The 58,125-nt window shown below is 35.7% G+C and overlaps 1 protein-coding gene and 1 pseudogene across 1 annotated transcript; both read left to right on the top strand.

Annotated features, from left to right (window-relative positions):
• Window positions 1-3,534: 3,534 nt before the first annotated feature.
• Window positions 3,535-24,617, top strand: LOC123704869 (perilipin-4-like; the record flags this gene model as incomplete). The annotated part of the gene is made up of 25 exons (XM_045653363.1): window positions 3,535-3,685; window positions 4,074-4,139; window positions 4,425-4,511; window positions 5,245-5,343; window positions 5,442-5,528; window positions 5,610-5,708; window positions 5,781-5,867; window positions 6,020-6,118; window positions 6,281-6,379; window positions 6,463-6,561; window positions 6,825-6,911; window positions 6,998-7,096; window positions 7,176-7,262; window positions 7,667-7,765; window positions 7,948-8,046; window positions 8,138-8,236; window positions 8,347-8,433; window positions 8,512-8,610; window positions 9,145-9,231; window positions 9,336-9,406; window positions 20,162-20,189; window positions 20,310-20,378; window positions 20,827-20,967; window positions 23,060-23,253; window positions 23,600-24,617. Coding segments are annotated over 25 exons (2,406 nt in total), but the record flags the coding sequence as incomplete, so codon positions are not given.
• A 7,204-nt stretch (window positions 24,618-31,821) lies between these two features.
• On the top strand, window positions 31,822-32,644 carry LOC123704848 (annotated as a pseudogene).
• Window positions 32,645-58,125: the final 25,481 nt, after the last annotated feature.

Below are 58,125 nucleotides of genomic sequence, written 5' to 3'. Positions count from 1 at the left end.
CAATAATTATGTTTGAAGTATTACCCTCAATGAAAACCGCAACCGCATATATTCCTGCCACTACATAATATTAAATGTGAGCTTTATTGTTTATAGGTATTATTTCATAACAAAATATCGATGCTGGAAGTCTCATTAGTACTCTTTTTTGAAATCAAACTATGTTATTGTAAATTTAGATGGTGGTGGCTTGCAATAGACTTATACTCATTGGCTGACACCACCTAATGAGTATAATAAAATATCCATTTCCACATCTTAAAGAAATTTAACCTTCTATTAAATATATCGTATTTTTTTAGCTATTTCTCTACATAGCTATTTAATTCATCCGAATTCCTAATAATCTCAAACTTTATAATGACGCAATGATAGCAACTCAATAAATTTCTTAACACTACCCATATAATTGCTAAAACACGACATCACAATAACCAACCAAGGGAGTTTAAATAAAAGACGATTAATAAAAGAGATACGGTGTCCAAAATCAAATCTCCAATACTCCGGCAATTGGACAAACTTTCCTCAATATAGACATGTCTAGAATTGGGGAACATTGCTTCCCCTTTGACCGATTACACCGAGAGTTGATTGCATTACCTACGCACTCTATGACATCTGACTCTTTGATTTCGGAAATTCCAATTACTTTTTAGTCGTGGGCGTATTGGTGAAGGTATTAGCCAACAATTTGCAGCACAACCAGCTTATTGTTTGGGAACAAAGCGATTCCGCCATGTATGTCTGATATTGCCTGTAAGTACCTACTTCAAAAGTAGGTAAAAACAGGCACTATGCATAGAGCATAATATGCGTTCTAAAGACGAAGAAATAGTAGATTTACAAAAGTAAACAATAATTATTCCATAACGTTTCTGGCTTCCATAAAATCCTTACTTAAAAAAACAACTTAATTAACGACGTCCCAAGTTTTATAAAAGAGAAGGTTATAAGAGACAATTACAAAGAAACCGCACAAAAAACGTATACGACTGAAAAATTGACGCAATATTTACAGCTGCTTTTATGTTGCGGTTTTATGGTTGCCCCTCGATGAAATTGATATAATAATTTCATGGACAGCGAGCGACCGAGACTCTATTTGCGAAACGGAACCGACGAACCCCTACGCAAATACTAAGTATAGTTACACGCAGAATTGCTGATCGTCCGGTCTTCCATCTATCCAATACGTATATGCTAGTTGTTGGGTTTATTACTTCTTTTATCACAAAAATATTTCAGGGAATATGACGGAGCTAAAGCAAGGTTGGATGGATAGGATGATTAAGTTAGCTTGTAACAAGTTATTTTGTGCATATTTTAATTACAAACGAAATAAAAGTGTAGAGAAGAGTTCGCTTATTAAGGAACTTTATTTTAATAAAATGACACTGGTATATACTCATACGAATTCTTTGTAAATAGGATTTACAAAGAAATCGTATGAGTAAGTTTGATTTAAGGCTACAAAAGTTCTGAAGAAGTTGTCGCGTAATTCTCGTATACCTAAGAAACAGGAAGAAAGGTAAAAGTTCATGCAGTTTGAATTAATAGTACCGCAGTTTTACCCTGGTCTGTGTTCCCTAAGCGCTGCCATATAAAAGACAGGTCTTACTTTGCTAGTTTCCTTTGATACCGAAGCGAGCTAGGACAAGCCGCTTGAAATTACAAAGACTGCGAACTCGCAGACGATTACCTCTATTTGTCCTTAGCCCTTCTCACTTTTTCTCCAATAAAGTTGCTTAAAATATTTTCTCGTGGTGCCTTTGAAGTTCCAATATTCTATTTCAAGAGGAAGACTGTAAAATGCGGAGTTATTAAAGAAAAATTAAATGAAAGTATATTTAGTATTTTGATTAATATCCCAGCGCTCAATTGCGGGGCTGTGCTCGATGTATATTTTTACAAAATGTACGAGCGAGCTCAAAGGGAAAGCAATGGAAATGAGTTCCAGTAAACACAACTAGATCGTGAGCTAATACGCCTGTTGCTTGTATCCGTTAGGGTGACACTGTATTTATTATAGTTTTGCTATATTCAAGTTTTGTTGTAACATTAATTTGTGAATACAATACTAATGGCAATTAATGATTACAAATGAATGATACAAGGAACTATTAGATTGTGTGTACTGTTGACACTTTAATGCGAAACACCAATATTTCAAGTGACATAGCTTTCCAATAATAACATTTAAGTCCACGATTCCTTCAATTTGTACGTGGTAAATAGATTATTTACCGTTTGCAATGTGGATACGGCTCGTACAGAAAAATCAACAATTTCACCTCGCTAAAAGCAAATTTGTCAGGTAGTATCTTTGTGATGATTTTTATCTAACAGTTAACAGATAACTAACCAAAATCAAAATCAAATACAAAAAAGGAAGGCGGAAGATCTGTGTGTGTAAAATAAAATACATAAGCAAAAGACAACAAAATAGGTATTATTACAGAAAGTTTCCTAGTCCGGGCATAAATATTTAGCAATGTTTGTTTACACCATGTTTATTCGACAGCTATAATCTTACTAAGCAGATGGATTATAAATAAATGGCCTTCACATAAATACGTTGAACCTATATATTTCTACATTCCTTGTAATTATAAATTATAATATGTACATAGTATTTTTCTCAAAACCTATACATATTATTAAAGCTACAACTATGTAAGTATGAGCGTATATTTCTTTGGCGTTCGTTTCATTGTTGTAATCATCAGAATTTTGGTAGTGTAACAGGCTACATAAATTAACTGACGGATTTTTAAGATTTATTTTAAAGAATGATTATATAACTAGCTTCCGCCCGCGACTCCGTCCGCGCGGATGTCGGTCTTCGCGTGGATGGTTTATTTCTCCATTTTGAGTAACTCACAATGACATCTTATAAATATCTATTGGACCCAAATACGGCTAGGACTATAATAATACGCAACGTGTGTTCGCGGTTCTACAGAACAACGTCTATGGATAAAACTGAAAAATTAATTTAATTTTTTTTCTACGTATTTTTCCAGGATAAAAAGTATCCTATTTTACGCCCAGGATAATAAGGTATAATTATACAAAGTTTCATCGAAATCGAACCATTAGTTTTCACGTGATGCCTTCACATACAGACAGACAGACAGACAGACAGACAGACAGACAGACAGACAAAAATTTTTTTAATCACATATTTGGGTTTGGTATCGATCCAGTAACACCCCCTGCTATTTATTTTTTCAATATTTTCAATGTACAGAATTGACCCTTCTACAGATTTATTATATTTATAGAAAAGCAAACTCACGGTTATAACACTACTAGCTGCTCCCCGCGGTTTCACCCGCATTGCTCCGCTCCTGTTGGTCTTAGCGTGCTGATATATAGCCTATAGCCTTCCTCAATAAATGAGCTATCTAACACCGAAAGAATTTTTCAAATCGGACTAGTAGTTCCCGAGATTAGCGCGTTAAAACAAACAAACAAACTCTTCAGCTTTATAATATTAGTATAGATATCAAAATATTTTAATGTTTTAAATTTTCATTTTCAACAGCCGCAGACGCTAAGCACTCTGCCATCGATGCTCTAGACAAGGAATTGTCTAAAGTGTCCCTCGCTGCTGGTGAAGCCCAAGATGCTGCTGCTAAAGCCATCGCTGATGGCAAGAAAGTCGTCGACACAACTAAAGGTAAGTCTAGATAAGAAAGATCAGGAATGAAAACAATAAACGTGCTTAGTGAAGAAATAAAATCAGTATAGAAAAGACCTGAAAATTCTGATCCTAGATAACCACGGAATTATTAGGAAGGTTTAAATGATGATGTAGCAAAAAGGTATGATGATATAGTAGAACTATTGTTTAAGAAGGAGGAAATTTGACGGATGTGGATATAACAGTGAGGTATTGTTCTTAAAACATTACGTAGTTAGTTAAATTGATATTGCACTTGCATTTTTTTCACATAAGTAGATAGTGTGTAGCCAATTTTAGTACAGCTTACCTACACAGTTATTTTGCAGTTATTTTCTTATATTTTGTAGCCTTTATTTATTTTGTTTTTGTTCGATTTTCTTAGATACAATTGCGACAACAGTAGACAATACGAAGAAAGCAGCTGGGACAGCGATCAACACAGCGAAAGGTAGGTGTCATATGAGATTTGTTTTAATTAAGTACCATAATTATGTTCGGTTTTGACAAACTTAACAGAATGTGTTCTTACGATTGGTTGGATATTCAAACTCAAATGTAATTTTGTTGATTTACGTACGATTTAGCACATCAAATTCCAATAGAAACACGAAATAATATTAGCTTACCGTGTGCAAAAAGGTCCTTAAAAATTCAAGCAATCGTAAACAAAACATTCTAAATATCGACGCTGAACACAAATCTCCAATCATTACAATAAATGCATGTGTTGTAGATACGATCAGTAGCACAGTAGACAGTACCAAGAGTACAGCGCAAAGTGCTATGGAGACGGGGAAAAACTATGCTACCGGGGCTAAAGGTATTGATATTAATGACGAGGTTTATCAAAATGGTAAAAGTGGAAAAACTATAGATAGTGATGAATCAGTATGCTTGAATATAAAAACAGAAATATTGATTCGTTCGAAATAAATGATAAACATTTCGATAAACTTCTAACTTTTTCTATTTCTGCACAATCTTTTCTTTCTATTTTCTGTTGTAGTTTGATAGTTTGCTTGTCAAACCTAACCTATTGTACTTATTAATCTTCCCTATTAATAACATTATAACTTCATTCGGTTGAGGCCAAAATACTAAAATTCATAGATAATATATCTATGCTACATATCGATATAATACAAAATATTTTAGATACTCTGTCAAGTTCTGTGGACGCTGCACAAAAATCAGCGCAATCAGCTGTCGAGACTGGCAAGAGTTACGTAGACAGTGCAAAATGTAACTAAAAGAATAATACAAATTTAAATTACAAATATAATATTGGAATTACTCAAATGTATGATTGTTTTAAAGATACTGTTCTCAACAAAGTGGAAGAAAATAAGAAATTAGCTAGCTCAGGAATTGACACAACCAAAAGTTATGTAGATTGTGCGAAAGGTACTTTGAGCGTAATGTTTTGTTTTTGTTTGAGTGTTGTAATAACAATCTGTGTTGTGATATTTGTTTAGTCTAATTAATTCTGTAGGTATTTGTATTGTTTTGCAATGAGTCACTAATTTTGTTTTGGTTTCTGCTAACTAATTTAGATTCAACCGAAAACACTTTACAAAGCGCGTTGGATAATTCAAAAGGCTATGCATATTCCGCATATGAGTTCGGCAGATCGTATTTAGACTCTGCTAAAGGTAGTTGAGCTTTATGTTTTTGTTTCGCTTCTTTATTATTTGCTTATAGTTATTTAAAGAATCTAGCTTGGATAATTTTACTGTTTAAATATTTATAGATTCAGTTGCGAGCACTGTAGATAGTACTATGAAAGCGGCTTATTCAACAGTTGAAACGGGCAAGTCATACGTAGATTCTGCTAAAGGTAATTAGGAAACAATAAGCTTTAAAACCACATAAATAGAGTAACCTAAAGCTTATAATGAATTATTATTTGCACTTGTAGATACCGTACAAAGCACGATTCAAAGCACTATAGATACGACAAAAAGTACAGCAGGATCAGTTGTTGAAACTGGAAAGGGATATATTGACACAGCTAAAGGTAAACTAGATTAACATGTCATACATCATTTTATAAATTATTATTAGTTATTAAAATTATGAATTCCTTTAGAAACCGTTGCAAGTAAAGTAGATTCTTCAAAGAAAGCAGCTACATCTGCTGTCGAGACTAGCGGGTCTTATGTCAGTTCAGCTAAAGGTATATAAATAAAATGAAAATAAATATGAAACCACAATTTTGCCACCTATTACAGTTAGACACGTTAGACCATTGAGACTTGAGTTGTTTCATTTGTGCTCATATTTTTTGTTACATATTTTTAAATAGAATCGTGTACTCATTAATTTTAGAAACTGTGACTAACACCGTTCATAGCACTGTAGAAGCGACCAAAAATGTAGCTAATGCTGCTGTAGACAAAGGCACTGCAATTGTAGGCACTGCTAAAGGTATAAAAACACCCCAATTTATATTTTATGTGGACATCAAATCATCAAGTCCCCAAATTTGATGTTTATGTGTTTCCTGTTGCTTATATTTAATACGCATATTTAATAATTTTCAATAAAATAATTTGTTTCTTACGGTTGCCATGATTGCACAATTTCTAGATACCGTCACTAATACCGTCCAAGGCACTGTAGAAGCGACCAAAAATGTAGCTAATGCAGCATTAGACAAAGGCACATCCATTGTAGGCACTGCTAAAGGTTAGCTTATCGTTTTACACGTTAATTGTATTAAGATTTTCTTTTTAATCTCATTTAAAATATCCGCGTTACAATTATTTTAGATACCGTCACAAATACTGTTCAAGGCACTGTAGAAGCAACCAAAAATGTAGCTAACGCAGCTGTAGACAAAGGCTCATCCATTGTAGGCACTGCTAAAGGTATAAATCTGCATAGCATTTATATTTGCTTGTTTTCGTTGCTCTTTATGTTCTTTTTCGTTTTTTTAGTTTATTGTAGTGAAATTTCTTTAGGCACGCGAGTAAAATGTGAAGATCGCGTCATGGCAATGCCGTCACGTCATGCAATAAGGCGACGGTAGTATCTTTGTACCACGCCAAAGAAGTTTCACTTCTGACACGTGTGCTCGACACACACGCTCTTTTTTATATAAATTATGTTATCATGCTATTATTATTTGTAGACTCTGTAGCAAGCACAATAGATGCAACAGAGAATGTTGCATCATCTGCAACAGACAAAGGGCTTAATTTTATGACTTCTGCAAAAGGTAGGTACATAACGTTACGTCCCCTATTTATTTATATGAGTCCTAGATTTCATGCGTAGGTATTTAACACACCGTTTGATTTTTAGATACAGTAGCAAATACTGTTTATTCAACAGTTGATACTACAAAAACGGTTGCTGCATCTGCTTACGGTAAAGGCGCATCACTTGTAGATAGTGCTAAAGGTATTATTTGATTAGATGTCTTTTACAAGTTGCTATGATATTTAATTAATGTATGCATTGACAAAATGTATTTCTTTAGAAACGGTTGCGAGTTCAGTAGATTCTACTAAGAAAGCAGCGTCATCTGCTGTTGATACTGGCGCTTCTTATGTTGGCGCAGCTAAAGGTAAACATAAAAAATCAGCTGATAAATAGACGAAGTAAATAGTACTTAAATAACGCTCAGTTATTTCGTTACTCCTTAGATTCAGTGTATACATCATTTTTTTATTATCTAATCTAATGTTACCGAAGTCAATTTACAGTACATTATACATGATCATGAATTGGTTAAAATTAAAATCGTTTCATGATTCCATAATTTTAGATACCGTGGCTAACACCGTTTACGGCACTGTAGAAGCGACCAAAAATGTAGCTAATGCAGCTTTAGATAAAGGCACATCTATTGCAGGCACTGACTGCTAAAGGTTAGCTCATCACTTCATATTAATTATTATGTTAATTTATTTTCATTATTCATTGTAGTTTTAGTAATTCATCTTTTAATTTGACGTTTCCATATTTTAGATACAGTAGCAAATACTGTTCAAAGCACTGTAGATGCGACCAAAAGTGTAGCTAACGCAGCTGTAGAGAAAGGCACATCCTTTGTAGGCACTGCTAAAGGTATAAAAATACCAAAATTTACAAAATATGAATGATTTATTTATAGTGACATCAAGTCACTGTTTATTTGTTTTCTGTTGCTTTATTAAGTATGTACCTTGTTTGCTTTCTGAATTATGATTTTCAGATCATTTTAAATTAAAATTTGTTTGATATTGTTGTCATGATTCCACCATTTCTAGATACTGTCACTAATACCGTTCAAGGCACTGTAGAAGCGACCAAAAATGTAGCCAATGCAGCATTAGACAAAGGCACATCCATTGTAGGCACTGCTAAAGGTTCGCTTATCATTTCAAATATTGATTTATTTTTATTGTTCACTATTGTTGTTTTTATTAAAATCACTATTTTCACGTTTCCATATTTTAGATACAGTAGCAAATACAGTTCAAAGCACTGTAGATGCGACCAAAAGTGTAGCTAACGCGGCTGTAGACAAAGGTTCATCATTTGTAGGCACTGCTAGAGGTATAGAATATAACATTTTATTTATCCTTGTTTATTTATTTGTATTGGTTGTTGTTATTCTTATTAAGTTTTAATTTTTTATTTATTTTTTATTTCATTATCATTTGTAGACTCTGTAGCAAGCACAATAGATGCAACAAAGAATGTTGCCTCATCTGCAACAGACAAAGGGCTTAATTTCATGACTTCTGCTAAAGGTATACAATCTCGTTAATGCAAATGAGTTACAAGCAATGATATTGCGTCTATTTAACCCCTCATATTTCATTTTGTAGATACAGTAGCAAATACTGTTTATTCAACAGTAGATACCACAAAAACGGCTGTTTCCTCAGCTTATGATAAAGGCGCATCACTAGTAGATACGGCCAAAGGTATTTTTATTATGGATTCAGACGATATCTTCATGTTCATTATGCGTAAATTTCTATCATTCATTGTTCATTTCTTTAATCGATTGGTGTGGGTCATTGTGCATTCATTAACTAGCGATACAGGTAGCAATGTAAATACTGCTGCCTCTCCTTCGTCTGTTGGTAAAGGAGTCTCATTAATTCGCGGTGTTGAAGGTAGACCTGTTTCACTCATTATATAATCATTGCTTTTTGACCATAATATTATTTGTACTACAATTTCATTATGTTTGTAGATACTTTAACTAACACTGTTCACAGTACGGTTGATACAAGCAAAGGTTTAGTATCATCTGTTTGGGAGAAGGGCAAGTCATTGGTAATAATCACAAAAGGTAGAAGCCATATTATTCGCTTGGCATCATTTTGTATCACGACATATTCATGCGTTCATTAAGGTTCATTCGCTTATCGTTTCAGGAACATGCATTTTTCACATTTTAATATGATTGTTTATAAATGATATAGTTACAATAAAATTTATTGTTATTTTAGATAATGTTGAAAACACTGTAGACAGCACTAAATCTGTTACTGAATCTGCTTTTGGTAAAGGAGCATCTTTCATAGGTAGTGCTAAAGGTATGTCTAATTATATTATAGTGGAACTGGGCTAGAATGAAATATAAAGATTTATAGGAAAACAAAATCGATAGACCTCACGCCTATACAATTTATTATTTTAGATACAGTATCAGGCACAGTTCAAAGCACAGTAGATACAACTAAAAATGTAGCTGGCTCTATTTATGATAAAAGTGCCTGTTGTGTTTTAACTCTAGATCTAGATCCTAAGTTTTTAAATGAGGCAATTAAAAGATGTCATTTTCAATTGCCCACGCTTGATGAAATAATTGCAAATTTGTCTGGAGCGAAATATTTTTCCGTTTTAGACGCTAGTAAAGGATTTTATATGTTGAAATTGGATTATGATAGTTCTAAGCTATGTACTTTTGCAACACCTTTCGGGAGATATAGATTTTTACGATTGCCGTTCGGGATTAGTAGTGCGTGTGAGGTTTTTCATAGTGTTATGCATAGGCTGTTCGCGTGCGAAGGCGTAGAAACGTACGTCGACGATGTGTTGGTGTACGGTAAGACAAAAGAGGAGCATGATGAGCGGTTACATAAGGTGCTGCAATGCGCTGTGGCAAATGGGGTAAGGTTCAACCGGGATAAATGTAAATTTGGGGTGAGAGAAGTTAAATTCCTAGGGCATATTTTTAATTCAAATGGGATTAAGCCGGATCCAGATAGAATTCGTGTAATAAGAGACATGAGTATACCTGTAAATAAAAAAGAGTTAGAGAGGTTTTTAGGGATGTCCAATTATGTATCTCGATTTATTCCTAATTATGCAAAATTAGTGGAACCGTTGAGATCATTACTAAAAAATAATGTACAGTTCGATTGGCACGAAATACATACTAAAGCTTATAATAGAATTAAAACGTCCTTAATGAATGCGCCTTCTTTAAGATTTTATGATCCAAATAAACAAGTTACCGTCTCTGTCGATGCGAGTGCGTTCGGTCTCGGAGCGTGTTTGTTGCAAGAGGGGCGGCCCGTGGCGTTCGCGGCGCGCGCTTTAACACCTGCCGAGAGTCGCTGGGCGCAAATAGAGAAGGAGATGCTGGCGATAGTATATGGGTGTTCGAAATTCCATCAATTTGTGTATGGACATACTAAAGTTATAGTGGAAAGCGATCATAAACCGTTAGAATCTATTTTCAAGAAACCACTGAATGATATACCTATTCGGTTGCAAAGACTATTATTAAAATTACAGCGATATTCGTTAAATGTATGTTATGTTCCAGGCAAACTCATGTTTATAGCAGACACATTGTCGAGAACTAAAGTAGATAATTTAAATAATACTGAAGATAAAGTTCAAAAAGATGTGGAAGGACATGTGAATCTTATTATTCAAAATACCGGTTTCAGTGATGAAAAACTGATGTTAGTGGAGAAAGAGACTAGGAATGATGTGGGGCTCTGCAGGGCGATGGATTATTATAAAAGTGGCTGGCCTCACACGAAAGCGTTGTTAGATGGAAGCGCGAAGATGTATTGGGATATAAGAGATGAATTTCACGTTATTAATAATATAGCGTTCAGAAATCACAGAGTAATTATACCTACGAGTCTTCGAAACGAAATGGTAAATAGAATTCACGAGGGCCATCTAGGTATCGATAAATGCAAAAACCGAGCTCGCGACGTGATGTGGTGGCCGGGCATGTCGGCGGACATCGAGAGGGCGGTGCGGCGCTGTGGCGTGTGCGCGCAACACCGCGCCGAGCAGCCGCGCGAGCCGCTGCTGCCGCACCCGCAACCGGACACTCCGTGGGAAGTGCTAGCCGCTGACATCTTTCAAATTAAAAATAAATATTTCATTTTGGTCGTAGACTACTATTCGAAATACGTGGAGGTCGCTTCACTGAGAGATATTACGTCCGGTTCGGTAATTAAACAGTTAAAGGATATGTTCTCTCGTCACGGTATTCCGATGCGGTTAATTTCAGACAATGGCCTACAGTTTACATCGGGGGAGTTTAAGAATTTCAGCGAAGCTTGGGGATTTCGACACGTAACGAGTTCGCCTTATTATCCCCGATCTAATGGTTTAGCCGAACGTAACGTACAAACTGTTAAAAAATTATTAATTAAAGCCGAACAGGACGGCACAGATCCGTTTTTAGCTTTATTAAATTTTAGAAATACGCCTATATCAGGGGAGATTTATTCATCGGCTCAGCTTTTGATGGGTAGGCGTTTAAATACTAGGCTGCCCGTTAGCTCGAATCTTTTACGACCGAAGCTTCCTTCTAGAGAGAAAATAGCGATCAAACGTGCAGAAAAAACTGAAAAATCGAGCTCATTCTACAATCAGCATACGCGAAAATTAAAACCGTTAAATAACAATGATTTTGTACGTATTCGTGAAGGGCAGGGAATGAGTCACAGTCGCTGGGTGCCGGCGCGCGTAGAGGGCCAGGCCGCGGAGCCACGTTCGTACTGGGTGCGCACGCCCGATGGCGCGCGGTATAGGAGGAATAGGCAGCAAATTATTAAGTCTGGCGTTGAACAGAACGAGCCCGTTTTAAATAAAATATATAATAAAGAGTTAAAACACAACATGGTGTCAGGTGTGGGGTTCGAACCCACGCTCCCTCTCGGGAACCAGAGAATTTGCTGATTAAACCCCACACCTGACACCATGTTGTGTTTTAACTCTTTATTATAATAATCAAAATGACATTACATTTTTATAAAGTATCTCCAATTCTCTAAGTACCCACATTATAATTAATAATCAATATTACCTACATACAACATCTTCCCCTTTCAATAAGATTTATAAGTATAACAAACTATATTGCTGACGAACAATATTAATTTTACAAATGAATCATATAGGCAAATTAAGCAATAAAGTACTTTCATTACTGTTAGTTTAACTAAAGAATGAATCAGTGTAGAATAATCTATATCTATCCATTAATGCAAACCATTACATTACAATTATTTATCTAATTATAATTTATGATATTCTATACCCATTAATAGCTACAAATCATCTCGGCTAGTAACATTAAACAAAATTAATGGTAACCATTCCATCACAAATTTAACACAATACTCATATTTAATTTAACACAATAGCCAAACATTAGTAGAACACACATATACCTTATAATAGATCATCATCCGAAACCTTTTTTTTTTTTTTTTTTTTGTGATACTATGAACTAAGTATTATATTATTTATTTTTTTTATTAAATTAAATCATTAATTTTATTATTAATAATGAAATCTGTCTGGAGGACGTACTATTCTTCCAGAACGAGTACTATAAAAATTTGTATTTTGCGACACCTCAGTAGGAGAAGAATTTATTTTGTTATTTTGGACATAACTTTCATCAAAATCATCATAATCGCCGATAGGACGCCTACAATCATGCCTCGTACTTTTATTTAAAACGGGCTCGTTCTGTTCAACGCCAGACTTAATAATTTGCTGCCTATTCCTCCTATACCGCGCGCCATCGGGCGTGCGCACCCAGTACGAACGTGGCTCCGCGGCCGGGCCCTCTACGCGCGCCGGCACCCAGCGACTGTGACTCATTCCCTGCCCTTCACGAATACGTACAAAATCATTGTTATTTAACGGTTTTAATTTTCGCGTATGCTGATTGTAGAATGAGCTCGATTTTTCAGTTTTTTCTGCACGTTTGATCGCTATTTTCTCTCTAGAAGGAAGCTTCGGTCGTAAAAGATTCGAGCTAACGGGCAGCCTAGTATTTAAACGCCTACCCATCAAAAGCTGAGCCGATGAATAAATCTCCCCTGATATAGGCGTATTTCTAAAATTTAATAAAGCTAAAAACGGATCTGTGCCGTCCTGTTCGGCTTTAATTAATAATTTTTTAACAGTTTGTACGTTACGTTCGGCTAAACCATTAGATCGGGGATAATAAGGCGAACTCGTTACGTGTCGAAATCCCCAAGCTTCGCTGAAATTCTTAAACTCCCCCGATGTAAACTGTAGGCCATTGTCTGAAATTAACCGCATCGGAATACCGTGACGAGAGAACATATCCTTTAACTGTTTAATTACCGAACCGGACGTAATATCTCTCAGTGAAGCGACCTCCACGTATTTCGAATAGTAGTCTACGACCAAAATGAAATATTTATTTTTAATCTGAAAGATGTCAGCGGCTAGCACTTCCCACGGAGTGTCCGGTTGCGGGTGCGGCAGCAGCGGCTCGCGCGGCTGCTCGGCGCGGTGCTGCGCGCACACGCCACAGCGCCGCACCGCCCTCTCGATGTCCGCCGACATGCCCGGCCACCACATCACGTCGCGAGCTCGGTTTTTGCATTTATCGATACCTAGATGGCCCTCGTGAATTCTATTTACCATTTCGTTTCGAAGACTCGTAGGTATAATTACTCTGTGATTTCTGAACGCTATATTATTAATAACGTGAAATTCATCTCTTATATCCCAATACATCTTCGCGCTTCCATCTAACAACGCTTTCGTGTGAGGCCAGCCACTTTTATAATAATCCATCGCTCTGCAGAGCCCCACATCATTCCTAGTCTCTTTCTCCACTAACATCAGTCTTTCATCACTGAAACCGGTATTTTGAATAATAAGATTCACATGTCCTTCCACATCTTTTTGAACTTTATCTTCAGTATTATTTAAATTATCTACTTTAGTTCTCGACAATGTGTCTGCTATAAACATGAGTTTGCCTGGAACATAACATACATTTAACGAATATCGCTGTAATTTTAATAATAGTCTTTGCAACCGAATAGGTATATCATTCAGTGGTTTCTTGAAAATAGATTCTAACGGTTTATGATCGCTTTCCACTATAACTTTAGTATGTCCATAAACAAATTGATGGAATTTCGAACACCCATATACTATCGCCTGCATCTCCTTCTCTATTTGCGCCCAGCGACTCTCGGCAGGTGTTAAAGCGCGCGCCGCGAACGCCACGGGCCGCCCCTCTTGCAACAAATACGCTCCGAGACCGAACGCACTCGCATCGACAGAGACGGTAACTTGTTTATTTGGATCATAAAATCTTAAAGAAGGCGCATTCATTAAGGACGTTTTAATTCTATTATAAGCTTTAGTATGTATTTCGTGCCAATCGAACTGTACATTATTTTTTAGTAATGATCTCAACGGTTCCACTAATTTTGCATAATTAGGAATAAATCGAGATACATAATTGGACATCCCTAAAAACCTCTCTAACTCTTTTTTATTTACAGGTATACTCATGTCTCTTATTACACGAATTCTATCTGGATCCGGCTTAATCCCATTTGAATTAAAAATATGCCCTAGGAATTTAACTTCTCTCACCCCAAATTTACATTTATCCCGGTTGAACCTTACCCCATTTGCCACAGCGCATTGCAGCACCTTATGTAACCGCTCATCATGCTCCTCTTTTGTCTTACCGTACACCAACACATCGTCGACGTACGTTTCTACGCCTTCGCACGCGAACAGCCTATGCATAACACTATGAAAAACCTCACACGCACTACTAATCCCGAACGGCAATCGTAAAAATCTATATCTCCCGAAAGGTGTTGCAAAAGTACATAGCTTAGAACTATCATAATCCAATTTCAACATATAAAATCCTTTACTAGCGTCTAAAACGGAAAAATATTTCGCTCCAGACAAATTTGCAATTATTTCATCAAGCGTAGGCAATTGAAAATGACATCTTTTAATTGCCTCATTTAAAAACTTAGAATCTAAACATATGCGTAATTTGCCATCCGCTTTTTCCACTAATACTATATTTGACACCCAATCGGTGGGTTCACTAACAGGCATTATAATATTAAGCTGTTGTAAGCGATTGAGTTCCTCCCTCAACTTAGGTCTTAATTTAATCGGTATTTTTCTTGCACTCCTTACTACGGGAGGAACCCTATCGTCTACAATAATTCTATGAAAACCTGGTAATTCACCTATTCCTTCAAACACAGATTTATATTGTACAAAAAAATCAATATTACAATTTTTTATCTCATTAATTCTCATAATCATATTTAATTTAACACAGGCATCTCTCGATAACAAGTTACTGCAATTTAAATTCAAAACAAATATTTTTTCTTGTACTTTTAATGACTTATATGTAATCGATAAAATAGGTATGAACAGTTGCTCTGCATTGGAGAACCGAATCTGTTGTCCATGTGTTGTTGTCCTGAACATCCTAGTCTTGGAGGGTAGCGGGATCCGAAGAAACGGTTCACCGCTGGCCGACCGCAGGTTGTAGGGGGCCCAAGTAACGAATTAGCCACTCGAGAAAGGCTGCCCCGCCGCCTGTGCATAATCCTGGATTGGCTCCAACGTGCCGATTGGCGATCGGATGAGAGGACCCGTTGGCGATATTCAGGGGGTTTCGGGCGTCCCCGCAGTCTCCAGGCTAGGTTTATTTATGGGCGATAGCATGTAGACATTAGGTGGTTCCATATGCATTGCCTCGTTCAACTTCTATTTTACTCCCCGCCTAATCACTCTCAAAATAAATATGAAAAAGTTACATAAAGGAATACAGAATTCACAGCGGCTGCACTTCCTCTCTCTTCAGGTGCACCTCTCAAATATTCGAGGCTTGCACTCTAATCTCACACCGGTCCACCACCATCTTGAGACTGAAAAGCCGCACCTTCTATTCCTGACAGAGACGCAAATCCGATGTCCAGATGACACGACATATCTCGGGTACCCCGGTTACATACTTGAACATAACTTTCATTCAAAAGCTGGTACCTGTGTATATGTTCGTGAAGACATTTGCACCCTGCGTCTCCGTGACCTCGAGGAACCCAGTTTTTCTGTGCTTTGGATTATGGCAGATACGGGTATGGACAAGATAGTTTATGCTTGTGTATACCGTTCGCACAAAGGAGATCAGGAGACCACACGGCTATTTAATTATCTGAGTGAAGTAGCAGATGTAGTACAACTTAGATATCCGAGTGCTGAACTTGTCTTTCTGGGGGATTTTAATGCCTGCCATGCAGACTGGCTGTTCCCGTTCCAGAAGACAGACCATGCTGGGAAAGAGGCCTTTAATTTCGCAACATCCTTTAACCTTTCTCAGCTGGTAGTTGACGCAACTCGTGTACCAGACATCGACAGCCATACTGCCAACTGTCTCGACCTTTTCCTGACGACAGAACCAGACCGTCATGTGGTCGCTGTCTCCGCTCCACTGGGGACATCTGATCACTGTCTGGTAAAGTCCGTGTCTTCATACTCTCCTGCAGATCCATCTTTAAAGGGAACAAGGAGATTATGGCGTTATAGCTCAGCGGACTGGGATGAGATGCGGCATTTTTTTGCATCCTATCCTTGGCTGCAAGTGTGCTTTTCTACCGCTGACCCATCCAGCTGTGCGGATAATGTTGTTGGTGTGATTCATCAGGCGATGGAATATTTTATACCATTTTCTGATATTCGCATCAACAACAATGCTAGACCGTGGTTCAATGCCCAATGTAAAGCTGCATTGGCTAAAAAGCAAGCAGCTTTCCAAGCCTGGGTCGATGCTCGAATCCGTAAAGCTCACGACATTCGGGAAAAAAAGAAAGCCTTTAACAAAGCTTCGAAAACCTGCAAAAAAATGCAAAAGAAGGCTCGTTTTGCTCATGTGCGGCATATTGGAAGTAAGCTTGTTTCTTACCCCGCAGGAAGTAAAGCCTTCTGGTCCTTGGCCAAAGCTGTCGAGACAAACTTCTGTCGTCCCACTCTACCTCCGTTGATGAGACCCGATGGTTCTCTGGCTCATAATGCAAGGGATAAGGCAGATGTTTTTGCCTCATTATTTGCCAACAACTCTCGTCTAAACCCACCTAGTATTGTTCCACCCACAATTCAACATTGTGGCGTTCATATGCCTGACACCCGCATCACGAACAAGGAAGTTTTAAGAACATTGCGTCATCTCGATGAGAATAAAGCCAGTGGACCTGACGGAATACCAGCTATCGTTTTAAAAACTTGTGCTCCCGAATTATCTCCTGTTCTTACACGTCTGTTTCGCCTCTCGTTAACGACTGGAGTTGTTCCTAAAAACTGGAAGCTTGCCAATGTGCAGCCTATTCCAAAGAAAGGCAGTCGGTCAGACCCCACCAACTACCGACCGATTTCAATAACCTCCATAATCTGTAAGACTATGGAGCGTATATTGAATAATCGGCTCCTCACGCACCTCGAAACCAACGATCTGCTGAATGATCATCAGTATGGTTTCCGCCATAATAGATCTACTGGCGATCTTTTAGTGCACGTGACGCATCTTTTAGGAGAAGCTGTTGAGAGGTACGGGGAGGCACTTGCGGTCTCCTTGGACATTTCTAAAGCGTTCGATAGAGTCTGGCACGATAGCCTTCTAGGCAAGCTACCCTCTTACGGCATCCCAAGCAACCTTACTACATGGATTGCTGACTTTCTGCGGGACCGGTCGATTCGTGTTGTTGTAGATGGTTGCTCGTCAGAGCCAATGTCCATCAATGCCGGCGTTCCGCAGGGGTCCGTTCTCTCGGCAACACTGTTTCTTCTTCACATAAATGACATGATTAATCCGAATATATTCAGTTATGCAGATGACAGCACTATAGTCGAGAGTTACAAATCCAGTGCCCGCACATCAAAGGCCGAAACTGAATTACTACGGGAGGACATGTTGGAGCGTTTGAACCGAACTCTTCGGGCTGTCTCCGATTGGGGCGATGCCAATCTAGTCGGTTTTAATGCTTCAAAAACCCAGGCGTGCTTATTTTCTGCCAAACGGAGCACCTTCACAAATACTCCGACTTTCCGCGGTGTATCTCTACCAATAACCGACTGCCTAGAGTTGCTTGGTGTTACATTAACGTCCTCACTCAACTTCGGGCAGTTTATCGAATCCAAGGCCCATCTAGCTGCTAAAAAGCTCGGAATCCTTAACAAGGTTAGACAATATTTCACACCAAGGCAGCTTCTTAATCTCTACCAAGCTCAAGTCCGATCCTGTGTTGAATATTGTAGTCACTTGTGGGCAGGCGCAGCTAGATGCCACCTTGGAGCTTTGGATTCGATCGAAAGACGTGCCAAACGTATAATAAACAACCCTTCACTAGTCGAGTCTCGTCTCTTGAGCCTTGAGCATCGTCGTGAGGTGGCATGTCTTTCGGTGTTTTATAGGTTACATTTCGGTGAGTGTGCGTACGGGTTGCACAACCTTATCCCTTCATCTCCATTCCTCAACCGCACTTCGAGACGTGGCGAGGGATTCCATCCTTTTGTTGTAGATATCCCTCCTATTAGAACACGTCGCTTCGAGTCATCTTTCTTAATGAAAACGGCTAAGGAATGGAACTCTCTCCCTAGCTCCATATTTCCCGCACAATACAATCTGGACCTTTTCAAAGCGAGGGTGAACAGGCTTCTTCTAGGCAGACGTGCATCCAAGTAGACCACATCGCCGCTTTCCATCAGGTGGGATCGTGGTCAAACGTCTGCCTATTCATTATAAAAAAAAAAAAAAAAAAAAAAAAAATCGATGCCATAAAATAACCAATTACATTTAATTTATTTTTACTAACTTCCTTAAGAATTATATTAGTTTTCAATAAATCTTTTTTATTAAATCCTGAGGCTAAAAAGCTAGACAATGACATAACACAAACATCGGCTCCACTATCTAATTTAAACATCATCGCTTTGCCATTAACATAAACATAATCGAACCAAGCGTGGCTGTCTATCGTGTTTATTTCAATACCATTTATTATATATTCCTCACCGGAACCCTCTGACGGTGGGGTCGCACGATTCACTTCGCGTAACGATACCGCACTATACCTACAACACTTTGCAAAATGTCCACGTTTATCACATCTATAACAAGTTACGTTAAAAGCGGGACACTTATTATTTTCATGCATACGATCACAATAGGCGCACTTCGGACGCGCCCGTCGTACATGACCTCGTAGCTGCGGCGCGGCGAGCGCGCGCTGCGGCCGCGCCGGCCAGGCGGGCCCGCGCCAGCCGCCGCTCGCCCTCGCGCGCGCGCCGCGCGAACTCACCGCCTCCACCTCAACGTCACGACCGAGCATCGAACGCGCACTCCTCGCTTCATTCATATCACTCGATGAACTTCCCGCAATTTGTGTATCAATTGAAAATTTATTAGCAGCCGGCGTGGGCGCGTCGACTCGGCCCGCTTGATGACACGCAGCCTCCGCCGCTCGGCACCACGATTCTGCGTCACTCAATTCCAAATCCTTTTTTCTTAAAAGACGCTCCCTTAACTGTGCATCTCGTATTCCTCGTATTAACTGCGTTAGGATAAGGCTATCTCTCAGCTCTCCAAATGAACACACTTTACTTTGTATTTTTAAGCGTGCAAAATAACACTCAAAAGATTCATCTGCATTTTGATAACACTCGAAAAACAAATGACGTTCGTAATTAATATTCTTCTTCGGGTCTAAACGTTCTTGAAACTTCGAACATAACACGTCATATTTGTTAATCTCACTACTTTGAAAATCGAGTTCTTCATATATTTCACGTCCACATTTACCAATTGAATGTAAAAATAAAGCACACTTCTCACGTCCAGGGGCATTTTCTCTTCCAGATGCAATTAAATACCAATCAAAGCACTTTTTCCAATCACGCCAGTTCTCCGACATATTGCCGTTGCTTGACATTGCCGCTGGCTGTTGTATCGCATTATTGACGCAACTTAAATCCCTGTCACTCCTCGCCATGTCCTCAAAATACACTTATAAACTCCTTTTATGCACAATATCTTATTTGTTCACACCTGACACCATGTTGTGTTTTAACTCTTTATTATAACAATCAAAATGACATTACATTTTTATAAAGTATCTCTAATTCTCTAAGTACCCACATTATAATTAATAATCAATATTACCTACATACAACAGTGCCTCTTTGGTTACGGGAGCTAAAGGTATTGTATTAGTACTCTGTACTCTTCTTAATTTTACTCTTCCTTTTTCACTAAAATCTTATTTCATTTGTTCTTCGTTTGCACGTTTGCTTGTACTTATGTTTTCTTGCTAAATTGTAGATATGGTATCAAGTTTGGTGTCGGGTGATAATGAATCTTCGGGAAAAAGTCTAATTGACAGCGGTAAAGGTACTAAAGTTTTCAGTTGTTTTTCCTAGTGTGTATCTAACAATTAATTGTATTGAAGGTAAGTTCTATGTGTTACGATGTGGTAATTTCTGATGATATAATGTTGTTATTACCTACTTTACCTTTTACAGGGTCGATGAAATTCCACTGTACTGTTATGTCGACTCAGTTATTAAAAAATAAATTATTTTTAAGAACTTTAACGGCTTTTTAATTGCGTAACGCGAAAATTATGATATTTAAACATTGTGATACTTAACAGCAATTTGAAAATTATTTTTTATTAACTATTTTATATCTATAGTTATATTGCTTAGCCTTTTGACGATAACAAAACATAATAATAATTGTTTATTCTCTAATTTTGACGCGTTTTTAATATTAATCTTAACTTAAAATTATTTCAAGATAATTGTGTAATTGTTATTGTTTATAAAAATCGTTACAGATAGTATCAACGCGACAGTAGACCACACAAAGAAAGCGGCTGAAGATGCCAAGGAGAAGGCTCGATTGGCTGCTGAAGCCGCGAAGGAGGAGGCCAGGAAGGCGGCTGGTGCTGCTGCTGAAGAAGCCAAGCGTGCTGCCAGTAAGTTATTGTTGCTATAATTATGAGACGGACTTTTAATTGTTATCATAGTGGTAAATGTTAGTACGTCAGAAATAAGTCTCAAGGAGCGATACCATGCGATAAGTTATAGAAACGTCATCAGCATCTTTGACATTTTTTAAATATTCTTTGAATATAGATAGGATAGAGGTAGGTAATAGGTTGTCATAGTCGGCGGAAGATTTACAATCCATCATTGGGGAGCGGGTGGCGTGAGCTCGTGTACAGCTTGCGCCGGCTTTGAGGTGGGCGTTTGGTGGAGGGCCTGGAAACGGGCAACTGCTGGGCGGGTCATGCCAAGTCTTTCATGTGAAGATGCGAAGATTGCGAAGTGTTCTCGCATCCCAGCTAAAGCAGCGCGTTGGTACACGTGGGGTTTTAGTCGGTTGTTAACCCACGGCTCCTTCCCCGGGAGCAGTGGGTATCTTAGGCAAGATGTCCATCACTCATCAGTTTTAGTTTGGAATTAGTGTTTAAATTTTGGTTTGGTAATGATGCCAAATTAAAAACTTGGCCGTCAGTTTGAAGTACTATATTGAGACGGGGCCTGGCTATTTCGCCTAGATTTTCCCTCTCTTTCCGTTGTATGTATGCTATCTCTCTGCCTGCACATTATCGCGGCGCACGATAATGTTCAGGCGCTATTTGTAGTTCATTGGTGTCTAGTTTTCGCTGCAGTAAGGTTGTCTACAACCTTGGTGCTATTAAGAATCAGTATTGCATAGGTAAAACAAGTTCTAAGTGTGAAAAAGTGTACCCCGTCGGATAGTACAGTGAGTTGAGTCTTTTAAATCAACGGTATAACTGTTGGATTTTATTTAAAATGCTGATGTTGCTAATGAATCTTTCAGCAATAGTTTATTAAAACGCTTTTATTAGCTTCACCTGTATGTTTGTATGTATATGTAACCGACGGATTTCGACATTGAACCGACGGATTTCGACTTTGAACCGACGGATTTCGACCGAAAGTTACGTTTCCTTTGTGCAATTTTTTGGTTAAGGCGAGTAGGTCAAGGTGCAAGGTCGAATACGCATAAGTACAAAAATTTTACAATGAAATTCTCTGGTTTACTGAACTGGAGCTGAAAGGGAAAATCCACTACACATTAATCCGGTCAATCTAAACATTCCGTGATACATTAATTCCCAACAAGCTAAAAATCAGTACAGTTGTTCAAAATACAATCATAAATAAAATTTAGAAATTACCAATCATTGTAATGCGTGGAAAATTTGTTATTCAATGTTAAAGGTCAAAAAAAAATAGTTCTTCGCGATTTTCAGGGAAACTTAGTTTAATCGGAAAAATATCGGAGATAAAATTGTAGATCATAAAATTATCTAAGTACAAAAAACGTATTAATATTTTTTTTCATACGACCCCACCGTTTTTGATATAATAGTTACGATGCTTAAAATTGTAACCAGAGTGCACGAGCAACATTGTCTCCGCAACTATTTTGTCTCTCCCATCAATTTGTATGGGGAGTTGCGTCGCTACGTATGCGCACTTTCATACTAGCCCATGGGTGGGAGAGACAAAATAGTTGCGGAGACAAAGTTGCTCGTGCGCGCTGGCTCTAAAAGTTGTAATCGTCATACTTAATATAAATGCACGTACGTACATTTCTAGTTTTAATGTATATTATGTTAAAATATTTTTCTGTCGGTCATTGTAACTTGTATTCAAAATATAATATACAAACAAGTTATAACTATAATATAATTTCGCACTTTGACTGAAGTATTATTACTCAACCCTAAGAGCTCCTAACTTTTCAGTCGAACGTAAATTCTTCTGTTTTGGTTTTGGCCTGGTCAATTCTAGAAGCGATTGCAAAATTCGGTCAATCCTCGTGTTTTATTTTCAGGTAAAACACAGCTATTTAAAGATTTACCTAATATACCTAGATAAACTTTTGCTCACATAGTTGCATACACGCATCGACAAATGATGCATTACATTATCAACCTATTTATTAACAGGATTTTCCTAGCTAAGAAATCAGACCTTTCAATTGTAACATATGTGTAAGCTCAATAAATATATATTCTTTTCCATTACCAGACGTAGCAATGGAAGAAACCAAGAAAGCAGCACAAAAAGCAGCAGCCGACGCATCTAACGCCGTCCACAGTACCGTGGACAATACTCTCAAGAGAGTTGAAAATGCCGCAGATCAAGGACTCAAGAATGCTGGGGAAGTTGTCGATTCTAAGATTAAGGATGCTGATAAATACCTCAATGAGAATAGGGATGCGGTGAGTTTGGAAATGTACCACATTTGGGTTAGATAATTTGTAAAGCAGTAGATGAGGTGATAGTTATTGATTTAGAATTTCAAAATAAATTTAGGTTGTTTAATAAACAGATACCTGCACAAATTGTGTTTGTTTTGTCATTTTCGAAACGAGGTTATGGAAAAAACTAGCCCAACATGAATTAATGCATTTAGGCTTTTACTTTTTTAAATTAAACATATTATTACTTATTAAAATTTCATAAGGATTTTATATTAAAAAAAAAATTCTACTTAATAATATAAGTTATACTGATAAAGCTAAATTTTTATTTAAATATATTAAGAAAATTCTATTATTTTTACAGCTTGTCAATAACTTCTCAACAGCAGCCCACGATGGTGCCGAGGGTGCTGCCGGACTACTAAGCAAGGGCCTCTCTGCTTTCAAATAAAAATCTCATAAAAATCAATCTCCCTTCTTTTTTCTGCGATATCTATACGGGAAACTGACAGACTGCATTGTAAATAAAATATATTATTTTAATACTGTATATTATTGTGATGAAAAAAAAATTTATAAGTTTGCAAATTAATATTTTTCCTTTTTAACAGAGTACCTATATGATTTTGTATTTCTAATAATATATCCGCTATTATATTTACACAAGAATAATACTGTTATAGAAAAATAGAGTTTAATATGTAATTTAGTATATTATAATAGAAAATAAGACTAAAATATATACGCCATTTATAAAAAAGCACAATAATATTTGCAAGCTGTTAGATTTCCCAAAGTAATTCTTTCTCACAAATTAATTTATGATTGTATGTTAAGAGTTTAATCTCCTAGTTATGTTTTGTAATAATGCGCGATAAGCTAGTGTTTAAGATTTATTTTGGGCCTAAAATCGTACAAAATACATTTGTTTCGCTTTGAAATAAAATTGTAGTCATTATAATTGGATATTTTAGTTGTAAGCTTTGAAGTAAGAACTTTCGTTTTGTAGCATTTTAATGCATTTTATGTAAAATCATGCTTGGCTTACGTAATACCGTCCAATGTGCGATTTTATAAGCGTACCAACATCATTATTACCTTCTATTGTCCAATTCGCACATTTATTAATGTCACGGCGAATAAATTATTCAACGCTATCGTATCTCGTTTTTTCAGGACTTATGTTTATGAATAAAATATTTTTATATCAATTATTATGTTTTATGAAAGTAAAAAATAAAATGTTACTAAATATATAAAATGAAATATGTTATCCGTTCTTAAATTTTAATCATGTTTAATATATTTATATGTTTATTTGTAATTACTCAAATTAAGTCAGCATGTGTATTTGTTGTTTAATAAATGCATCTCCATCATTACATGATTTTTCTTTTATTTAACTATTTTTACCTTACTCACGAAAACAACTTAATCAGGCAAAATATAATATTGACAGAATGCCAATATTTAAACTGATACAGTGCCACAAACCTTGCCACAAACTTAACTGACCCGGTGACGGTGTCACTAGCACGGCAAGGGTAAAAATAATGTCATTGCCTTGGTCATTGCCAATGGTGTAAATCAAGGTGTAAATTAACATTAATAGGTAAGTAACTTTTTATTTATCCAAATTATTCCGTATGAAAAGTGTGAAAATGTGACATTTCAAAAAGGCGGCACGTAGTTCCAGTTTTTGCCACCGGGTCAGATAAGTTTGTGGCACTGTACATAGATTAGCAACATAGCTTAAATCAGTGTCGGCGTTAGGGGGGGGGGGGGGCGTGGTGGGGCGATAGGTTCGAACTTCGAACGTCGCTCGAATTTATGCAACGCGAAAACCGTCTACAATGTTTAGACTGCTACAGAGGACAGAATTTTTTGGGTAACTAGTTTTGTAATATCGTTCTTGCAGCATCCCAAAATTCCTATTTTTTGAATTCAGGAATACTCCTTCATTTTTCTTTTTGAGATTGAGATTTTTTACAGATTTATATTTATAAATTAAATTCTTGATATTATTTTACTTGAGATCAGCAAAAAATTAACACTAATAATTGATATTTTTTTTTTATTTTTTTTTTATGCTGTAATAGGGAAGCGCTTGGCCACGATCTCGCCTGATGGTAAGCTGAGATGTGGCCTAAGATGGAGCGTGCTTCCCTAGAATGTACCTGTTCACTCTCCTCTTGAAGACCCCCATATTGTACTCATCGGGGAACACAGATTCAGGAAGCGTGTTCCAGTCCCTAGCGGTTCGAATAAAGAATGTCGATCCAAACCGCTCCATGTACCCGGAGTACATGGAACGTCAACCATATGGCGATGCCTAGAATCTGTGCGCCTCGATGAACGATGGAAAAACGGGGATGGCGGAATTAGGTCATGTAATTCCGCAGCGCACTCTCCAAAGTGTATCCGGTAAAAAACCGATAGACTTGCCACTCTGCGGCGATGAGCGAGGCTCTGGAGTTTTTTGCCTACTAGCACATCGTCGTTTATGAGCCTCTTGGCACGCCTCTCTATCGCCTCAAGCGACTCCAGCTGGTACTTGGCAGATCCATCCCAGAGGTGAGAGCAGTATTCCATGCACGAACGGACTTGTGCTTGGTATAGATTGAGCAACTGTCCCGGACTGAAATACTGCCTCACCTTTGCCAGTATACCAAGCTTTTTCGAGGCTACTTGGGCTTTGGATTCAATGTATGAACCAAAATTAAGAGTAGGCGTTAAGGTGATGCCAAGAAGCTCGAGGTGGTCAGTTATCGGCACGGATACACCTTGGAAGGACGGAGTCAGGTTGAAAGGACTCCGTTTTGCGGAGAATAGACACGCCTGGGTCTTGGTCGCATTGAACTTGACCAGATTGGCCTCGCCCCACTCGGAGACAGCCTGTAAGGACAAGTTCATGCGTTCGACCATCGCCTCCCGTAGTGACTGGATTTGTGCCGCACTGGCTCGCGCGCTGGATGCATATCTCTCCACAACAGTGCTGTCGTCTGCGTACCCATAGATACCGGGTCTCAGCAGATCGTTAATGTGTAGCAGGAAGAGTGTTGCGGAGAGAACTGATCCCTGAGGGACCCCGGCATTAATAGCCAATTGGTCGGACGAGCAACCGTCGACGACTACTCGAATGGACCGGTCTTTCAGGAAATCTGAGATCCAGGCGCAGAGACCAGCAGGCAGACCGTAGGATGGAAGCTTGCCAATAAGACTATCATGCCAGACCCTAGGTATTGCTCCCCTCAAGTGGGCGCCACAATATTTTCGCCCGGGGTGTCAGTGGCCCTTAACGCCGGCACTGGCTAAAATATACAAAAAAACATAAGGGAGATGGAAAATTACCTTAGTGTTATCATTATGTTATTATTTGTTATTATTATACTTACATATATAATAAATCTGTACAAGGGTCAATTCTGTACATTGAAAATATTGAAAAAATAAATAGCAGGGGGTGTTACTGGATCGATACCAAACCAAAATATGTGATTATTTTTTTTTTATAAGATGTCATTGTCAGAGTTACTGAAAATGGAGAAATAAACCATCCACGCGAAGACCGACATCCGCGCGGACGGAGTCGCGGGCGGAAGCTAGTATTCAAAATAACGATCAAAACAACACAGATAACACCTGCGTTCCCGTCCGATTAGGGCCCTTCTGGCCTCCTCCACTCAAGCGACAGCTCAAGCCGAGGTTCGTGGTCCCCGTCAAGGGGGGACGCCCTTGTGCATGTCGCTACCAGGGTGAACCTTCAGTTCACCCCCGCGTCCGCGTTAAAATGTAGTAGCCCTTCTGGCTAACATTGAGAAACACCATACAAAAAAAAAAAAAAAAAAAAACACCTGCGTTGACTCACACCACTCGAATAGTTGTTTCGACTTTCGATCGTCCTTTATATAACGGTCGTCTGCAGTTGCGGAGCATTCTTGTCTTGACTTTGGTAGAGTAAAGATGTCTAAGAAATAGTATATCAGTACATATTTAATTACGTAATACAACACGCTATAACATACATTTAAAAGTAAGTTGCGTACTGTGATTTTAACAGGTGGGTCACAAACACGTCTCAATATAGTAAGCTTCAAATTACGGTCAAGTGTTTAATAGCTGTGTTTTACCTGAAATAAAACACATATTAAATACTCACCTAAATGTGTAAGCTCATTAAATATATATTCTTTTCCATTACCAGACGTAGCAATGGAAGCATCCAAGAAAGCAGCACAAAAAGTAGCAGCCGATGCATCTAACGCCGTGGACAATACTCTCAAGGGAGTGGAAAATGCCACCAATGCCGCAGGCCAAGGACTCAAGAATGCTGGGGAAGTTGTCGATGAGAAAAAGGATACGGTGAGTTTGGAAATGTACCACATTTGTGTTAGATTTGATAATTAATTGTAAAGATTAGGTTATTGATTTAAATCTAAAAATAAATATAGGTTGTTTAATAAACAGATACATTCATAACTATCTGCACAACTTTGTTGTGTTTGTGTTGCCATTTTCATTTAAAAAAGGTTATGGAAAAATCTAGCCCAACTACATACCTATTATGAATTAATGCATTTAGGCTATTACTTTTTTTAATTAAACATATTATTTTTTATTTTCAAATACCTACTTAATAACATAAGTTATACTGATATAACTAGCTACATTTTTAATTTAGATACATATATTAATTATGAAAATTGTATTATTTTTACAGCTTGTCAATAAGGTCTCAACAGCAGCCCACGATGGTGCCGAGGGTGCTGCCGGACTACTAAACAAGGGCCTCTCTGCTTTCAAATAAAAATCTACTAAAAATCATATCCCTTTTTTTTCTGCGATATCTATACGGGAAACTGACAGACTGCATTGTAAATAAAATATATTATTGTGATGAAAAATGAAGTTTTATACCTAACTTTGCAAATTAATATTTTTCCTTTTTAACAGAGTATATATGCTTTATTGTACTGTTATCGAATAGTAGAGTTTAATTTGTAATTTAGTACCTATATTATAAAATAAGGCTAAATATATACATACCTATGCCATTTATAAAAAAGCACAATAATATTTGCAAGCTGTCAGATTTCCCAAATTAATTCTTTCTTGTACGATGTTAAGAGTTTATTCTCCTACTAGCTTCCGCCCGCGACTCCGTCCGCGCGGATGTCGGTCTTCGCGTGGATGGTTATTTCTCCATTTTGAGTACCTCTGTCAATAACATCTTATAAATATCTATTGGACCCAATTCCCAAATACGGCTAGGCCTATAATAATACGCAACGTGTGTTCGCGGTTCTACGGAACAACGTCTATGGATAAAACTGAAAAATTAAGATTAATTTTTTTCTACGTATTTTTCCAGGATAAAAAGTATCCTATTTTACGCCCAGGATAATAAGGTATAATTATACCAAGTTTCATCGAAATCGAACCGCTAGTTTTCACGTGATGCCTTCACATACAGACAGACAGACAGACAGACAGACAGACAAAAATTTTTTTAATCACATATTTGGGTTTGGTATCGATCCAGTAACACCCCCTGCTATTTATTTTTTCAATATTTTCAATGTACAGAATTGACCCTTCTACAGATTTATTATATGTATAGATTTACCTATGTTTTGTAATAATGCGCGATAAGCTAGTGTTTAAGATTTATTTTGGGCCTAAAATCGTACAAAATATATTTATGTTTCGCTTTGAAATTATAGTCATTTTAATGCGATATTTATCATTAAAATTTGTTTACCATCTATTGTCCAATTCGCACATTAAAAAAAACATAATTATGTATAATAACAAGATTAACTACGCTTATAAATGTCACGGCGAATAAATTATTCAACACTATCTTAATTCTTAACTCGTTCTTTCTGTCTTATGTTTATGAATAAAAATTTTAGAATTTTTTTATCTAGTTTTTGTTTTATTATGTTTTATGAAAGTAAAAAATAAAACGTTACTATATTTCATTTAATATGTGAATGAATATTATGTTATCTGTTCTTAAATTTTAATCATGTTTAATATATTTATAGTTATGTTTTATTTGTAATTAGTCGACATGATTGTGTATTTGTTGTTTAATAAATGCATCTCCATCATTAAATGATTTTTCTTTCATATAACTATTTTTACTCACTCAACTCACGAAAACAACATATTCAAGCAACACATAATATTGATAGAATGCCAATATGTATAATGATAAATAGATTAAAAACATCGCTAAAATATACAAAAAAAGGGAAATTGAAAACTTAGTCTTATTAAAAAAATAATTTATCTATACTAATATTATAAAGCTAAAGAGTTTGTTTGTTTGATCGCGCTAATCTCGGAAACTGCTGGTCCGATTTGAAAAATCATCTCGCTGAGACCAACACGAGCACTGTGGATAAAACCGCGGAGCATACCTAGTATTTTATAAAATACTAGGTATCCTAGGTAGGGCGACTCGCCCTCGCTTTGTTTAAAAACTTCTCTCGACAATCACTTTATCTTTAAAAAAAACCCGCATCAATATCCGTTGCTTAGTTTTAAAGATAATACATAGCCTAACATAGGGACAGAGAAAGCGACATTGTTTTATACTAGGTAGGTATGTAAGAGGTATGTAGACATGTAGTGATAAGTACTGTGATTGAGGAATCAAATCCGTCATCACTACCTACATAGTATAAAACAAAGTCGCTTTCTCTGTGCCTATGTCCCACAGTCCCTCTGAATGCTTAAATCTTTAAAACTTCGCAACGGATTTTGATGCGATTTTTTTAATAAATAGAGCGATTCAAGAGGAAGGTTTTCTATACATCTATACAAATATTATAAAGAGGAAAGGTTTGATTTTTTGTTTGTTTGTTTGTTTGTATGAATTGAATAGGCTCCGAAACTACTTGGCAGATTTGAAAAATTCTTTCACTGTTGGAAAGCTACATCATTTCTGAGTGACATAGGCTATATTTCATTTTCAAAAAAAATAGGCATCCTTACTAAAATTACGATAACGTAATCCAAGGTGTGAAAAAAATATCAAAAAACTACCTTACATCGCGTGCGCTGCGAAAACTATTGATGATAGAACAAAATGATATACTACATTTTTTTAGAACACACCATTATCTACAAAAAATCAGCGGCAGCATATCTCTAACTATTACAGTCATGTCACAATAAGCGTTTTTTTATTGAAAAAAAGAAATTAATATATTATAAAGGCGAAAGTTTGTATCGATGTATGGATGTTTGTTACTCTTTCACGTAAAAACTACTGAACCGATTACAATGAAATTTAGCACACATATAGAGGGTAACTTGGATTAACACATAGGATAGTTTTTATCCCGGAAATCCCACGGGAACGGGAACTATGCGGGTTTTCCTTTGCAAACGCGAGCGAAGCCGCGGGCGGAAATCTAGTAGTATATATAATTTATTAGGTTTTAGACAAAACGGGCGAAGCCGCGGGCGGTAAGCTAGTAATGTATATTTACTTTTGGGTAAATTATAATATATAATAGTGGCTGTTTTCCAATTACAGAGCATAATGAGACTCAGTGGCACACAATGCCGAATTATGCTGATGTGATGCTGATGCTTAATTGGAACGTGAAACGCACCAGCAGGTTGCGCTAAGTTCAGTGTTGAAAAAAAAAATATTTATAGAGTTAGCAATAACCTCATTAATGTTTAAATAAAGTGGTATGACATAATAATTGGTTGAAAACTATTTACGGTTATTTTAAGTAATTTGGATTTTGATTATGTATTTCATTAACATTTTTTTCAATGTTTGTACCTTCATCCATACTTATATTTATTTTTTTAGCACAATTTGAATTAACTTTGATTATTTCGAAAAAACTACAATGAAACGAAAGCTTTAAATTTTTTTCCAACAATTAATAATTATTACTAACGATTAATCGATTGCACGCATCAATTCACGCGCATCTCGATTGTGCGAAGCGTTGACCTATGCCGCTTATTGCGCTCTAGCACAGTATTATGGTATTACTTTACTCTATGCGCTCTAGTGCTGTAATTGGAAAACACGGAGTGCTTGCATCTTTTTACATATTATTTTCTATGAAATCATAGTCCGTTTGATGAACACAGAAAGTGTAAGTAGTAGATATATTAGCTATATTCAATTTTCTGAAGATAGTGTACGTTTATAAAAATACAAAAAACGAGTTATTCAAAGATTTCTTGATTCTATTTTCAATGAATGAAAAACCGAAAAACCTTACATTGAACGTATCGATTGTTTTTTTTTTTGCCACTGCACCTATATTCCTAATAAAATGAACTTGTCCGTAAAGAAAATTGATCAATGAAAATGTGAAAACAATGCATCTGCCCGATATCACAAAAGGTGGGAGCACGGGATTTCACAGTTCATAACACAGAACAGTAAAAACAAACTTACTAGTTCTGTTCTTACTGTAATGTGAAACGGACAATTTTTTTCGAAAAAGGCTATGTAAAAAACACAAAAAAGTGGACAATGATAAAAATTTATGACAACACTGTATGTTCTCACTGTCAGTGAGTTGTGACTGACAATTTATCAAACTTGACATTTGACAAACTGTCATTGTGTATCTACGAAAATTATTATGAGTAGAATTTTCTGAAAATGGCCTTACTTGCAAAAACTACATTTTCTTTAATTAAAAATGCGATAACATCAACTTCTGTACGGGCATTGTCCCTAACCCAACAATTAAATATAAAGGAATGTAAGTATCATTGAGAAATTTCATATACAATGATCATAACATAACCTTAAATTTATCTATACATTTTCAGTGAGAGAATATAAAGAGGGAAATAAATTAGTAGTCGAAGGTGTAACAATCCCATCGCCGCGTTCAGAAGTGTTCAGGCTTGGCTTTACCTGAAGCCGAGAAACCGCTATGTTACATGTGTAAATTGGGGCTGGATGTTAAGCATACCGATGTCTTGATATTGAGTCAATTCGTACGATCAGACGGCTGCATGCTACCATGTCGTATCACAGGTCTATGTAGGAGACAACAGTTTTTAAGTTGGCAAAATGGTAACAATGGCACAAAAAGCTGGTTAGTATTCAATAGTGTTTGTATTATTAGTAATAATCCCTCTGAAGATTCATTGTAGTGTATTGATGATACTAATAATGTTTTCTTATCTATTTTAATTTAATAATATATTTTCAGGTCTTATGATTAACCTAACTCCATCATTTTGTAAGAAGGATCCAAAGAAAAGATATGGATTCAAAAAGTTCAACACTTACTTTGATGAGTCAACTATCTTTATGAAGAGAATACCAGATCAAAAGGATAAATTTAAGCGATAAATATAGATTTATAATAATTCAGATTTAGATAATAAATTAGTTAAATTATAATATGTTTGTTTTACTTCAATACTAATTTTTAGCCCAATCATTACTTCTCCTGACTATTTATTTGTAGACTAGCTTTTGCCCGCGACTTCGTCCGCGTGGAATAGTGACTTCCGGCAGAAAAGTATAGATAGCTGTGCCCGCGACTACGTCAGCGTGTAACTCCTTGTGTATTATTAATTTAAAATGTATTGGTAATATTATTTACATCAGGTTCACATGAGGCTTAAGGACCTATAGAATCAAAATACTTTAGCGCAAAGCTTCCGGGTAAACTATATTGAAAGTTGACCCGTCCGGCACGTGAACATAAAGATTTCTAGAACTGCTAACACGGGAAAGAGCAACGTATAACTGACCATGCGAGAAACAACTGACACCGAGATCTACTCCGGCAACATGAAAAGTCTGCCCTTGAGCCTTATTTATTGTCATTGCATAACACACCGATACTGGGAATTGCGTCCTTTTAAATTGGAATGGAAAATTATTTGGTATTAAGGGTATTCTGGGGATAAAGACGGTTTCTCCTGCACCGCAACCTGTTAAAATTTGAGCCTCGATTATATTTTGTTGCAACTGGGTTACTTTTAGTCGAGTTCCATTGCAAAGTTGTGGTGGTCTTAAATTTCGGAGTAGAATAATCGGAATGCCAATTTTTAAACAAATTTCGTGAGAAGGAAGTCCGGGCATATTTAAAGAATTTAAAAATTCTATCGGGTAATTAGTTGCTTCTTGTTCATCGACCATTCTATTTATTGATCTATAAACTTTGCTTTCCCCCTGTATATTCGACAGTATTTTGTTATTAATCTCAGATGCCTGGTCATTGCGAGGAGTTAAAATAGATCTTTCGCATAGCCAGGAATTGTCCCTATTTAATATATTTGTTACGTCACCGTAAACCGACGATATAAGATGTGGTTGAGATTGCACTATACAACATAATTCAGGCGTCAGAATAAGTTTTCCTTGGTGTAGTTGTGGATAGGTACCTTCACCAATCTTTAATAATGAATCAGAAAATTGACTATCATCCGGGTTATCTCCAGTTCTCACTCGCATGTTTATAGTCAAATGCACCGATTGTATATCACGCCACAAATAAGAGCTTTTCAGGCAAGCCCTAACCTCATCAGCTCGGGTTCCCCGTGGTATTACCGGTAAGGTTTGTCGGAAATCACCACAAAATAAAACCGTGATACCGCCCATTGGTCGATCATTTTGTCTTATATCCCTTAAAGTTCTATCTACCGCTTCTACTGCTTTTCGATGGGCCATCGTACATTCATCCCATATGATTAAATTACACTCGCGTAATACCTTTGCTTTGTCGCTATTTCTTGAAATACTACAGGTTGGACTTTCCGTGCGATCTAAATCAATTGGTATTTTGAACATAGTGTGAGCCGTTTTACCTCCTGGTAGCAATGTTGCAGCTATCCCAGATGAAGCTACGGCAAGAGCTATTTTACGCTGATTTCGAACATAAGCCAATATTAATTTAGTCAAAAAGGTTTTCCCAGTTCCTCCAGGTGCATCTAAAAACCATATTGTTCCCAAATTATTTTGAACACTTCCGCACACACGGTCATAAACTGAACGTTGTTCTGCAGTCATCATTGGGACACCGTTTTCTAATGTTGTCAGCAGTTCCATTAAGTTGTAACCAATCTCTGCGGAATATTCCCTATTAGTTACCTCTCCGACTGAGGTTGGTGTTGGCAAACCATATTCACATAGTGATTTACCGCCAACTGCTGTTAACTCATCCTGAAGAGCTAATAAGCACTGATTTATGGCAAGATCACGGAAATTATCATTAGTTGTGCCTTCATCATTGTTAGATATATTTCTAAGAAAGTCTTCTGAAAATTTGTCTTTATATTTTTCCCATAATTGTACAGCATCTGACAAATTACAAAATGTAAGTAATGTTACAAATAAATGACGTAACCGTCTTGGATTATCACTAACACAGGATTCTGCTAAAGCGTCATCCCAATGCTGATCATTTTCAAGCAAATGACGCGCTTGGCAAGCTGCATGATAACTGGGATAAACAACATTGTCTACTTTTCTCAAATCTATAAATGAGGTTGGTCCTCGCACAGTATGTAATAATAATCGCAAATAGAAACACTCAGCGTTGTTAGGATGAACGGTGTATACTCTACCAAGAACATGTTCTTTGAAAATACCTGACTCGCCATCTACAGGCCTGCCACGGCGTCTACGATTAAAGACACCTCGTTGCTTATCGTAGGTATAATACGATGGAACTTCTTCATATAAAAGAGATTTTGCAAAATCATCAGTTTGGCAAAGTCGAAAGAATGCTAATAAAGTTGTTTGTCTAGGGTTCTCTAACCGTTCTGTGACATTTTCGGTGTTGAAATATATACGTTGACCGCCTTCAAGATGAACATCCAGATGGGTCACAGGTGGATATCTTTCATGAATGTTGAAACTTAAGATCCGCCACACAGCTTCTGAAGAACTTATATATCTGCCTGACTGAAATCTTGTAACTTCATCATTTTCATTTCTCAAAGCAAATGTAGCTTGGTCACTGCCCTTATTAATGTACTTACAAATATATTTTATTGACTCTACACTATTACACATTTCAACATTTATGTGAGCTTGAAATGCTCTGGACAACACAGGAGAATACGGAACGACCCACCTATTGTCTAAAATAACCTGTTGTCCAGACACTCGCTTTTCAACAGTGAAACCACCAGTATCTCTTGAACGGCGACGATATTTCGGGTATCCATCATGTCCTGTTACAGTTTCTTCCACTAAGGCTTTTGGATATCTTTTAGTGCAACGACCGTCTTGCATGCAAGAAGAATTCACGTTAAATGCACCACATGGACCATGTATCATATGAGTTTTAACAATGTCGTATAACTCGGAATCTGCAATCGGACTTGGAATTTCGGCACTGATTAAACTGTCTACATCATTAGGTCGAACCTTATCTTTTAACCAAAGCAGGATATGTGCGTGGGGTAAGCCGCGTTTTTGCCATTCAACACTATACATATAACACAATACTTCTCCAAAAATGTTATCTTTGGTAAATAGATCTATCATTGATTTTAATTTTAAATGAAAAACTCTTGCGATGATATCATGGCGGTCATGCGGTGCTTGACCCTCAAGAAGCTCCCGAGTGATTTCATCCCACTTAGGATTGGTAGTTACAGTAATAAATAAGTCGGGACGTCCATATTTTCTTACGTAACAAAAAGCATCTTGAGTACGTTCGTGCATGTAGCGTGGACCACCAGTAAAAGAAGAGGGCAAAATAACTAAACGGCCCATATTCACCGTATCATTATCTTGCTGCATGGCGTCGCGAAGGTGCACGTATTCTTCAGCGCGCAGCTGCCTTTGATTAGATCGTATATAAACTAATCTTTCGGTTTCAATTTTTGCGTACATGTCTACAATAAACTGATTGAATAAGCCACGAAAACGTTGCAAGTATACAAACCTATTCCGTCTTACTTGCAATTGGTAACAGTAAAATTGAAGGCATGAAATCTTTTTATTATAAATAGGTGCGCCTGTATGCGGATCAGTTTGGTATAAAGCAAAATTATAACCATCTTCCCCTCGACAATATATCAAAGGATATTGCAAACCGTCGTAAGCCCTGTGGGTTTCGTAAATACGTTGTAAACGATTGTCTCTGGAACGGATAACGATATCACGCCTATCACATTCCTGGTCGACCAATACCACAGCAACTTCATTCGTGGATGGAGCATTATAACGCCCAGGGTGTTCCTGCGTTGGACGCCTATCGGCATTTATAACAATTTTATAATTGTTATCATCATCTCGAGGAAGAGCTTCTAATGCCGATTTAAAACTGCATACATACGAATTAATCTGATGCAACATGTTCTGAAGTTGTGAAATGAGTTCAGCATTTAAATTTGGGAAATATTGATTTCTTATATTCGACTGTTCGTTGTAGTCGGATACAAAATATATTTGAAGAAACTTAGGTTGGTCTTCAGGCAAAAGAGATCCTATCAAATGGTAAACCTGACCTTGTATTTTAAAAGTAGGCATGAAAGGACCTTCGGAGATTTGTTGAGCACCAAAGGATGTCATCTGAAACGCACTATTATAAGTGCGAATGTTGTCGAAAAACTGTTTAGATTGCACATGTTCCCCTAAAAGTAATGATTTCAAAGGTTCCGGTGGGTCTTCGAATGAAGGCAAATTTATTTTACCTCCAGAACAACAGAATCCAGCCGACTCCTTACTCCACTTTAAAGCATTACAAAAAGAACATACCACGTTCATATCGCCTATTACAGAAGATGATCTGTAATCAATTGTGAAATTATAAGCAAACCCACTTTTATATTTGTCTGACCACGCCACCGTATTTCTAGATTGATCTTCTATGTGTACATCTAAGTTATTAAGACTATGACGAAATCTGTCTGCAGTAAGACGGGCCTCTCGCTGTTCGTCCGTTTCAAGAGACCGAATATTTTCGATTCTTAATCTTTCATTAGACAAACTTATTAATCGTTCTTGTGTCAAAGAATTGTAATGTTCGCGTACCGACTCTAGTCGTTGTTCATGCTCATGTTCATCTTCGAGTGATCGAACAATATTATGGTGCACCCTATCATTTGTCAAACGGTCTTCATATTGAGTAAAAGTTTCAGATTCTCGAGATAAAATATGACGTTCGCGGTCAGCTGTGAGACGCAATTCCCTCTCAGTGAAGGTTTCTGACTCGCGAGACAATATATGACGTTCGCGGTCAGCTGTGAGACGTAATTCCCTCTCAGTGAAGGTTTCTGACTCGCGAGACAATATATGACGTTCACGGTCAGCTGTAAGACGTAATTCCCTCTCAGTGAAGGTTTCTGACTCGCGAGACAATATATGACGTTCGCGGTCAGCTGTAAGACGTAATTCCCTCTCAGTGAAGGTTTCTGACTCGCGAGATAATGTATGCCGTTCGCGGTCAGCTGTGAGACGTAATTCCCTTTCAGTAAATGTTTCGGACTCGCGAGATAATGTATGTCGTTCGCGGTCAGCTGTGAGACGCAATTCTCGTTGTGAAGCAGTTTCAGCTGCTCGGGATAACACATGTTGTTCTTGGTCAATGGTAAGCCTTAGCTCTCGTTGAGAAAAGCTTTGAGACGCCCGTGATGTAGCTCGTCTCGCTCTGTCAGCTGCTAATCGCATCTCTCTCTCTGAAGAGCTTTCATTGGCTCGAGAAGTTGAGGCACTAACTCTCATAGAGTTTAACCGATATGCTCTTTCCTCTGCCGATTCTTGGGAACGCGCATTTCTCATCCTCTTAGCATCTCTAGAATTTCGAGATAAAGATGGTCTTTTTTTAGGTGGCATTGTGTATTTTTAATCAACAGTAACTGAAGCTACCTTGCACTTATGAAATCTATTAATATTATATAATATAAACACTACTAAAATAACTAAAATGCGTACCTACTACTACTTATAAAGAAATAAAATGTAAACTAATAATATGCTTAAACACTACCGAAACCTATAGAATAACAACAAAAGAAATCTATAAATGAACTATAATAATTATAGTTAAACACTACTATAATAAATATATGATAATTACGAAAATAAACTATTAATACCTACCAAAATAACAAAGATACGTACCTACTGCTACTTCACTTATAAAGAAATAAAATGTAAACTAATAATATGCTTAAACACCACCAAAACCTATAGAAAAACAAATAATTACGAAAATAAACTATTGATATAATTAAACACTACCAAAATAACTAAAATACGTACCAATTGATACTTCACTTATAAAGAAATAAAATGTAAACTATTAATATGCTTAAACACTACCAAAACCTATAGAAAAACAAATAATTACGAAAATAAACTATTAATATAATTAAACACTACCAAAATAACTAAAATACGTACCTACTGCTACTTCACTTATAAAGAAATAAAATGTAAACTAATAATATGCTTAAACACTACCAAAACCTATAGAAAAACAAATAATTACGAAAAAAAACTATTAATATAATTAAACACTTCCAAAATAACTAAAATGCGTACCTACTGGTACTTCACTTATAAAGAAATAAAATGTAAACTAATAATATGCTTTAACACTACTAAAACCAACAACAACAACAAAAGAAATCTGTCAATAAGGTCGAACACTCTGAACGTCTATTCGCATCAACAGCCAAATATTGTATGAACCTCGCACGCGGACCCGCCGCCTTTTTATAGCTCCCACCGCGAAGCGCGTCGAACGCGGCAACTGATACACAAAAATAATCCTTATGGCATGATTCTGTATTCACGCGCGATGACTTATAGCGTATTTCATGTTCAGTAGCACCTCGTTAAGTCGAACCTCGATAAGTCAAATACCTCCAAATCTAGAAAAAATGTTTTGTTCCCTTCCCCTCAAACACCAAAACCTCCATTACTTGAAATCTTGACCCTCTATTAGTTGAAATAATCACCGAGTCCCTCCAAGCCATTTTGGTACATATTTTCACTCTTTAACCGTTCGAAGAAGTTTAGTTGATCTGCTCTTAAACATGCAATAACCTATCTTATTTTGCGTCCCTCTACTTTTATCTCCAATTCTTAATTATTTTTATTTTAATTGCCATGGCTAAGTGCACGTTCTGATGAGTCTTTTTCCCAGACAGATGAAAAGAACTCTGCGAACATATTACTTATTTTCAATATCTGTATGTGCTGAACGATTACCCAGAGTAAGCGTGGGAACGGACGAAGCGCGTTTTTTGTCTTTAATGTAAGACCAAAAAAGTTTTGTAGATTGGGGTAGCAACGCAACTTATATCGGTCAGTTTCCTAGCGGTCCGCCCCGGCTTCGCCCGTGGTACATATTTACGTTTTCTCTACATAAAAACCATCCTCGTACTTCAAGGAATATAATAGAAAAGAATTATCGAAATCGGTTCAGCCGTTCACACGTGATGCCATGACAACGCGAAACGGGTGCAGACCCGCCGCCTTTTTATAGCTCCCGCCGCGAAGCGCGTCGAACGCGGCAACTGATACACAAAAATAATCCTTATGGCTGCATGATTCTGTATTCACGCGCGATGACTTATAGCGTATTTCATGTATAACTTTGGTGTTTCTACACCGATTTACATGATTCTTTTACTATAACCTGCCCAGGAGTATGAAGAATAATTGTGCCAAATTTGGTTAAAATCCGTCGTGTAGTTTTTGTTTCTATAACGAATATACAGACAGACAGACAGACAGACAGACAGACAGACAGACAAAAATTTTACTGATTGCATTTTTGGCATCAGTAGCGATCCCTTATCACCCCTTCATAGTTTTTTTTTAAATATATTTCATGTACAGAATTGGCCTCTCTACAGATTTATTATAAGTATATATAGATATTATAAAAGTACAAGTAAAATAACTTCTTTAATCTTTATATTATAAAAATAAAATTTTGGAGTGTATGTTTGTAATGTTTTTACCCAAAAACTGAGCAAATTTTTATGGTACATACTTGCAAGTTATGTAGCTTATCTAGCAGAATCACATAAGCTAAAGCGGTATAGCCTATAATCTACTACTACAACAACAAATTTTGATAGTAACCCAGAATAAACCTATAACTAATTACACTAGCTTTCATTGATTGATAGTACAAAACTATCAGATAAGATAAACCAGTCCTTCCGCAAACAGATTGTGTATCGAGATTTGACTATAACATAATGCATGTTATTCAATATACATAATATGTATTTTATAGTCAAATCTCGAAACGCAATCTCAAGGGATGCATATCCCAAATATGGATTTTTTGTAGTGATTTGTTTCACAGAAATGGCAGATCAAATCTGATGTTAACAATCTTGTCTGAATTAATCCACATTAATAGTTTATTTGCATGTTTTTATCTGGGAAGTAGGTACACACTTTTAGTGGAGTGTAGGATAAATAAAACAAAAAATTAAGACAATAATTTATTCGTTGTTTTTATACACATAGAAATTCATCTAACATTTTTGATATAAAACATCTGAAATTTCACACATATCTACTACTTATTTCTTTTAATAGACAGTTCTTTAAAACAACAGCTTTTAAGTAAATAAAAATATGTATTGCGTCTGCAAAAAAAGTATAATAATCTATGTTACAAGAACTTTTTTTCTACTTTCACATCACTACCATGATAGTCGTGAATAAAAGCATGCCTTAAGTATTTATAGTTAAAATTGTAACTATAATATTTCATGAGCTTTATTATTTATTATACATCTTATACGAGTAAGTATTTCTGTATAAAATGATACTTATCATATCTATAGAATCTCAGATTTTTAGTTATTTTGAAGTGAAACTTCTTTATCGGGGTTGGAAAAAAAATTTAGTGTAACATTTTTCCGTTACGCGCCATCTTTTTCTTATCCCTACCACGCGTGATTCGTAAGTTGCATTAGTAAATTATTTTTTTGAAAAATAAGGTCTTAAAGAAGTTTCACTTCTTACGTGTGTACACTAGTACACGCACACATTTTTTTTAGCTTTGGTACACATACCTTAGGCTTTAACGTGAAATATCACTTTTGTGATAATGAGACCAATTTAATAGTTTAATTAATAATAAAAGCAATATCTTAAACTTAGTTCGATGAGAGAGCTCCGCGATTAATGGAGTTATATCGGATTAAAACTATATTATTAACCACAAAACAAACTTTCGCACTGTGGACGCCCTCTGCCCCACATAGGGGCCATAGGACCTTAAGTTAAGTAAGTCAACCACAAAACAATTTAAACACAGTCTAACTTTAAACCACCAGGTATCTGTCACTCATTAGAGTGACTATTAACTATTAAGTTGTCTATGGGCTGATTTTTCAATTGTTGGTTAAAATTTATTCATCGAATAACATATTAAACTACTATTTCAAAAATGTATTCTAATTGTCCGTATGTCATTTTTAAATGTTTTTGTTTTTTGGACGACTTTATTGGACGGATAAATTTTAACCATGGATTGAAAAATCGGCCCTATTTAGCCCTAAAGTTAAACCCTGTCTAAAGTTTTTTGTGGTAAGACAGGATATTTTTATTTGACTTTAATTTACAATAGATGTCTTGTTATGGATATAATAAGTCCATGTGATGATGAATAATAAAGATTTATTAATATTGAATCGAATAAATGCCTTGACTCTTTTTTTCACTGGTAAACTACTGAATTCTTTTTAATGCCATATTTAGTACGATATAATATGAAATTTTCTTACTATTTAGTATTTATCATGAACTGGGCAATTATCGACTTGTAACAATTACACAACGCAGAATCTATTCCAAAAATAATAAAAAGCGTATTAAAGAAAAATAGTATTCATACACATCTCATTATTCATAAATAAATAATCAGCGAAAAAAAAACTTAAGCCTATTCCAATGTCACAATCAAATAGTGTACTAAATCTAATTTTAACGGTTTTAAACCGTGTTTCTTCCCGTGAAATCTGCATGTGGAGAATTTAACGCAGTCTAAGACATTGCAGTTGTCGGACGAAGTCAGGCGACGCGCCTTGTTCCTGGCATCACAGTCTCTCGTACAGGTACAAGTAGCCGAGGTCCTTGGGGGGGTTCTCTGAGAGCGCGACCTGAGAAAATAAATATTACATTGAAAAATGATTGAAAAACATTAACACCAAATTGCTTAAAAGGTAATATTTCATACTATTTTTTATCCATTTCATGCTAGCAAATGATAAAAACTCAATGCTCCAATATAACCAAATCTAAATTTATAAAGCATTTGAATGCCATAAAAACAAAAAAATATAACCAAATCTTTTAACTATTTCATCAGTAGATTGCTACATTATTTTTTATTATTGTGTTGATATTATTTATAATTTTTTTGAAGTGAAACTTCTTTTTGGGGTTAGAAAAAAAATTAGTGTAACATTTTTTCGTTACGCGTGACATTTTTCCGTTACGCGCCAACTTTTTCTTATCCCTACCACGCGTGATTCGACGTATTTCTGTAAAGTTGCATATAGTAAATCATAAGGGTCACAAAGAAGTTTCACTTCTTACGTGTGTACACACACACATTTTTTTATTTAATTTGTTTTTCCTCTGATGTGTGTCCCTTCGTCCAGCATACTCACCATGGAATCTTGATATTTCATGAATGTCAAAAAACTGTTCTGAAATAGTGCTAAATAGTGCCCAAAGGAAAAAAATAGTGCTCTTGTACTTGCGAAGTTATAGCCATAGTTCGATGAGTATGCTGGACGAAGGTTTCGCCCAGCATACTCACCTCCGTCCGGAGAATCTGTATACGCTTCAAACATAATTCATACTTCAAAAAATAGTTCCCAAATAGTGCCAAACGGTGCCCAAAAAGAAAAAACAGTGCTCGAATAACTTCGGAGTTATAGGCTTCGTTCAGTGAGTATGCTGGGCGTAGGTTCTACGCCCAGCATACTCACCTCAGTGCGCGAATATCGAACGAGCTATAGGTATAATTTACGTCTCAAAAAATTGTGCTTGAAATAGTGCCCAATATCAGTCCAATTTTTGCTTGACTTTTGACTTAGAAAACCATTAAATTTTAATGTAAACTTCTACATACTAACGTAAAATGGGGTACAGTCGTCGACACATGTTTTTGGACAAAAATATTAAACTTTCTAATTGTAGACTTCATGTTATTGGAAATAATTATGGTATTTTCTCACATGTCAAAAACTTTCGATTAAATGCATTATTATATATTTTATAAATAATAATCAATGAATGAAACTTTAAGCGTAAATGAAGTCTATTACTTCATTGCATTGTGTGTTTGTCTGAATAAAAACAGTCATTTGCAGCCAATAAAATTAATATCTTGAAAAATCTGGATGACAATCGGTAATAGTCTTCACTTCACGTCATATTATCTAAAAAATACATCTGTGTTAATTCTATAGTTACGTTTATACTTACTACCGACGCTCGCGCTGACTGATTCTACCTATTTCGATATTGAAATGTAACTAACGTGAACTTAAGACGAGAACAGATCCTGACGGGTAACGAGGACAAGCTTGTAATAAAAAAATTGAAGAAAAGTAAATTATATCCTAGCAAATAAGACAGTGTTTCATTTCCAGTAGAATTGGAGGATAAAACCAGGCCTCCGCAGAAGTAGGTATATAAATAGGTATTTGAGATCCAATTAGATAAACAAACAAGTTACATTACGTTATTATGTGTGTACCTACCTACATCAAACCTTTAAAAAAGTAACTAAGTAGGTACCCATTTTTAAAACTTCTTAAGCATGTCCTTAATTTAAAAAAAAGAGTCAAGGCATTTATTCGATTCAATATTAATAAATCTTTATTATTCATCATCACATGGACTTATTATATCCATAACAAGACATCTATTGTAAATTAAAGTCAAATAAAAATATCCTGTCTTACCACAAAAAACTTTAGACAGGGTTTAACTTTAGGGCTAAATAGGGCCGATTTTTCAATCCATGGTTAAAATTTATCCGTCCAATAAAGTCGTCCAAAAAACAAAAACATTTAAAAATGACATACGGACAATTAGAATACATTTTTGAAATAGTAGTTTAATATGTTATTCGATGAATAAATTTTAACCAACAATTGAAAAATCAGCCCATAGACAACTTAATAGTTAATAGTCACTCTAATGAGTGACAGATACCTGGTGGTTTAAAGTTAGACTGTGTTTAAATTGTTTTGTGGTTGACTTACTTAACTTAAGGTCCTATGGCCCCTATGTGGGGCAGAGGGCGTCCACAGTGCGAAAGTTTGTTTTGTGGTTAATAATATAGTTTTAATCCGATATAACTCCATTAATCGCGGAGCTCTCTCATCGAACTAAGTTTAAGATATTGCTTTTATTATTAATTAAACTATTAAATTGGTCTCATTATCACAAAAGTGATATTTCACGTTAAAGCCTAAGGTATGTGTACCAAAGCTAAAAAAAATGTGTGCGTGTACTAGTGTACACACGTAAGAAGTGAAACTTCTTTAAGACCTTATTTTTCAAAAAAATAATTTACTAATGCAACTTACGAATCACGCGTGGTAGGGATAAGAAAAAGATGGCGCGTAACGGAAAAATGTTACACTAAATTTTTTTCCAACCCCGATAAAGAAGTTTCACTTCAAAATAACTAAAAATCTGAGATTCTATAGATATGATAAGTATCATTTTATACAGAAATACTTACTCGTATAAGATGTATAATAAATAATAAAGCTCATGAAATATTATAGTTACAATTTTAACTATAAATACTTAAGGCATGCTTTTATTCACGACTATCATGGTAGTGATGTGAAAGTAGAAAAAAAGTTCTTGTAACATAGATTATGATACTTTTTTTGCAGACGCAATACATATTTTTATTTACTTAAAAGCTGTTGTTTTAAAGAACTGTCTATTAAAAGAAATAAGTAGTAGATATGTGTGAAATTTCAGATGTTTTATGTCAAAAATGTTAGATGAATTTCTATGTGTATAAAAACAACGAATACTCTGGAAGACAGACGTACTCTTTCAGATATTATGATTCTTTATGATCTCCTGAACAACAAACTAGACTGCCCCCAAATAACAGAAAATATATATTTTAACACCCCTCTAACTCGAACACGTAATACTCCTTTATTATTTATACCACGTACAAAAAATCAATATATTATGAAGAACTCACTCTTTATATTGTTCGTCAGTTCCTGTATAAGTGCACAATTCAATTTCAAATTAAAAAATTAGAGGTAAGAGCCATGCATCTTTTGTTCACCTCATACAATAAAAAATTATCTATATTTTAGTTTTTAAAAAAGAAAAAATTTTGCTTTTTGAATTAGTTTTTAGAAGTCTGTCGGAATGTTGCGTTGGAACAAATTTAACTGTATATTAACGATCTAACATTTCTGACATGCTAGATAATTTCTCTACTGTTAACCGATGTCTAATGAGAGACAATAAAGTCATTAGAAGTCAAAAAAAAGTTTAAAAACTAGTATTCATTTATACCCACTCGTATTAAAAAATATTTCTGTGAATGTCTAAAATTTTCACCACATATCATTAAAAAGATCACATTTGACCACAAAATATTTTTTTAAAATCATAAATGTTTTGTAAAATATGCCATTTAGAGTTCTTTGATATTTTTAACTATTGCCGGTATTTCTATTTATATTCTCTCAGTTATTTATATTATTATCACCAATCCGATTTTACTTACCTTAAAAAAAATAAAAACATCTTTCATTAATTTTTTTTCAAAATATTTTTTTTCTGCCCTAAATTACATTACAATTTTTAATTAATGATCTCGGATGATTACACGTCAAAAAGGAGGCATCATCAGGTGTCAATAATTTTAATTTGATCAAACACATTGTTTTGAATTGAGTTTTACAGGATTTCAACATTTATGTTTTATTTGACGTTAACCAATGTATGTAATTTTTATCCTTTTAACCACATGCCATAAAATATCACAAAGAAAATATTCAAATTGAAGATTCTGAGTAAACCCCATCTTTAATTTCTGAAAATGATCTAAAACATATCAATAATCGCAGATCACATATTTTTTTTGTTTCATTTTCATTCATCAAAAAAAAATAAAAATTGTCCCTCTATGAAATTAAATTGGAAACAGATTTATGACTTTTGGGGATTTGGTCTTGAAAGTTTGATTTGCTGGTATTTATATAAAGGAAATAAAAGATCCCTAAGTTTTGACATCATAAAAAGCGTCGATTATATAGACTTCATATTTTCCACAACCAAAGTTTTGGTTTTTTCAGTAATTTCTGTTTTCTTAATGATGTCTTTTTATATCTTAAACCCACGGTTTTTTCTTCTAATGAATGCAATACTCTCTATAATTATTTGTTATATATGTTTTAAAAACAATTGGATTAGAATTGGAGCTTTGATTTTACTTTGTGTTTTCAGTTTTCGATTTCTTATTTATAACAACTCAAGCATTTGAAAACTCGTCTGTTTATGTTGCAAAAGTCCAAAGATTACTTCCTTTATTCTTTCTATATTCTATTGCTAAAACTCTAGCATCATTTACTCTGTTTCATATGTTGATCAGTTTTGATTTCACAGGGCTACGCTTTTATTTATTTATCTTTATGAATGTAATCTTCATTTTAGCTATGAACAAAAAGATTATGGCTGAGGTTGTATTTCTTTTTTTACACAAAACTGATAACAGAGGCCTCTTTACAATTATTTTTAATAGAATTTTATCCACAGGCACAATTGCCTTATCAGCTCTTTTACGTCCTATTTTTATTCTTTTTGGATATGGAAAATGTGAAGAATATTCAATGATTTACGCGATAATTCACAGAGAAACATATTTTAAATCAATTAGCACCATTTACAAATTACAAAATAATGATTTGTTGGGTAAACAGAAGGTTTATATTAGACGAATATTATATCCATACGTCCTCTGTTCTATGGCTATTAGTAGATTAATATTCACAGAATCTTTATTTTATGAAGATTATGAACTTTACAGTATTATTTTTTACCTTCACTCTATTGTAATAGAAACATTTTATACATTTCAATCTTCAATTAAGTTTGTTTTAAAGAGTAATTTGTATAAAGATGTTAAAAATGACACATTAGTTTAGATTCATTTTATTTAGAAAAAAATTAAAAATTTTAGATATAAAACTATAATAAAGTTAAATGACTTTTTTATCAAATTTGAAATTTACTCAGAATCTGATCGATTGTCATCTTGTTCTTCACGTTCTTGTTCTTCTTTATAAAAATACTCACCAGTTTCAAGTTTAGGTTTATTGTTAGATTTTTGTTTAATTTCATTCTTCTTATCATTTTTCTTTTTCTTTTGATGTGTTTTCTTGAGTTGTGGCAAATATTTAGACCAGTCTTCATTCTTTTTAGTTGGATCTTCTGATAATTTTTTCTTAATAATCATTTTTTTTAGTTCATAAACCGGATGAATATTGTTCATACATCCTATAATTATCTGTTTTGCTTTGCCCAATCCATCGTAACTCCCAACAACAGCAACTACTTTCCCGGCTATGCAAATGTGACAATCAGTTAAAAGTTTAAGCGCATTTAGTGTTACATTATTCTTACCAATTAGTCTATCTCTTCTTTTCTCAAAAACTTTGTCAGATCTTACCAGTTTTCTTATATCAATAAGTTCACCACAAAAATTTTCACCCAAGACCTTCATAGCAACCTCAACTTCAACACATTTAGCTACCAATTTAATAAATTCACATCCTTTAATGAAGATATAAGGATCTCTAGTCTTTTTATTCGTGCTAATTTCTATGGATTTTTCTTTCAAATCGATTTCACAAGATATTTTTTTTCTTTCTAAAGCCATTTTAATATAAGAAGATGTTTTTTCTATGTATTTTTCTCTGTAAGATGGGAATAACACTTTAAATTTGTTATCTTCAGCGATTGGTTTACAAAAATCTTTTTCTTTGAAAGTCAAGTCATTTTTCATGGGGGACGTTGGTAAAAATTATTGTGTGAAAAAAGTGAATTAATAGAAGGCAAAATTAAGAAGATTCTCTCATTTTAATCTATAAGACTATTATTCGTGACAAAATAATTTAGTAAAGATTCTTTCAATTTCTGTAAATTTCCTATCATTCACTAAATCGTAAAATTTAATAACGAACGAAGGCGAAATCTCGCCATTTTTTATGTCAAAAACGTGTTTACTTTTGGATTCATATGCTTTTTCAATCAAATCAGAGAAATAAGAACAAATTATTGTAGTTTTGTAATCAGAAGACGTTGTTTTTAAGATATTAAGTTCATTTTTAAAATCGTCTTTTGTCATCTTTTCTGTAAATTTTGCAACAAACGAACGAGATTTGTCTTGGTTTTCACAAAAACTATCTTTTATTTCAGAGAACAGTCTTTTTACGGTACCTTCATTTTTAATTTGATCGAACTCGCCTACTTTCATAAATTCGATTAAATCTTTTCTATTTTGATTTAAAAAATGTTGTTTAAGTGTTTCAATGGTTTTAAGGTAAGAATTTGTACAAGATACACTCTATTGAGGATGTTCTTGGCCTAATTTAAACCTTTTGACATTATCTTCTTCTCTATTATCACCATAATCTTTAACAAATTCATTTTGAACAATTTCTTGATAATCAAACAACCCTAAAAGATCATTATTTCTCAATATAAAACTGTTTAAAACTTTATATTTGTATTTATTTTTTGAGTGAAGTACGTGGTATATCACAATATTGTTTCTACATGCGTACCCTCTCGTGGGAAACTCGTGTAAAGCTTGATCCTGTATTATATCTCATTTTATCATAAAGAGGTAATAAAGCTCGTCTTTAGACCGCCTGCAATGGGATGACATACAATATTGATTGGATAACGATTCTTGTTAGGTTGGATTTTATGTTATAGCTCTCATATATTACGTTGCAACTTTTCATTTTGCATCTTGATGAGATTACATAATTCTTTGGAAGGTTCTAGAGTTGAACACCAATTAATATTACAGTATAACTATAAAGTCTTGTGGCTTACGATTTATATCCTTTATGTCTCCAATATTTATCTAGCTACCCGAGAATTTAGTCTTTTTATCAAACAAAGAACGTTGAAAATCTTTTAATAGAAAACTGGGCGTTAGTCTGATCCTCTGTGATATATTCAATTTTGACCATCGGCTCCCGATTTTTAGCCAATCCCGCGGAAGACTAACGCAATCAGCGATAGTCAGTTTAATTCAGACGCGTTTCAGTCAGACCTAAATTAGGTTTATGAATTCACAGAGCTGTACTCTTCGAACACTTTTTAATTTTTATTTATATAAAGAACCAGTTACATATTAGACTTTCAGTATTATTATGATATTTATATCATTCAGAAGCACTTAAGGGTTATTACCTCGTAACATAATTGGCTTGCAAAAGCACTGGCAAAACTTTTGAACTAATTGACTTAAGACTGAAACATGCTCCTTTATACGGCAAACCTTTAGTCTTTACCTCGAGATTGTTGCGTTCATTTTTAAAAGAGTCTTTAATGTAAATAGTTATATATATATATATATATATATATATATATATATATATATATATATATATATATATATATATAGATATATATATAGATATCTCCATGGGCACTATGTTGATCAAACGTGCCATATAGTTAGTAATTATTTGATCCGTTTTCACTTGTTGATCCGGTTGGTATTTGTGGATCCATTGCCACACCACCGTCCGTATGTGGATCCGAACGGAGCCACAAGTGTCACCATCAGTAATAATAATAATTACGTGCTTTTTATACAAATCCACCTTTTTTGCGTTTTTGCTCTTGTTGATCCGATTCAAATGAGCCAATCAGAGCCCACTGAGCTCAGCCATTGGTCGCTTGCGGCCTTAGCCATTTGAAGGTTTAAAGACATTTATTCCCGTTATAGAAACGTATGTTGCCGTTCGCCTTCCATAATTTGTTCGGATCTTCGGGAGGGCAAGATAGCTAGCTCGTCTATTAGGATAGTGGCGATTTGATGTTGAGATTATAATATTTGTATTTATGTTTTATGTAGCGCTTTGCGGATGAACATACACCTATTATAAAAGTATAATTGTTTTAAATTCATTATTTTAGTGTCGTCGTAGATTTTATTTGTAGAAGTTAAAAAAGGATAGTTAAAGATAGTTTTAATGATTTTATTTTGTAAAATTTGGAGTGGCGCTAATTTATTTTATTAAGCACATCCCCCATACTTCTATTAGGTGCGGCTTTACTAACGTGTTGTAGATGGTGTGGCGTAATTTATGAGGAATGCAAGAAGTAATATTACGCAGAGATCTAAGAAGTGCTGATAATTTATTTTTTAGGTGGTCGATGTGATAATTCCATTTTAGAGAGCTGTCGATTCGCAAACCTAGGTATTTCTCGTGGGTCTTATGTTCTAATACAACACCGTTAATTTTAAGTGGAGCGTGTGGTGGAATAATTTTGTTATGAGCTTTGAATTTAATATAACATGTTTTAGATATATTTATTTTTAGTAGATTGCATTGAAACCATTTATTTAATTTATTTAAATCATTTTGTGCTTGCGCTATCATGTCATGTATAGAGGGACCAAAATAAAACAGACAGGTGTCATCCGCATAAATCTTGTAAATTATTAATATAATTTAAAAAAAGCAATGGGCCTAGAATCGTACCTTGTGGTATGCCACGTGTAATTGGTAAGGGAATGCTATCGTGGTTATCTATTTTAACTATTTTTGATCGATTTTTTAAATATGATTTCAGCATATCTAGTGCTTTACAATTAATGTTAATGGATGCTAATTTCTTCATTAAAAGTTCGTGAGAAACGGTATCGAAGGCCTTTTGTAGGTCAATAAACACTCCCAAAACTATATTTTTTGCATCAATGTTCTGTTTTATTTTAATAATTAGGTCCATAGTCGCTGACAGAGTGTTACTTTTTGGCTTAAATCCGTATTGATGCACTGAAATAAAATTAAATGAGTCTAAATATTTTTATAATCTCGTGTGTAAAATCTTCTCCAATATTTTTGACAATACTGGCAAAACCGAAATTGGCCTATAGTTACCAGGTTCAAATTTTGAGCCACTCTTATAGATAGGAGTTACCTTCGTTATTTTAAAACGTCCGGTCGTTAATGAGTCCGGAAAACGTCCTTGACTTATGGCTTGGTTAAAACAGTCGCTTTAGGTATGATTTAATTTTTTTTGATGCATTTAATTGCTGTTGTAGTAATACCATCAAGACCTGTACTACAGTTTGAATTAAGGTTATTTATAATTATATATTTTTACTGGCTTCAGTAGGTCTGAACTTATTAGTGAGATAATTTTTAAAATTTCGTATTTGTATTTAGATATCCTCTCCTCTGAGTTATAAGATGTTGATTCTGGGAAACCAGCAAAAATTACATTTTTTTCGCGGCTCTTTCTGTCCCGTAGTTCCTTGATTAAGTGTTCATTTATATGAAGTTGATTTTTAGACGTAAAACCCGATGGATTGGCTGTCTGATTTATTGATTGAAGATTTAATTCCAGTGATTTTATTTTACTCTCACCCTGGTTGATCTGGGATTCTAATTGAGAAATGGTACTGGTCAAAGATCCGAATATAAGTCGAAATGCAACGGCGTGATAATAGAATGAGACCAATTTTATAATAAATTTAGTGTATTAAAAAATGTATTAAAAATGGGTTGACTGGGAAAATCCTGGACAGGATATTTTTTATTAATTGTTAAAAAATCTTTTATTGTCATTTTTTATTAATTGCAGTTTCAAGATAATAAAACAATTTTGTAATAAAAAAGCGCTGACATATTTTTTTTTTCATCATCCTATCAAGTGAAAGTAACTGGCATACCTGTATATACCTGCCAACCTAGCCGTTTGTCCCGGTAAATATTAGAAAACGACTATGACTGCACATTCTGTAGGTTTCATACTTTAAGTCTATTATAATTTTTTTTAATTATGTTGATACTGCAATTAATTAAAAAAAATGTTTTTTTTAAGCATACATATTTTTCAAGTAATGTACTAATACGGCTCAACTCCGACCGAATATCCTTAATATCATCTGCAATCTTTTTCTAGCGGTTGTTTCCGTTTTCTGTAAGTAATTTGAGTATCAGTTGGCGTAGAACTCGTAGAAAACGAACTTAGCTTCGATAGATCGGGATGCGATCCACCGGCAGTACCCACTGCACCACTGCTGGTTAAACGTGTTGGCGATCTGCGTACACTCATAATATTTACTCCGCAATGCAGGAATATGAGTCGACATTTGTTTGACCTAAATCTAACATTTTAATTATTTTATCAGATTGATATCAGAATAGGGCAAAGGCGAACGCTACACGTCAATAAATATTATGATAATTATCTTGATATTTATTATTTACTGATGATTCAAGAGGTAGGTTGTTATTTGTAGGATGCGTACTACTTGAGAATTATCACCGTCACTGTATGACGAAAGGTTGGTCCAAATATTTTTCTTTTTAGGGTTCCGTATTTTTAGTTCCACAACGTTTTCTATAAGTTTCAATTGAATTACGGTCGACTTCTTCAACTTCCATAAAACTCTTTTTTGCTAGCCCTAATTTCATATCCCCATGTCAATGTCATGCAAGTGCATATAAATGGAACAGATCAACATACGACTTATGATTTGGTATATAAAACGGAGTCAAGAAGTGTTTGAGCATTTCAAAATTTGAACCCTTACGGAAGTCGAGTTCGTCTAGTCTAGGCGGATTTAGCAATGTATGGAACATTATACCTAACTATAATATGTTTGTGTACGGAGCCAACAAATACTGTAGTGTTTACGAAAAATTAATCTACGTTACTTAATATACAGTTTAGTTTTGTCGGATCAAATAAAGCTTTAATTTTGATAATATATATGGATCTGATCAACATAGGACTTTGGATTTGGTATATAAAACGGAGCCAACAAGTGTTTATGGGTTTCTGAATTTCGGCCGTTACGGAGTCGATTCAGTTCAAGATCTTAGCAATAAAAATGTTGAGTATATCAATTTCTCCATGAATACGATTGGCAACATCGCCCAAAACTTTGCGCCGTTGCCACTCCGGGCAAGATCTATGCAACCGGAGTCGAGTAATATCGGGGAAAAGGTGGAGTCAGGAATTGGGCAACTTGGGCACTAAGTTGATCCAGCCCGACTGCCGTGCATTATATATATATATATATATATATATATATATATATATATATATATATATATATATATATCTCCATGGGCACTATGTTGATCAAACGTGCCATATAGTTAGTAATTATTTGATCCGTTTTCACTTGTTGATCCGGTTGGTATTTGTGGATCCATTGCCACACCACCGTCCGTATGTGGATCCGAACGGAGCCACAAGTGTCACCATCAGTAATAATAATAATTACGTGCTTTTTATACAAATCCACCTTTTTTGCGTTTTAGCTCTTGTTGATCCGATTCAAATGAGCCAATCAGAGCCCACCGAGCTCAGCCATTGGTCGCTTGCGGCCTTAGCCATTTGAAGGTTTAAAGACATTTATTCCCGTTATAGAAACGTATGTTGCCGTTCGCCTTCCATAATTTGTTCGGATCTTCGGGAGGGCAAGATAGCTAGCTCGTCTATTAGGATAGTGGCGATTTGATGTTGAAAATATAATATTTGTATTTTGTATTTATGTTTTTATGTAGCGCTTTGCGGATGAACATACAGGTATTATAAAAGTGTAGGGGTTTTGCTGACTTACAAAACACATAATGTAATAATAAATGTTATGTATTATAACACAGTGTGAAACTCAAAATTGTCGTTGCCGGACGTTTACGCCGCGCACAATAAATATGCATGCTTCGTAAGCGAGTATTTTATTTAGTACACCTAAACACCTAAAGTGGTGACCCCGCGTTCGTCGCGCATACAAGTTCGCGTCGCGAGAATTATTAAACGTATAAATGGCACATCCACCAACTATGGATATGGCGGCGATAACACTCACATCGAAAATTCCAGATTTTTGGATGGACCAGCCCAGGATCTGGTTCATTCGGGTCGAATGTATGTTAGCCCCTCAAAAATTGTCGGATGAGGCTAAGTACGACATCGTTGTTTCAAAATTAAGTAAAGAAGCAATTCAACAAGTGACCGACGTCCTCATCGACCCACCTGCGACTCACAAATTCGAAGCACTGAAACAGCGGTTACTGGCTGTTTATGAGGAATCGAAAAACCGCCAGCTTCAAAAATTAATTGGTGAGATGGAGCTAGGTGAACAAAAGCCCTCGCAACTGCTGCGAAGGATGAAGGAGCTCGCCAAGGACAAAATCCCTGATGACACGTTACGGATTCTGTGGCAAGGACATCTGCCCAACACTGTACGAGCTGTTCTCGCGGTTTCGGATACCAAATCCCTCGACAGTTTAGCTGCCATCGCAGACAACGTTTTGGAGTCTACACAAAGCGTCAGTAGCGTCAATGAAGTAACACAAAAGCAGCATCAGCCTTCTACGAGTGCGACTAACATGGATACGGAGCTCATAATGGCGGAAATCGCCAAGCTAACCCTCAAAGTGGCCAACTTGGAGAGATCCAGACCAGCACAGCGATGGAACTACCGTGGACGTTCACGTTCTCAGAGTCGTAACCGTACATACTCAGTATCTCGACGAAGTCCAAACAGTCCAGGCTGGCTTTGCTTTTACCATCATCGTTTCCGGGACAACGCACGGAACTGTAAGGAGCCCTGCGCGTGGAAGGTCAAGGAAAACTAAACAAGGTGCAGCCTGCGGCGGAAGTCTGCACCATCCAACCCTGTAATCGCCTACGCATCACCGACATAAATAGTGGTTTAAAGTTTTTAATTGACACTGGTGCGAATATCTCTGTTTTGCCAATAGGTAAACGATGTCAAACAAGTAAGTGTAGTGATTATAAATTATTCGCAGCAAATGGCACTGAAATAAAAACCTACGGTACTAAATCCTTAGTTCTAAATTTAAAGTTAAGGCGACCATATCGGTGGGATTTCGTGATTGCTGACGTGAAACAACCAATTTTAGGAGCAGATTTTTTAAGTTATTATAAGTTACTAGTTGATGTCAGCTCACGAAAACTCATTGATCAAATTACAGATTTAAAGGTAATAGGTTCGATTGTTTGCGTCACTGAGCCATCCGTACTATCATTTAGTGTAGGGCATCCATATTATAATTTGTTACGGGACTTTCCCAATTTAACTAAACCTACATCATTTTTAAATTTGCCACCTAGTTCTATACAACATTGTATAGAAACTACCGGACCTCCGGTATATGCTAGGGCGAGACCGTTACCTCCAGATAAGTATAAACTCGTAAAGAAAGAATTTGAAAAGATGCAAGAGCTAGGTATATGTCGTCAATCTAAAAGCGCTTGGGCAAGTCCTCTCCATGTAGTTACTAAGAAAAATGGAGATATTAGGCCTTGTGGTGACTATCGCAGGCTTAACGCAATCACCAAGCCGGATCGTTATCCTATTCCCCGTCTCCAGGACTTTACGTACATCTTAGCAGGTAAGACTTGTTTTTCTAAAATTGACATAAATAGAGCATACCATTTTATAGAAACTGCACCTGAAGACGTAGAGAAAACAGCAATTATTACACCGTTCGGACTATTTGAATTTCCAAGGATGACTTTTGGTTTATGTAATGCAGCCCAAACATTTCAGAGATTCATGGACACCGTATTCAATGGCCTAGATTTTATTTTTAATTATATTGATGACGCCTTGATCGCTAGCGAAAATGAAACCCAACACCTTGAGCACTTGCGTATTGTTTTTCAACGTTTATCGCAAAATAATATTACAATTAATTTAAATAAATGTTCTTTCGGACAGTCTCAGCTTGAATATTTAGGTTTTTACGTTTCAAAGGATGGAATTCGACCTTCTGAAGATAAAGTTAAAGCGATAATAGATTATCCTAGACCTGAAACCGTATCAGGATTACGTCGTTTTACCGGTATGGTTAATTTTTATCGTGCTCATTTACCGCACGCCGCGTCATATCAGGCAATTTTTAATAGGTATTTAGGGAGTACTAAAAAGAACGACCAAAGCAAAATTGATTGGTCACAGGAAGCAATCGAAGCGTTTGAACAATGTAAGACAGGTCTTAAACAGGCCGCTACATTGGCTCATCCACGAGTAGATGCGAATTTAGCTTTAATGACTGATGCATCAGATACTTGCGTAGGAGCCGTCTTGCAGCAACAGGTTAATGGCTGTTGGCAACCCTTAGGATATTTTTCAAAAAAGTTAACTAATGCACAGCAAAAATACTCTACGTATGATCGAGAGTTACTTGCGATTTATTTAGCGATTAAGCATTTTCGAAAATTATTTGAAGGACGACGCATTACTGTTTTTACGGATCATAAACCTCTAACATACGCATTTTTAAAATTAGGTAAAGAATCTAATGAAACACCGAGGAGAATACGACACTTAATTTATATCAGCGAATTTACAACGGATATACAACATATTACTGGCAAAAATAATATAGTAGCCGATTCTTTGTCACGAATAGAAACAATATATTTTCCTACCGTTTTAGATTATAATGAATTAGCAGAATCGCAATCAACGGACGACTATTTGACGAATAATAACATAAATTTATTAAAGAAAACGTTTATACCTACTTGTAATAAAGCGATTTTTTGTGATTTCTCGACAGGTACTGCTCGACCTTATTTAACAGATAAATTTAGACGTTTAGCTTTTAACAGTATACACAATATCAGCCATCCAGGAGTTCGAGCTACCCGAAAATTAGTTACGGAAAAGTTTTATTGGCCAAAAATGAATTCCGACATTAATTTATGGTCAAAAACGTGTCTGGAATGTCAACGTTCTAAGATAGATAGACATTCAGTCGCTGACTTAGGTAAATTTCCAAATGCTGATCGGTTCGAACATATTCATATCGACATAATAGGTCCATTACCCATAACAGAACATGGATATAGATACTGTTTAACTGTCATTGATCGATACACACGCTGGCCCGAGGCTTTACCTATTGGTGATATTACCGCCGAGACAGTAGCAAAATTTTTATACGAAAATTGGATATGTCGCTATGGTTGTCCAATCAGACTCACGAGTGATCAAGGTCGGCAATTTGAGAGTTCATTGTTTAGGGAACTTATGAATTTACTAGGTATAAATAGGATTCGTACGACTAGTTATCATCCTCAGGCAAACGGCGCTGTAGAACGCTGGCATAGGACACTCAAAGCAGCGCTTATGGCACGTTTATCAAGTAAATCATGGGTTCAGGAGTTGCCCACAGTTCTTTTAGGTTTACGAGCCGCGTATAGAAGCGATTCTGGAGTTTCAGCTGCTCAACTAACCTTCGGGCGTACCCTACGATTACCCGGAGATTTTTATGACAGCACAAAAAATACTACATCATTAGAACCTTCCGAATATATAAAACAAATACAGAGTCACGTTAAGTCATTACAACCAGTTCCCGAATCTCATAGTAATACTCGTTCATTTTTTGTTCATCCCGAGCTTTCCAAAGTAAATTTCGTTTTTGTACGGGATGACTCAGTGCGTAAACCTTTGAAACCACCCTATGACGGTCCTTACCGCGTAGTGGAAAGGAGGTCCAAGGTTTACATAGTGCAATTACCAAATCGGCAAGCTGCAATCTCGATAGACCGACTCAAACCAGCGTACGTATTAGCCGAAAATGAATCAAAGAGTACTGAATCGAAAAATACCCCTGAACCTCCCGTTT

This window comes from Colias croceus, chromosome W (genome assembly GCF_905220415.1).
Source record: "Colias croceus chromosome W, ilColCroc2.1".
Classification (NCBI taxonomy): Eukaryota; Metazoa; Arthropoda; class Insecta; order Lepidoptera; family Pieridae; genus Colias; species Colias croceus.
Note: the sequence above shows the minus strand (reverse complement) of the source record. Positions and strands in the feature narration are given on the sequence as shown.